The following is a 60,948-nucleotide window of genomic DNA, read 5'->3' on the forward strand; positions in this document are numbered from 1 at the left end:
GAGTTGCAGAGAAACCCTCGTGCAGGTTAATCCTCAGGTCGCAGGAGACACAGCGATCAGGAAGTGGCTTTACATTTGCCTTTTGGAAAAAGAACACCCAGGGGTGCCTGGCTGGTTCAGTCGGGGGAGCATGCGACTCTTGATCTCAGGAGAGTGGGTTCAAGCCCCGCGTTGGGTGTAGAGATGTCCTAAAAATCTTTAAGAAAAAGAACATTCAATGGACAAGAAACAGCCCTTGGAAATTAAAAAACTGATAGTCAAGATGGAAATGTTGACAGGCTTGGAAGAAAAAGTAGAATGAGGAGACAAAATGAAAAAAAAAAGGTAGGCAAGAAAATTAGAAAATCAACCCAGGAAGGCCAACACATGTCAAAGAAGAGTTCCACAGAGGAGACACCGAGGTCGAAGATATCACCAGTGATGTCATTCTAGGAAGTTTGCGGGGAATGGAAGACATGACACAGCCCCACTAAATATCCAGCACCACAGGCGAAAAAAAGACCCACACCAAACCTACACTTTGAAAGTGCAGGATGAGGAGAATAAGAAGATTCTACAAGCTTCCCCAAGAGAGAAGACAACATGATGAGCAGACAATGAGGAAAAAGGATTGGCTTCAGGCTGTTCAACTGCCCAAGACTGGAAGCTGGAAGACACAGGCAAAGGAAATTAGCCACCACCCAGCACAGTGTCCTCAGCCAAACCACCATCACAGAAGAGTACGGAGAGAGAATACCTTCTCTGGAAATGCCTAGAGGGTTCACATTCCCAAAACAAGGGCACAGACCAAGAAACAGGGAGACCCGGACCCAAGAAACAGGAGCTACATCCCAGAAATACCCACGTGCCAAAAAAGAGAAGTGCCAGGGGTACAGCTGGGCTGCAGCTGGCCCCGAGTGGAGAAGTTTCTTCCATCGGAATGGCTGGAGGTAAGAGAATGTCATAGATACACAAAACAAAGGCAACTATTAACTCCAGGAAAATAACAAAGCAAGTGCTAGGAAATAAAAGTGTTCTTATGTGGACGTTGCTCCGCTGTGAGAATTCACATATAATAACATAAGGGTCTGCTCTGTGCCAGGCTCCGGAGATGAATGATTGACCAAGCCAGAGACAGTCCCTGCCCTCGTTCATGGAATGTATATATTTTATGAAGGGGGTCAGAGCAAGTCAGGAGGGCAGTCAACAAGAATGAGTAAGACAGGATAACAGGCAGTGATTTGGGCTCAGATGGTGAGTGGCCATTATGGGTGGTCAGTAAAGGGTCTCTCAGAGGAGCCAGAAATGCTGAGAGGGAGCCAATCTTGAGAGTCGAGCCGGGAAAAGCAAATACTAGGAAGAGAAAACAGCCTGTGCGAAGGCTCCAAGGCTGGACAATCAATGCCTAGATGTTTGAGGAACACGCAGGAGGAGCAGAGAGGAGGTGGTAGAGAGCCAGCCCAAGGAAGTGGAGGGAGCTCGGAGCAAGAGGTCACAGCAGCCAGACCCAGCTGGAGACGGGCCGCAGTGAGGAGCCTGGGTTTACCCTAAGCGTGGTGGAGCCTTAAAACAGCAAGATTTTAAGCCAAGAAGGGACCCAGACCCAGTTTACACGTGTTGAACGTGCAAGCGTGGCTGGGAAATGACAGGCCCAGCTCCATCTATGGAACAAGGAAGGCAAGGTGAGGGATGTGGGAGCAGATAGGCTCTACCACCCAAGGCCGACCATCCCTGGCACCGCAAAGCAGCAGAGCGGAGAATGGCCCGTCAGGCCCCGCCTCCAGCTGCAGAGCGAGCGATGCAGCTGCAGCAATTTTCCTCGAAAGAGCGGAGTGTTCCTCCACCGAATCCCCAAGTCCCCCGGCAGGGAAGGGAAAGCTAAATTTAAAGGTGTACTAATTGGGGCAGTCTGACCTGGCCACATGCTCCAGCGGAAGATCCACTAGGGTCCTGGCAGCTCAGCTGTTCCTACACCTGGCTGCCGCTGGCCTGCCTCACCTGCCCTCTATAAAACTCTTCGGACGGGTGGTCTCTCGGATGCTTGCTGTGCAGCTGGAGTGTGGGGCCCTGGACCCTGACAGCCCTGGGTTAAAAAGTGCAGCCTGCCTACTTCCTGTGTCCTGGGGTGAGCCGCAGAACCCTCTGAGCCTTAGTTTTTCACGTCTGTAAATGGGTACAATTAAAGTGGTCAGCGCACAGGTGTCATCATTGCCGTTACCTCTCCCCTCCCCGATATTCACTGGCTTAAAAATAAAACAAAACAAAAAATAGGTTCTGAGCATCTCCTGCGTGCCAGGTACAGAGGCCACAGCAATGAATGACACAGTCCAAAATCCCTGCCCTCGGGGGAGCTGATGTTCGAGAGAGGATGCGGCCAGGAAACAAGAAAAAGAAATAGCATATATGGTCAGTTAGACTACGGGAGCTCTGCAGAGCTCCAAGGGGCGGGGACGTGAAGTGTCAGCACGTTGCAATATTCTGTAAGGTATGTCTGGGGAAGTGTCCCGGCAGAAGGCACAGCTGAGGCAAAGGCCCTGAGGTGGGAACAGGCCTGGGGGCTTTGAGGAAGCTTCTTTGCCTCTCCCTGCCCTGCCACGCTGTAAAGACTACATTTCCCAGCTTCCCCTGCTACTGATTTTGGCCACGTGGCTAAGTTCCATCCAGTGGAATGAAGCAAAGGTGTCACCGTGAATCTTCCAGGAAGAGGCTTTATGTATTTATTTTTTTTAATTTTTATGTTTTAAAGATTTTCATGAGAGACACACACAGAGAGAGGCAGAGACACAGGCAGAGGGAGAAGCGGGAACCGGATGCGGGACTCGATCCCAGGATGCCGCGATCACAACCTGAGCCAAAGGCAGATGCTCAACCACTGACACACATACACACACCCCGCCCCAGGCATCCCCAGGAAGAGGCCTTAAGGAGAAGAGGTGAAACTTTTCCCCCCAGTTTCCTGCTTCCTCTTGGCTGGAATGCACATGGGAGGGCTGGAGCTTGAGCAGCTCTCTTAGCACAAGAGATGGAAGTTCGCGTGCTATGAAAAGCAGAGCAGCAAGACGGTGGGAGCCCCGGTTCCTGACATTGCCCAGGAGCACACCCCTGAGAGATTTACTTTCTGTCTAGTTCAAGCCTCTCGCACTTGGGGGTCCTCCGTCCGTAACTGACCGATGCACTTTGTGAAGGGCAGGTCACATGACCCCCCCTGTTCATTGCCTACGTTGACCTTCATCCGTATTAGTAAAGAAGAAGAAACGAGCTCTGCCTTTGAGAAGCTTACAGCCCCCCTGAGTGGAGTCCGCAGGCCTGATGTGTAGCCCCAGCCAGCTGCGTGAGCAGGGACTAGTCGCTTTGCCTCTCTGGAACTCAGCTGCTCCAATTCTAGAAGGAGGGGATCGGCCCCCCAACTCCCCACCCAAATCGCCAGGAGTTTGGACAACAGGGGGTTATACAGATGGCAACAGCCCAAACAGGAGAAAGGTAGGACGGAAGCAGAGCGAGATTTGGATAAAGAAATAAAGAAGGAAAGGCGTTCGGGAGGGATTGAAGGGGTCCCTCGGGGTCCTTCTGCCGCAGGTGAGGGATGGGTGGCGGGCAGATTTATGGAATCTTGGGAGGGCGCGCCCAAGAGATCCCGCTTCCTGACTGGGTGGAGGGAAATCTAATCAGCTTCTCCAATTCCTCACCCTGGAGTCTGCCCCTTTCCACCGTCCTACTTCCGGCCCCATTTTTGGTATTAGGATTCTTTCTGCTTGCAGGTAGCGGAAACCGGCCTCAGAAGCAACCCAAAAAGCAACCAGTGGCTTCAAGCACTAGTCGTAGCGTGACCTCTGGCAGGATCCAAGGATTTGCATTCTTTCTTCCTGCAGGATTCAGCCCCTGCCGTCTTGCTGATGTAGGGGAGACGTGAGGGTCCGAAGCCGACGGCCCACAAAGAATCCTTGGGACGTCTTTGATGCAAGAAGGTGGATTTATTAAAGTTCGAGGCCCGGGGCCCGTGGGCAGAAAGAGCTGCCCATTGTGGGGTCAGGAGTATGGCCCATGATACAGTCTCAAGCTAAGAGCGGGTTAGGGAGAGTGTAAACCTCCCAGGTATTTTGGGAACAAGGTTTCCCGGATCCCGAGGGGGCTAGCTATTGTTGGGAAAGATCATTTATTATTATTTAGTAAAAACTCAGTCATGAGGCCCTTCCGATAGACGTCGGGGCGGTCATATGCTTGGCGGATGATCGCTCGGAGGGTGATATCTTGGGGGGCAGAGATAAAGGAAGTTTCCAAAGGGATTTTTGTATGTCAGAGTAGACGCACAGGGTCCTGGGGTTGGGCTAGGGCTGCCTGTTGCCCTTGGCAGAGCGTCACATCGAGGCAGCTGAGTCCCTGGAGGAAGGTCGCTCTGCCTGTTGCAAGGACTTGTCAGCGGGCTGTAGAGAGTTAGGAAATGGAATAATTTCCTTCTTTTTTTTAAAAAAAATATTTATTTATTTATTTATTTATTCATTCAGAGAGAGCGAAGAGAGAGGCAGAGACCCAGGCAGAGGGAGAAGCAGGCTCCATGCAGGGAGCCCAATGCCGGACTTGATCCTGGATCTCCAGGATCACACCCCCGGCTGCAGGCGGCGCTACACCGCTGCGCCACCAGGGCTGCCCGAATAATTTCCTTCTCCCTTTGTTTCCCACATCACTGGGACTGGGCTCCTTCCCCTGCGGGCCGAGGGCTCGGTCACCAAGGCCAGGTCCACGGCCAGCGCGACACAGCGAGACCAGAGGGCCAGGGCCTCCTGCGGGGGGTCTTCCCGGGGCCAGGTCTTGCTGTGAGCAGGGAGCGGGCATCCAAGAAGGCTTCACCGACATGCTGCCAGTTGAGGGGGGCATGAGCGGGGGATGCCGGACGGGCGAGGTGGCAGGGCACTGCAGGCAGAAGGGACAGGTGGCACAAGGGGATGCAAACTCCTGCATGGGAAGAGCTCTGAGTGCCAGCCCAGCACCGCGGTGGTGGGGAGCTCTGGGAGGACTCACGGCGGGGCCCGGGTGCGCGCGGTCACATCTTCATCCTTGGGCATGCAGCGGAAGGTGAGTGATGGCAAGGAGAAACACTGGAGACAACTGGGGAGCCCGGGGGGGGGGGGCTTCTGTGTCACCAGCCTGCACCAGCGGGTGGCCTGGGGCGTCAGGGATTTTCCACAATCACGTCGACAGGACAGAAATATGGGGGTTGAGCAGCGCGGGGCTGGGTAGCTCTGGAGTCCAGCCTGCTGGTGTGGCTGCTGGCTGGCTTCAGGCTGGTAGAGGAAGGGGCAAGTCCCCCAAGTCCCCCCACACCCCGCTCTTGGCAGGAGGAGGAGAAACTAGGGGTTCCCACCTCTGAGGCCTGGAATTCCCATCTTTGTCTTTGAGATTCAAAGTGGCCAATGCTTGAATGCCTTCGGGGATGGGGAGTTCACCCCAAATAAGCCATGGACTCAAACCTAGCTCCCTGGAGTCAGGTGTCCGTATGCTGGGGGGCCCCCTGCACCCCAGGTCAGCCCTCCTTGGAGATTGGGGAACCTGGTGCTGCCCACTGAAGTCTGTCTTTCTCCAGTCCAGCCCCTGTGGGCCCTCTGATCCCTCCTTCTGGGGTAGGGCCTTCCAGAGTGTGGGACAAGGGTCCCTGGGGTGCGGGGAAGACACGGGTACCACTCAGACACCAAGTATTGATTCACTGAGGGAGCAAGCCAGCCCCCCTCAACCGCTCCCCATCTCCCTGACAGCGTCAAGGAGAGAGCCTCCCTGGGGTGCCAGGGCCTCCTCCGGCTTTACACACGGGCTCCGTCCCCGCTGAGGCGACAGCAGGCGAACCCCATCGTGGGACCTCTGACTCTGGTCTGAATCTACTGGTGTTGCTGGGCTTCCTGTGGCTATTTCGATGTTTCTATTTCAGGCAAGTGATGATGCTTTGCCATATATGGTGGCCCCGTGACCCAGCAGAATGCTGGTGGCAGGGTCCCCAGCCCTGGGTCCGCAGCAGTGCCTGTGGTTGGGAGGTGGGGCGAGACCCCAGGACTCCCAGCAGCCGGCTCAGGGAGCCCGGGGAGCCTGGGGAGCCCTGCTTATTAGCAGGAAGATGCTAGGGCACCCTCCCTGCCAACACTACCACTCCTGGGAGCTCCACCACCTGGAAGGAAAGGAAGGACAGCCGTCTTCTCCCTCCCGGGGCTCCCCTCCCCCACCCCCTGCCCTCGCTGGGATAACCCTGGTGCCATCTGGAGGGTCTCCTTCTAGAACTTTCCCCATGGACTTATGCTCTCCTGTATAACACGACAGGGTGGTGCTGTCTGGGTTGTGTCACGGCGTGGGGGTGGTGGGGGTGGTTTTCGACAACTGTTGATTCTAGAACCTTGATACACATGATTTCCTAGTTTTTGTTCTATAATATTCCATAATAGGGATGTTTTGTAATTCTGCAACTGGGCCTGTATTCTGAGAAACCACATGACGCCTTAGAGCACAGACATTTACTTAGCCTTTTGGGCAAGTGGGCATCTTGGGGCCACAGGACTCAGGCTCCCCGGGCGTCCTGGTCATCCCCGCCTCCCACCAGCCCCATGCTGGTCCAAGCGGACTCCCCGAGGAGAAGCAGAGCTCGCTGGGCGCCCAGGCCAGGCCCAGTGCGCCGGCCCCAGATGTGCAGCGAGTGAACCGCTGCGCGAGGTCGCGAGGTCGCGAGGTCGAAGCCTCGGTGCGGTGAGGGGGGGGGGGGGGCCCGCGGAGGAAGGTCGAGCCCCGCGCAGCGGGTTGACCCGGGCGGGCTCCACGGCGCCCTCCGCCCTCCGAGGCGGCCGCTCCATCCCGAGGCCTCGGGTTCCCCGGTTCCCCGTGACCTTTCTTCTGGGGCCCCCACACCCCCTTACTGTTGCTGGCGACCCTACAGCACTGGTGACCAGCGGCATTTCTGAGCACTTCTTTGCACCAGACGCCGACGACCCTCCTGGCAGGGAGGTGAGCGATCGCGTTGGAATCCCTGCGGCGTCCGGGCTCTGCGGCTTGCTTCTCTCCCCGGACGGGCAGCTCACTCTCGCGTTCCCGCCTCGCCCCCCGCCCCGTGCGCGGCACCCGCCCCGCGCCCCGCGGCCTGGGCTTCCAGGGTGGGCGGGGTGCGCGCCCCGCGGCACCGGGCCGGGGGGGGGGGGCAGCTGGCGAGCGCCCCGGCCCCCCCTCGGGCGGGGCGGGCGGCGCGGGGGCCTCGGGCGGGGCGGGGCGGGGAGGGGCCGCGGCGGCGGCGGCGGCGGCGCGCGGAGCAGACCGCAGTGCGGCCGGCGCTAGGACCTGCGGGGGCTCCCGGCCGCGGCGCCTCCCGCTCCCCCGCTCCCCCGGCCCTGCCCCCCCACCCCAAAATGAGGAAACGGAGCAACTTGTTCCAAGTTGTGCAGCCGGGGCTGCCTGGGGGTGCGCAGCCGGCGCGCGGGGGCCCTCCTGGGTGTGGGCGCGGGGCGCGGCCCGGGGGCGCCCCCTGAGCAGGTGAGCGCGGCGGCGGGGGAGGGGACAGGCCGCGCGGGAGGGGGCCGCGGGGGAGGGGCGCCCCGGCGTGCGGCGGGGGGCCCGGGGCGCGCGCGAGTGTGCGCGGCGGGCACGCGGCTGGGGCGGCGGGTGCTTCGCGGCCCTCGGGCGCCGGGTGGGGGGACTTTTCTGGGCGCGAGTGTGCGCGTCTGCGAGCTCCCGGTGCGTGTATCCGCGCGTCCACGTGGAGGGGCGCTCGCGTGTGCGCGGCCCTGCGTGCAGCCCCGCGTGCCCCGGTGGCCCAGTGGCCCAGTGTCTGGCGCCCAGGTGTCCAAGTGTGGGGCTGCGTGTGTGCTGGGGGGACAGGTACCCGCGTTGCTGGCTGTCTCAGAGTCTGTCCGGTGTACACGTGTGTAGAAGTGTACACACCTGTCTCTAGGTGAACGTGCTTTTGCTTGCATCCCCGCGCCTGTGGGCACCTGTGTCCACCTGTGTCCAAGCCCCGTGTGTTTCTGTGTGTGCTCGTGTGTACATGGATCAGTATGCGTGTGAGTACACGGGGCGGGGGGCTGGGGACTTACGGGGGGGCAATCCTGGAGGGGCAGAGGCTCGTGCCCCCCACCCTCGCCGCAGCCCAGCCACCTGCTGTGGGGTCCGTGCAGGAGGAAAGGCCTGGAAAAGCCCCCACCCAGCAGTGGTGAGACACCGCGTGTCTGTCCCAGGTTGGCATCGGGACAGGGGGGCATGGGAGAGGTTCAGCCGAGGGCCAGAGGAGCCCGGCAGGGCTGCATGCCCCCTCCCCCCCCCCCCGGGCCCCACCCTAGGTTCAGAGATACTTGGGAATGACCTTGAATCATCCTGTTTCCTTGCCCTGCTCCTGCCCACTTAGCAGAAAAGAGGAAGAACCAACTCAATTAGGTGGCACCGTGTCCGCCACCCACCATGTGCCTGCTGGGGCCTGAACGTGGCACTTCACCCCTGCCCTCCCGGTGGCCGCTTGCTCCGTGCCCACCTCAGGCCTCCATTTCCCTCTCGGGACCGTGGCGGGGCTAGACTCTGCGGTTCCCTTGCAGAGGTTCCATGGCTGCGACGGTGATAAGGAACCCCTGTGGGTAGAGACCACCTCCCCCAGGGGGCTTGGGGAGCCACCCCCCGGAGGCCCCCATGGGGATGCCCTCCTGCGCTTGCCTCCGCCAGGCCTGGGCGGGAAGTGGTTAGTCAGGAATGGCCCCGGGCCCCAGCCGGCCCCCAGTCTGGGCTCCGCAGCTGGTCTCTGCAGCTGGTCTCTGCCCGCCCCCAGGTGAGCCCTCACTTCCTCCGTGCCTGGCACCCCACGCGCATCTCAGCCAGGATGCCAACGGTGAGTACCCCCAACCGGGGCCTGTGTCCCGGCTGGTCCTCTGCTCAGTCCCCCCCCCCCCAGGGACCTTAGCCCCCTGTCCCCGGGCTGCACTTGGTGACGCCTGCCCCCTTCGGGAAGACGCTGCCTGCTGTAACATTGTCGGTTGGTGTGACACTTGTGTCACCTTTCCTTCCTGACTTTCTGCGCTGGGCACCTGGGTTTGTGACTGATGTTTCTGCCTTGGCTGCTCCCTCTTGATTTCTGCTCCTTCTGTCTCTGCCTTGCCGTCTTTCGCCCAAATCCCCTGTCCTCCTCTCCCTGGGCCTCCCCCTCATGCCCCTTTGCCCCCCACCCCCTCTCAGAGGCGCTGGGCCCCAGGCACCCAATGCATCACCAAGTGTGAGCACACACGCCCCAAGCCGGGAGAGCTGGCCTTCCGCAAGGGCGACGTGGTCACCATCCTGGAGGCCTGTGAGGTGAGCGGTGGCCAGAGGGCCTGGGCGCGCTTGGGGACACGTGTCTCTGCCAGGACACCCCTGCCCTGACACACACACACACACACACACACACACACACACACACACACACACACGACTCCTGGCTCCCTCCCTTGCAGAGCAAGAGCTGGTACCGCGCGAAGCACCACGCCAGCGGCCAGGAGGGTCTGCTGGCGGCGGGGGCCCTGCGGGAGCGAGAGGCCTTGTCGGCCGACCCCAAGCTCAGCCTCATGCCGTGAGTCGCGGGGTGCCCCGGGGCGGGCGGCGGGGGCCTGGCCGACCTGCCCATGTGCCCTTCCCGCCTCCGGCCGCAGGTGGTTCCACGGCAAGATCTCCGGGCAGGAGGCTGTGCAGCAGCTGCAGCCGCCTGAGGACGGGCTGTTCCTGGTGCGCGAGTCAGCGCGGCACCCTGGCGACTACGTGCTGTGCGTGAGCTTCGGCCGTGATGTCATCCACTACCGCGTGCTGCACCGCGACGGCCACCTGACCATCGACGAGGCCGTCTGCTTCTGCAACCTCATGGACATGGTGGAGGTGCAGCCCCCCGGGGCCCGGGCCCCCCAGAGCCGTGTGGTCTGAGCTGTGGAGATGGAGGGACCCCAGGGCCCCCCTGTCCTGTTGTGGCAACCGGGTGGGCCCCAGGTACCCGAAGCCACATGTGTCGCAGGGCGGGAAGGAGGGGCTGTCTCCACAGCCCAGCAACCCCACAGGTGGTCTGAGTCCTCTGCGTCCACCTCTAGGGACGGGCTGGGCTGGCTCCTCTGGGGACCCCTAGGAACCTCCAAGTTGACACTAAGCCAGAGACCACCGCCCCACCTTCCCCAGGATCCTCCTGTTTCCTAGCATCCTCTCCGTTCCCATGGAAACCAGCCCAACTCCCCCAGTGGGAAGCAAACTCCTCTCCTCCCCAGCTCCTGCCCACCCCATTCAGAGAGCACCCCCCGGGGAGGGGCGCAGAAGCAGGGTCCCCCGCACCCGGGGCCACCTCACGGCTCCCCCGTGCTGCCCCTCCCTGCAGCACTACAGCAAGGACAAGGGAGCCATCTGCACGAAGCTGGTGAAGCCCAAGAGGAAGCAGGGCACCAGGTCCGCAGAGGAGGAGCTGGCCAAAGGTGCGGGTCCGCCCCCCACTGGGCCCCGGTGCCTGGCACTGTGAGCGGAAGGCGGGGGGCAGCCCCCGGGCCGGGCAGGGGCGCCCACAGATACCCATCAGCCCGAGGGAACGCATTCCCACGCCTACGGCTGCTTGCACATGCCCATCATCTGCCCGTCGCCTGGGCCATGGGCCGCCTCAGCCCCGGCCATCAGACCACCTCTTCCCTGGGGGGCACTCCCCTTCCACCAGACCCCTGCTTCGGTGCCCCCCGAGGGGACGTTCTACGGTGAAAATCCACCCTGCCTTCTGGAACCTTCCCTCGTGGCCCAGCCATCTTTCTTGGTTCATGTGCAAGGCCCGTCCACGGCCACTGCCCTTGACCCTTGAACCCGGTGGTCCTGGCTGCCTCCTTGGAAGCACATCTCTCCCGTGTCGGGGTCGGGCCCGAGGGGAGGCTGGTGTCCCCGTGCCTGATTGCAACTAAGGCTCAAGATTTGGAGGGGGCGCTTTGGGGAGAAAGGGGAAGCGGCCCGTGGAACCTACTAGAGGAGAGAGGCTGGGAGAACACGGGCATGTCTGAGGCATGGGTCAGGGAGGCTGGACCACAGATGACCACGTAGAGCATGGGAAGATTCTGGAACCTTTGTCGGAAGACTCCAGAAGCGTTAGTCTCCCTGTTTGCTGTTTTGCTGTGTCGGGGTGGCCAGAGTAAAGGACTGTAAAGGGAGGAGCCCCTGGGGTACATGGAGGGCCGTGGTCTCCAGGTAGAGAGGGGCGGCCCTAACGGGGCTGCCAGCACGCCCCCGGGCCCGGTGGGCGCTCCTGGGGAGCAGGGCTGGGGCCTTTCCCTCCCCAAGCCCCTTTCCTCGGGCCCTGGAGGCCCACGGGCTCTGCTGCTCTCCAGCTCTGGACGGGGTGTCCTGGACTAGCCCTTGGGCCACCGCCAGGAGCAGCAGCCACCCGAACGGGGGGGGGGACACCACCCGGCCCCTCGCCGTGGGGGGACCGTTCCCCTCTGAGCCTGTCCCCACCCCACAGCCGGCTGGTTACTGAACCTGCAGCATCTGACGCTGGGCGCGCGGATAGGAGAGGGTGAGTTTGGAGGTGAGTGGAGGCCCGGGTTGGGGGCTGCGGGGGGTGCGCTCAGGTTTAGGGGTGGATTAATCCACACCCGTGTCACCACCTGCTCCGGGAGGGGCGCTGGCGTCTGCTCGGGGGCCGTGGGGTGCCTGCATGCCTTCGGGCCCCGCGCCTGGAACGCCACTCCCGGAGACTGTTCTGGAAGGCTCTGGGGCTTGGAGCGGGGCCTGAGCGCCACGGCCTGTGTCACGTGTGTCCAGCTCTGCCTCTGCGGCGGGAAAAGAACGGGCGCGGCCACGTGCCGATAAAACTTTATTTCTGGACACTGAAATGTGAACTTCGTGTAAATTTTCATTTGTTGCAAAGTATTATTCCTCTTTTGATTTTTTTTCTCAAACATTTAAAAATGTGAAACCTGCTCAGAACTTAGGGGCCTCGCAAAATGCCGGGGTCCGCTGTCCGGGGCGGCTCTGCCCACGGCTGCAGTTTGCAGACCTCGCCCCGGTGATTCTCTGAGCAGCGCGGAGGCTGAGGGGCTCCCCACTGCTGTCGGTGTACGCGGGGTCGGGGCAGCGGGTATTTCCATCTGTCTGTCCCCACGCCCCCCCCCCCAGCGGTCCTCCAGGGCGAGTACTTGGGGCAGAAGGTGGCCGTGAAGAACATTAAGTGTGATGTGACGGCCCAGGCCTTCCTGGACGAGACGGCGGTCATGACGTGAGTCCGGGGTCGCGGGGGTGGGTGGCGGGCGTCCCAGGGTAGGGGTCCCAGCCGCGCCCTCACGGCACGCCTGCCGGCCCCCCAGGAAGATGCAGCATAAGAACCTGGTGCGTCTGCTGGGCGTCATCCTGCACCAGGGGCTCTACATCGTCATGGAGCACGTGAGCAAGGTGGGGGTGGGGCCTGAGGTGCCATCAGGGTTTGGGGGGCCGCAGAGTGGCCTGAGGCCCCCAGACCCACTTCCCTTCCCCACAGGGCAACCTGGTGAACTTTCTGCGGACACGAGGCCGGGCCCTTGTGAGCACCTCCCAGCTCCTGCAGTTTTCCCTGTGAGTGGGGTTCCCAGGGGCGCGGGGACGGGGGCCCTCCCAGGTCAGGGGGAGACTGGGGCACGGAGCGGGGCCGGCCTGGCCTGGGGCGTTGGCAGCGTTGCACCACCGCCGCAGGCACGTCGCTGAGGGCATGGAGTACCTGGAGAGCAAGAAGCTGGTGCATCGAGACCTTGCCGCGCGCAACATCCTCGTTTCCGAGGACCTGGTGGCCAAGGTCAGTGACTTCGGTCTGGCCAAAGCCGAGCGGAAGGGGCTGGACTCAAGCCGGCTGCCGGTCAAGTGGACGGCACCCGAGGCTCTCAAACACGGGGTGAGCGCCCCTCCGCCCCCGGGACCCCTGAAGCCCCAGTTCTGCCCACTGTGTGACCCTGCGTCTGGCCTCTTGCTTGTGGGACCCTCTGGGCCTCCGTCTCCCCGTTTCTGAAACAGACGGGCTCCATGCCAGGCCAAGAATAACAAGGACACCCCCCCCCAACCCCGCATGGAGTCCGAGTCCCCTGGGCAGGGGACTGGTGCACAAGCCCCTCAGGGCCCTCCTCACCCCAATCCTGGGCCCCACAGAAGTTCTCCAGCAAGTCGGATGTCTGGAGTTTCGGGGTGCTTCTGTGGGAGGTGTTCTCATACGGCCGGGCTCCATACCCCAAGATGGTGAGTGGGGTGTCGGGGAGGCGCCGGGTGCCCCGCAGGTCTGGCCGCCAAGGCCCTGACCCCAGCCATGCCGGTGTGCCCTCTGCCCACAGTCGCTGAAGGAGGTGTCCGAGGCCGTGGAGAAGGGGTACCGCATGGAGCCCCCTGAGGGCTGCCCGGGCCCCATCCATGCCCTCATGGGCAGCTGCTGGGAGGCTGAGCCTGCCCGCCGGCCGCCCTTCCGAAAACTGGCAGAGAAGCTGGCCCGGGAGCTGCGCAGCGCGGGGGGCCCAGCCCCGGTCGGGGGCCAGGACACGGACAGTTCCCCCTTGCCGCGCGGTCAGGAGCCCTGACCCTGCCCGGGGGCCGCAGGCCCCAGAGGAGAGAGCGGAGGGCGCGGGGCGGGTGCGGGGCGGGCGCGGGGCCAGGCCTCGGGAGGGTCAGGGCCAGGGAGCTGCCCAGTGGGGCTCCGGGCAGCCCGTGGGCACCCCACACCCAGGGAGGCCCGGGGCAGCGCCTCCATAAAGACTGGTTCCCAGGACTGTGGGTGTCTGCGTCTCTCTACAACCCTTGGCGTCCTTCACCCCAGGGGTTAACCCCAGGGGACCCCCATCGCTCGGCCCGGGCCGATCACCCCCCCAGTCGGGGCCTTGCAGCCGCCGTGGGCACACACGTGCGCAGGGATAGAGCCCCCGGCCAGGACCACAGCCCCCCCACAGGCCTGCTGTCACCCGTGGTTCCCGCTGTCGTAACCTCGGGAGGTCCAGGCCCCAGCACCCCCGCCCCTGCCCCTCAGGGTGGGCCTGTGGGAGCCCGGGGAGCCTCTGCCCCGCGGTGGCCTGCCAGGGGGTGCTCGGTACCACCCAGTGACCCTGGGGGAGGTGGGGGTCGGGCTGAGGAGCACCGGCCCCGCCCCCTGTCTACACCCACTCGGGGGCTGGAGCCCAGGCCTGCACCCCCGGGTCTGAGTCTGACTCACCCTCCGCTCTGTGGCCCTGACCCCAACCTATGGCAACCAGCCGTCCCCAATGAATAGCATTTTGGGGACGGGGGACACATGGGGGTCAGTCCCCCCCTGCACCCCAGGCATCCTCGGGGTGGGGGTAGGGACCTGAAGGCTCACCCCAGCGATCCAGTGCACACAGCTGGTGCTCAGTGTACCGCATCACCCCCACCCCCTGATATTCCCAGGGGTTCCTTCATCCCAGGAACCCCCCACGCCGGAAGGGGCCCCACCCCACAGCACACTCTCCCACGGTGGCTGACCCGCCTGCGCCTGACACAGCCTCAGCTGGGGACTTTCCTAAGGTCACACTGACCTCCTGCAGTGCCCCCCTGAAGTCCTGAACCCCTCTGGGTTCAGTTTCCCCACTAGCCCCTGAAGGGGCTTCAGGAAGTTCCTCCCTGGTGGAGGGATAGGAGGCTGAGAGTGGCCTGACCCCCACCTAATCCAGCTGGAGGGGACACCGGGCCCCGCCCCACCCCGCCCCTAATCCGGTCCTCTAAGCTGACACAGCGTCTGCACCCTCAGCTGCACCCGCTAAGCCAGCAGAGCCCCTGCGCCTAACGCCCGATCCTCCTGCAGCCTCTTAACCTCCCCGGGCCAATTAGCTAATTGGGGCCTGAGAACAGAGCAGCTCGTTAGCAAGGAAGCAATTAGGGAATCAGGGAGCCTCCCCGCCCCCCACCCCAGGCCTCGTGCCCCTGGCCCCGAGCCCCCCTCACCGACGGGGCAGGTCCCAGGGAGCCTCGGGGAGCACCTGCCACCCTCCCGCCCGGGACAGGGTGTCCTCCAGGGCCTCCTTGCCCGCTCCGCCCCAGCCGGACCCACAGCTGGTTCTGCATCCTGGCGCAATGGACCCCTCCTGGGCCGGCCGCCCCACCGGGTGTGTGGGTGCACGGGCGCTGCTCCCTCCCGCGGGCCCTTCCCTTCGAAGCCTCCCTTAGGGCAGGTGCCCTCTCCCCGCCCCACTAGCTCCTTGGTCCGTGCTCAGCCTCCAGGGCCTCCTGCCTTGCGCCAGACACCGTCTCCCTCCCGTCCTCCATGTCACTAAATCCATCAGACATTTTCTTGGCCCCCCCAGGCCCCCACCTCTCCTCTCCCCTCCCCTTGGGCCCCAGGCTCTTTTGGGGGGAGTAAACCAGGCTCAGGGGTTTCCATGGAACCTGCTCAGCCTCTGGAACAATCCTGTCATCCACTTGTCCCCAAAACAGGAGCCTGGGTATCACCAGCTCCTCCCTCTTCCCTGAACTTTCTTCCCGGGGTGTTCCCCTGCCCCCCATCCCCCCACTTCCATCCCCACAGCCCTCACCCTGCTCAGGCCCCAGCTTCCTCATGGCCTCCCATCTTGCCCCCAATACATACTCACCCAAAATGCCATCTGACTGCGTCCCTTCGCTGCTCCACTACCTCCCATGGCTCCCCAGTACCCTCCCCTTCCACCCCGTTGTGTCCACAGTCTTAGCCTCCTGCTCCATCCCCCATTCCAAGGACTTTCTCTACAATAGCCCACCCTCTGTTCCCCCTTCCCTCCCCTGCTTGCTTTTCCTCGCTAGCCTGTGACCCCCTGACCCGCTCTGCATCTTATTTGCTGGTTGTCTACCTCCCCTACTAGCATGTCAGCTCCAAGTCTGTGTGTGTCTTGTCCACCGCTGTGAACAGTTCCTGGTGTACAGCACGTGCTCAATAATGTCCACTGAAATCAGAGTGAACTTCTATTCATTCCTCAAAACCCAGCGACAATGCCCCCTACTCCCTGGTCAGCTCACCGTCCGGGGCCGACGGGAACGGCCCCCCAGCACCTGTGTGGCTGAGAGCACCTCTCTGGCCCCAGCTGAGAAAACCAGTAGCAGTGGACACTCCCTGAGCACGCCCTGTACAGTCACGGCGCCCGCTCCCTCATCCCCCCTTGCCCCGTGAGAGCCCATCAGGTAGGTCCCGGGGAAGCCGAGGCCCGGAGAGGGGGAGGCCCTGGCCCGGTCCCACGGCGAGGGGAGCTCACCCCTCTGGAGCCCAGCCTCCCTCCCCATGCCCGCCCCCTGCAGCTCAGAGCAGCCAGCGGGGCGGGAGGGGCCCCGATTAATCACCTGGCGCTAATCTCTTCCCTGGACCCCAACCCGCTCGGGTCTGGCAGGGCCGGGCCAGCAGCAGTCGGGGCGCCGGGCCCGCGTGGACGCTGGGGGGCCGAGGGGCTGCCGGCGGTGGTGAGTACTGAGCGGGGCCAGGGGCCTCGGGGGCGGTGTCCTAGGCACCCGGAGATGGACGGACGGACAGACGAAAGCGGGGGTGGGGGCCGGAGGCCGTGAGGGAGAGCTCGGGCGGGAGGGGACACAGGTGGAGGGACGGATGGACGGACGGACTGGCAGACCGGGGCCCGCCTCACCGCCCCCCTGCCCTGCCGCCCCCCAGGGGGCCGAGGAGAAGCCATGTTCCTGAGCCCCGGGGAGGGGCCGGCGGCAGAGGCGGGGGGCCCGGGCCCCGGCGAGGAGACCCCCAAGAAGAAGCACCGCAGGAACCGCACGACCTTCACCACGTACCAGCTGCACCAGCTGGAGAGGGCGTTCGAGGCGTCACACTACCCAGACGTGTACAGCCGCGAGGAGCTGGCGGCCAAGGTGCACCTGCCCGAGGTGCGCGTGCAGGTGAGGGCGCCCGGCAGCCCCGGGAGGAGCGGGAGCCCGACAGGCCCCCTCCCGGTGTGCAGGCGGGAGACCTGGACATCCGGGAAGGAGGGGATGTGGGACTGGGACCCTGGCGCCGGAGCACAGGTTTTCCAGTTAGAAAGCAGAAAGGGTCGGGGGCGCGGCTGGCTCAGCAGGTAGAGCGAGTGACTCCTGATCTCGGGGTTGGGGGTTCCAGCCCCACACTGGGTCTAAGGGTACTTGAAATCTTGAAGGAAGGAAGGAAGGAAGGAAGGAAGGAAGGAAGGAAGGAAGGAAGGAAGGAAGGAAGGAAGGAAGGAAGGAAGGAAGGGGTCTCTCTGGGCACCAGCTGTGGAGGGGTGCCATCGGAGGGTTCCCATCCTGCCGGCACCCATGGGGTGGGCCAGGGGCCGCAGCCCGTGCAGGGCATCCCCAGCTGAGGCCAGGAGGGCCGAGCTTCAGGGGACCTCGGCTGACCTGGTGGGGGCCCTGGGGGAACCTTCTCCTGGGACACCATCCCCTTGAGGCACAGCAGCAAGCAGGACCCCACACGGCGGGAGCCCCGAGAAGCTCACAGTGGAGCGAGGGGTGGCCGGGCCCTCAGCTGGGAGCACCCCTCTCACCACCTCCAGGTGTGGTTCCAGAATCGCCGGGCCAAGTGGCGCCGCCAGGAGCGTCTGGAGTCAGGCTCTGGGGCTGTGGCAGCCCCAAGGCTCCCCGAGGCCCCGTCGCTGCCCTTTGCCCACCCGCCAGCCATGCCACTGCCCCTGGAGCCCTGGCTGGGCCCTGGACCCCCCGCCGTGCCGGGCCTCCCACGCCTCCTGGCCCCGGGCCCCGGGCTGCAGGCGTCGTTCGGGCCCCACGCCTTTGGTCCGGCCTTCGCGGAGGGCTTCACCCTGGAGGAGGCGTCCCTGCGGCTGCTGGCCAAGGAGCACGCGCAGGCTCTGGACAGGGCCTGGCCACAGGCCTGAGTGTGGGGCCCGCCTAGCCCTCCTGCCTCGGCCTGTCCGTGCCCACCCGTGCTGGTCCCCCCTCACCTCCTCACCCTGCCTTGCAGGGAGACGGGCACTGCCTCAGGAAGGAAGTGGCCGGGCCTGGGGCCTCGGCCTCCCCATCTGCCAGACGGGCGGGCGTGGGGGGAGGCTCTGGGACAGCAAGGCTGCAATCACCAGCCACCCGACTCGCTGCGCCCTGGCCCCCCGCCCACGCCTGCTCCTTCCCAGCCGAGCCCCAGCTCCCAGGCCTCCCGCTCTCCGAGACATGGCCAAGAACAGCCGGGGCAGCGCACGTTCCCCGGCGTCTTTCACCGTGTGCCCGTCCTGGGCCCATCGCCTGACCCTCAAGACAGCTTTCTCGGGGAGGAAACCGAGGCCCAGAGGCCAGGCTTGCTGACCACCCTTCCCAGAACTCAGCTGGACTCCAGGACTAGGAGGCGTCGAGGGCAAGGAACAGGGTGTGACCAGGCTCGGGCCTGGCCTAGTCTCAGCACAACAGCGGGATCTCCCCAGGGGACAGAGCAGGACGGCACGGGACGGGGCAGCCTGGGTCAGAACAGGAGGGGAGGGGCTCAAGGGCAGAAGTTGCAAGTGACGAGCACCCTGCTTTTGAGGTCTGTCCACAAAGTGACTGTAGGATCACTTCTGGGTCCTCACACCGGTGCGCACCCACCGGGTTCAAGCTGGCCTGCTCATCTCGTCTCACTGGGCAACTCACATGAGCCTATGCCCATGTCTTCTCTACGTCGTGGCAGCTGGGTCAATCGCCAACCCCCCTCCCCCACCCATCACCCACCCATCTATCCACTCGTCCATCTACCCACCCTCCCACCCACCCACCAATCCACCATCCATCTCACCCATCATCCATTCATCCACCCTCCATCACCCCGTCCATGCACCTACTCATCCATGCACAGGGATGTGATGGGTGAACAGACAAAACTCCCTGCCCTGATGGAACTTCCGCCCCAGTGGGAGGAAGACAACACAAATAAATGCACACAGACATAAAACACCAGCTGGTTTAAGTGTTGAGAGGAAATAAGACCACAAGAGGCAAACCAGAGTGTATGGCACGAGAGCAGTTTACCAGGGGGGTTGGGGGCCTCTTGGAGGTGACATCAGAGGACCGGAGGAGGTAAAAGAGGGTGCCAAGAGAACACCTGGGGAAGAGCCACCTGGGCAGAGGGAATGGCACATCCAAAGCCCTGGGGTAGTACCGGGCCTGGGGTGTGGGAGGAACAACCAGGAGGCCTCTGTGGCTGAAGGAAAGCCAGCGAGGTGCCCACGGTGGGGGGGGGGGGGGACGGGACGGGACAGGAGGCAGGTCTGGCAAGGCCTTGTGGCCGCCACAGCTTTGTTTCTACCCTGAGAGCCATGGAGGTCCACAGGAGGACTGGGACCCTCCACCTGCTCTGGGCAGGCCCCCAGGGAGGGCAGATAATCTGCTTGGCAGAGTCTTCCTAAGAGGATGAGGGCTCCTGGGTTCCAGGGACTAGAATTAGCCCCCGGCCCCGCCCACCCGGGGAGCTGAGAGGGTGCAGAGGAGCCTGGAGGGGCCCTGGCCCAGCCCCCAGGTGGCGCCCTCATCCTGCCACCCCTGCAACCGCATACCCTCCCAGGCTTCACCCTGGGCCCCTGCCCCCAGCCACGCAGGCCAGGAGTCAGGAACCGGGGAGCTGGGGTTCTCACTCAGGGTCGGGCTCATGATGCCAGATTAAGACTCCCGGGGGATCCCTGGGTGGCGCAGGGGTTTAGCGCCTGCCTTTGGCTCAGGGTGCGATCCTGGAGACCCGGGATCGAGTCCCACGTCGGGCTCCTGGTGCATGGAGCCTGCTTCTCCCTCTGCCTGTGTCTCTGCCTCTCTCTCTCTCTCTGTGTGACTATCGTAAACTAAAAAAAAATAAAAATAAAAAAAGACTCCCGGGTGCGTTTCCCGGTGGGGTGGGCGCAGGGGAGGCTGAGACCCAGGTACTAGGCGGTGGACAGGAGGATGGAGGGGAGGCCTAGGTCCCTGGGCTTGACTGGCCCACGCAGAGAACCCATGAGCTCATGGGAAGGAAAAGGAAGTGCCTTCCCTGTGGCTGGGCTTGCTGACTGGGCAGGGGTGTCAGCCGGGAGGCCTGGAGCCCCCGCCCCCCTGCAGAACTACCCCCTGGGGCTACAGGGGCCAGAGCCAGAAAGGGCCGCACGTCTTGACACCGAAGCCCCCGAGTGCAGCGTGCCTGAAGGCCGAGCCCACCTGGACGGAGTTTCTGAAGCTCAGAGACTCACGTCCGGCTAGTTTGGAGGCGCGCGTTCCCTGCAACCCGGAGGAAGGGACGTGTCTAGGAAATCCTGCCCCTGGAGCCATGGGGCTGAGGCGCCCCCCGCCCACGCCCCCCGCAGCACCCAGCAGCAGCCAGGGCTGCCAGGGCGGGGGGGGGGGGTGGCCCGTGGGGACCACACAGGCGCCAGGTCAGGGGCCTCCTCTATCCTCAGAAAACTCTGTTCTCTTGAGGAAAATAAAGTCCTGTGCGGGGTCCGGGTGGGGACGCGGCGTGCGTCTGGGTCGTCCTTCAGGGCCGGGGGGAGGCCCCGGGGGCTCTGGGCGGCCGGACCCCTCCCGCTAGAACCTCCGGCTCCGACTCAGCCGGTTGTGACGCCAGATGTTCTGTTTGCGCAGCAGCCGCCAGTACTCCCGGCTCTCGGGGTCCAGCTCCTCCAGCTTCTTGGGGGGCCCCACGTTCATCTGGAATAGCCTGCCGCGGTGTGGGTGGGGATCAGGGAGGCGGGCCGACCCCCACGGCTCCCCCACCCCATCCTGCACCAGTTCCCGGCTGTGGGAAAGCTGGTGCTGGTCTGGGAGGTGGGCACACACCGCGTCCTCTGCCTCCTGCCCATCGCCTGTGCTGTCCGCGGGGGACACCTCCCCACCCACACAACCTCTCTGAAGCTTCCCCGGCTTTAAGGATCAGTGTGGGTCAATGGCTTCAGTGCCCTGCTACTGGTCCTGGGGCCAAGAGCAAAATCTTGCCTGCCTCCCCGCTGGCCCTGTGAGGGCTGGGACCCATCACCCCCCCCCCACCCTCACCACATCTCCCTCTATTCTCCACCTTCATTTTCCTGCTGTTAACAAAGCAAGTGCACTTCTGCCCCAGGGCCTTTGCACTGGCCGTTCCCGCCACCTTTAAAGCGGCTACCGCCCACTCAGGTCTGGAGCCCCGCCTCCCCTCCCCAGGGAAGCCCTACGGAAACCTTAGATTTGCTCAGCCAGGCCACCCTCGCCCCATCACACTCTCCCGGCTCTCCAGCCCCGTCACTCACCACTCGGGGTACTCGGCGTCTGGCTTCAGGACCACGTCCTGGCCGTCCTTGTAGATGTTGACACCCATGGCGTGTGTGGTGAGGCGGACAGGGTCAGTGCACACGTCTGGGTCCTTCAGGGCCTCGCTGGCCACGCCGCCTTTGCCGCCTTTGCCCCCCTTCATGACTGCGGGGTGGGAGAGGGTCGTTTCTGCCGGCTGCGGCCTCGGGAGCCCGACCTTCCCTTCTGCTCCCTCTTCCCCCCGGTGGCCCCGGGGCCCCTGACCGGACTGTCTGCTGCGCCCAAGATGACTTTAGGAGGGACGTGGCTACTGCGTTACACACTGAGGCCTGGAGGGACCAGGTCACCGCTTTCCAATGGTTTTGATTCCTCCCGTCTGCGTCACGGAGAAAGGGCTCGGACGCTCGCAGGCCCAACATGTCGCCAAGTCTCTCCTTCCAACGAAGGAGACGAGGCGAGGCTACACCCGGCTGGTTGGGGTTTGCTTCGGTGCCCAACGCTCAGCGGGGCCCCGCCGCGTCCTCGAGGTCCGCTGGCGACTTGCTCAGGTTCACACGGTGCCCGAAAGGCACAATCAGGCCTGGGACCCAAGCTCACGAGGGCCCCACCCCCCGCCACACACACACCCATCCACGCATCCGTGCCTCCCTGCCTCCGAGCCTCCATCCACCCACCCCGCACCTGCGCAGTGGGTCCGATCACCTCCCAGGTACCTCGCACTGCGCCTGCGCACGGAGCTCCGCTGCGCACGGAGCCTAGGACCCACCTCCCAAGCCAGCGCCTGCGCACTAACTCCCCAATGTCCCAAACCTCTCTCACCCGGGTCCCTCTTAACCCAGCTCACCCGGTCTCTTAGCGTAACCCCGAACGAGGAGTGTTCCAGGCTCGGCAGGGGCCGGGGGCTCCCGGGCCTGCCAGCGGGCCCAGCTCCACGTAGCCCCAAAGAGGCGTCTGGCCGCCATGACGTACGCCGACTGCCGGCACGTGCACTTGTTCCGGGAGCCGACAGCGGCCAGGGGGTGCTTGGGAGTTGTGGGCTCCTAGAGATTTCTGGGAAATGTAGTATTCCAGTCTTAGGCGTTCCCCGAGTCTTCTTTTAAACTTTTACGGACACCCTGTTACTGTAGGAGACTTTCAAAAGACATCTCGTTTGCTTACTGCCCTTCTCGGGTTGCTTATCACCTACTCTGAGATCACGCCTTATGCATGCCTGATTCTATTCAATCAGCAATTACTAAAAGCCCCCAAAATAATTAGGCAATACTTAATAGACTCGTTATATCCCATTCCTTTTGCTAAGTCCGTAACCAGCTCGAGCCCGCTTCATGCTCACAAGTAGGAGGTCGGTGCTCTTATTATCATCCCCGGTTTATAATTCCGGAAGCGGAGCGCAGGGACGGCAAATCCCGCCAGGACGCGCCATTCCGCTTTCCCGGCTGTGAGCGAAGCCGGAAGTCCGTCTACAATTAGGGTCCCCGCGCTGCTTCCGGTGTCCCTTTCGTCGAAAGGGACCGCCTTCCGCTTTAATATCTCCCAGTCCTATTTCTTCCCATCTGCCATCCTTTGGAATAATGCCCGCAGCCGCGGCATTATTAAGAATGGGCAGCGATCACTACCCCGCTTTGTGGCGGAGGAAACAGGAGCAGAGGCCAGCCTGGGCTGCCACTCTGTGTGAACTGAGGCTCGGGATGCGAACCCTTGGTCCGGACACCTAGAGTTCCGGCGCGGCGCGGCTGGCTGGGAGAACTACATTTCCCAGCAGGCCTCGCAAACGCGCGCAAGCCCAGTGGGTCGGGGCGCCGCGCGGACAGACCTGCGGGCGCCGCGGCCGGGGATCTGCGAGCGGCGGCCCCCGGGGGACGGGCGGGCCGGGGGCGTGGGGCTCTGGGCTGAGGCCACCTCGGCTTGGGAGGTGAGTGTCCCGGCGGGGCCGAGCAGGGTCTGGAGCCGGCGGCTGACGGAAGGGCGGTGAGGTCTTGAGGCTGGGGTCCGCGAGAGCCCCGGGGTCTTCGGGGCTGGGTTCGAGGTCCGGGTCGGAGTCCGGCCTTGATCTTGAGCGTGGGACCGGCGGCTTGGATCTCTAGAGAGTAGGTCTGGGGCCCGAGGCCGAGGCCCCGGGTCCCTGCGCCTGCCGGGTCGGCGTAGGCAGCCTGGGTTACACGTCGCGGTGGAGGAAGACTTGGAAGAGCCAGGCCTGGGGCACGGGGCCCACGGGCGGGGACACGCACCCCCGGCTCGCCGCCCGCGAAGCCACTGCCTGACAACCAACCCCCTGGGCCGCTCTGGGTTTCCTCGTCCCTAAGACGGAGATCGCAGCGGACCCTTCCCTGCAGGGCATGTGGGGGTCGACCGTGCGTGTGTTCTGTGGGAAGGGCTCCCTCCCGGAGCCGGGCACCGCGGCGGCACTCGGGGAATCTTAACCTTTGAACCTGTGTTTTCAGATGCTGACCTGAGCCTGCGGTCCCAGCATGGACTTCCTGACGGCTTCCCAGTCTCCCTCAGCCCCTCCAGCCATGGACTTGGAGGAGCCCAGGGACGCCCTGTCACCCTCTCAGGACCTCACGCCCACCTGCCAGTGGGACCCGGTGCCGGCAGGCTCCGGCAGCCTGAGTCAGATGGAACTCGATGGGCCAAGTGTTGAGGACCTGGTGCAGCAGTTTGAGGCCCTGCCTGGTGATCTGGTGGGCTTGTCCCCGGATGGACGTCCCTGCCCCTTGCACGTCGCCACGGGCCACGGCCTGGCCTCCCAGGACGTTGCTGATGCCCATGGGCTCTTGTCTGCAGAGGCGGGCCGGGAGGACCTGCTGAGCCTTCTGCAGTGCCAGGAGTGCCCTCCTTCCCAGCCTTGTCCCAAGGAGCCTCCGGACCCTGCCCCTCGCCTGTTGCAGCCCCCCGAGGACCCGGATGGAGATACCAGTGCCCCGGGATGGGCGGAGGGAGCTTCTGCCGAGCAGGGTGGCAGCAGGAGCTCAAGCAGCTCCCCAGAACCCTGGCTGGAGACGGTACCTCTGGTTGCTCCTGAAGAACCGCCTGCCAGTGCCCAGGTAGAGCCTGTCCCGCCCCCCAGGCCGCCTCTGCTGCCAGGAACCAAGCCAGGGGACTCAGTCCTGCCCCTCTTCTATCTTCTTCCAGAGCCCCAAGACCCTGGTGCCATACCCTGCCCTCCAGGAGGGTGAGTGTCCTGCCCACCCTGGCCCTAGAGACGTAGCAGTTTCAGAATAGCCCACACCAGGCTCCCAAAGTGGCACAAAAGTTTGCCAGTAAGGAGTTGCTTCTAGAGAGGCTCTGAGGTTGGTTTGAGTAGATTCCAGACGGTCTGAGAGGAGAGAGATAGAGGCGAGAATGTTCTAGAACGAATAGGGGATGGAAGGGCAGGTGTGGCATTTGTAGCACTGGGTTCTAGAGCAGGGATTGGGTGGATTACAGCCATCTGCGGATCCAATCCAGCTCTCCTGTTCTCACGTGAGTTGTGAGTTAACAGCGGCCTTTGCGTTTTTAAGTGGTTGGAGAAAAATAGAACAGTATTTCTCAATCCGTGAAAACAATGTGCAACTCAAATTTCCGTGTCCACAAATAAAGTTTTATTGAGACACAGTCATGCCCATTCATTTACATATTGTCTACGGTGGCTTTCGTGTTAACAGAGAGGGTTGAACAGTTGCAGCACAGACCATCTGGCCCACAAGCGCAAGCATGTTTACTGGTTTGGCCCCGGCATAAGAAGTTTGCCGATCTTGGGGCGCCTGGGTAGCTCGGTTAAGTGTCTGACCCTTGATCTCACCTCAGGTCTTGATCTCAGGGCTGTGAGTTCAAGCTCCACCTCGGGCTCTAGGCTTGGCGTGGAACCTGCTTTAAAAAAAAGAAGGTTTGTGAATCTCTGCCCTGAGAGCATGGAAAGAACCAATTCTGGGCACCTGGAATGTTCTAGGATTCCCCCCCCCCCCCCCCCGCCCAAAACTACCTGAGGCTGTGAGTCAAAGAGCAAGTTTTATCATTGTGGGAAGGAGAGTTAGTTTGAACTCACAGTTCCAAGAAGTTGCTGGAATCATGGATGGGGCTATGACTCACCTAGGGAGTTCCAGAATTTGGCGTTTTGCCTGTGGTTCTAGATTAAAGGAACCTGGGCTGGCAGTGTTCTGGAATGAGACCGAGCTATCTAGACGGGGAGTGTTCATGATCGTGCAGTGAATAGAACTTATCTACAGTTCTAGATCAGAGGGTGTTCTAGCACTGTGGACACGGCTCTCTGATTCTAGAGGAATCAGTTCTAGAGTCACGCTGTACAGTAGAATCAAAATGTGAGTGATGTGTGACTTTTTTATTTTTAAATTTTTTTTTAAGATTTTTTTTTTTTATTCATTCATTCATAGAGACACACAGAGAGACACAGGCAGAGGGAGAAGCGGGCTCCATGCAGGGAGCCCGACGTGAGACTCAATCCCAGGTCTCCAGGATCAGGCCCCGGTTTGCAGGCAGCGCCAAACCACTGCGCCACTGGGGCTGCCCAATTATTTTTAAAATTTTTTTAAAGGATTTTATTTATTTATTCATGAGAGACACAGAGAGAGAGGCAGAGACACAGGCAGAGGGAGAAGCAGGTCCCTGCGGGGGAGCCTGATGTGGGACTTGATCCCGGGACCCCAGGATCACACCCTGAGCCGAAGGCAAATGCTCAACTGCTGAGCCACCCAGGCTCCCTGTGACTTTGTTTGTTTTTTTAAGATTTTATTTATTTAGAGAGCACACTAGCAGGAGGAAGGGCAAAGGGAGAGAGAAAATCCCAAGCAGACTCCCTGCTGAGTGTTGAACCCAACCTGGTTCCCGGGCTTGATCCCAGGACCCTAAGATCATGACCTGAGCTGAAATCAAGAGTCAGACGCTCAACCAACTGTGCCTGCCAGGTGCCCCCTATGTGTGACTTTTAATTTCCTAGTTACCTGCTCTAAAAAAATAAACATGGAGCACCTGGCTGGCTCAGTCAGAGGACCTGTGACTCTTGATCATGGGGTCGTGACTTCAAGCCCCATGTTGGGTGTAGAGATGATTTATTTATTTATTTTTTTTTTAAAGAAAGGTTTTTTTTTTTTAATTTTTTTTATTTATTTACGATAGTCACACAGAGAGAGAGAGAGAGGCAGAGACACAGGCAGAGGGAGAAGCAGGCTCCATGCACCGGGAGCCTGACGTGGGATTCGATCCCGGGTCTCCAGGATCGCGCCCTGGGCCAAAGGCAGGCGCCAAACCGCTGTGCCACCCAGGGATCCCTAGAGATGATTCAAATAAAAATGAAAACTAAAAAAAAAAAATTACAGGCAAGATTAATAATATTTTTATATATATTAAGGTTTTATTTATTCGCGAGAGACAGAGAGACACAGGCAGAGGGAGAAGCAGGCTTCAGGCAGGGAGCCCGGTGTGGGACTCGATCCCAGGACCCCAGGATCACACCCTGAGCCAAAGGCAGACGCTCAACCACTGAGCCACCCAGGGATCCCTAACAGCATATTTTAGGTGTCGTTTGAACATATAATCCAGATCTTACGATTATTTTACGTTTTTTTCATATTAAATTTTCAAAACCCCGCGCACATTTGACACTCACACCACTTCTCAGTCTGGGCCAGCCGCATTTCAGGTGCACGATACGCACATGTGCCTGGCTGCTACCGTGCTCGATGGCACAGTTCTAGAACCCCAGAGCGGAGTCGTCTGTTGTTCCAGAATGCTTAGGTCACGAAAGATAATGGGCAGAGCTGGCTGTGGTTTAAATCACTTCACGTCACCCAGAGCTGGGGCCGGTACCTGCAGTTCTAAATCCAAGGGACAACGGCTCCGGGTTTGAACCTTTCAGAACTGGCAGGGCTGGCTGCTTCTGGGCAGCCCAGGGAGTTACGGGAGCCATGAGGGCAGAGTTCTCCGTGTGGTTCTGGGCTAGGTTGGTGGAATTCTAGAACCGTGAGCAGAGTCGTTCGTCTGTGGACTACTCGGATAAGTGTTAGAACCACTGGGTACAGCTGAGGTGTCCACCTGGTGGAGCATGTTCTAGAAGCAGAGGAAGAGCTATCCAGCGCATCATGGTTAAGAAGGTACAGAAGCACGGCGTGGGGAAAATGTGGTTCCGGAGCGGTGCTGGTTTCTAGAACCCCTGCGGAATTCTGTGACTGTCGAGGAGCTCTAGAACCACGAATTGGGGCCATTTGGGGTTCTGGATGGTGTGTGAGTTTTGGACGTGGGGGACGTTGTCTCCCTCTACCCCTAACTGGGCCGTTGTATAACCGTGGAGCACAGTTGTTTCCGGTCCTGGGCCGACGAAGGAGAAATCTAGAACAGTGGGCAAAGCTCACTGGCTCTGGATTGATCCAGGGGGGACTCCAGAACCATTGAGTGCAGCTGACTGTGGTTTTTCTGACCTTGCTGGTTTTAGAAATGGGACTGCCTGGTTCTCGCCTGAGGACGGAACTACAGAAAAAACACAGGGTGGAGGTGTCTGGGTGCTAGAGCGGGTTTTCAGATCTGGCCGTGGTTCTAGACGCTCGGAGGCCCCCTGAAAACTGGGTCCCCTGCCCCGGGGTCCTTGAGCCATGGATGGAGCCCGAGCTGGCTCTAGACTGACAAGGGGGCTCTAGACCTCTGAGGGCCGAGCTGCCTGTCCGTAGCTCCTGCTGACGGGACGGTTCTGGAACAGCGAGTGGACCTGTGTGGTCCGGAGTGCTAAGCCGTGGCGAGGGCTCTGTGCTTCCAGCCCGCCGAGGGAGCCGGGACCCAAGGCCGAGCCCATGGGGTTGGACACGCGTGGCAGGGGCCTCCCGGGGGCTGACCGTCCTCCACTGTTGCCTCCAGTACCTGGTCCCTGTGACCACGAAGACCTCCTGGACGGTGTCATATTTGGGGCGAAATACCTGGGCTCCACGCAGCTGGTGTCCGAGCGGAACCCACCACCCAGCACGCGCATGGCCCAGGCCCGGGAGGCCATGGACCGGGTCAAGGTGAAGCCAGGGCTGGGCAGGCGGGGTCCCCGGGGCGGGCGGGTCCCCGAGGCCCCTGGAGCCCAGCGCCTTAGAGGCTGGGTCCTGGCGGGCCTCCACCTCCCACTCGCCCCCACAGGCCCCCGACGGGGAGACCCAGCCCATGACGGAAGTGGACCTCTTTGTGTCCACCAAGAGGGTCAAGGTCCTGACGGCCGACTCCCAGGTACGGGCCGGGCCTGCGGGGCGTGGGGGTCCCCGCGGAGGGCCCGCGCAGCCCGCCCAGCGTGCTGTCCCCCGCGGCAGGAGGCGATGATGGACCACGCGCTGCAGACCATCTCCTACACGGCCGACATCGGCAGCGTGCTGGTGCTCATGGCCCGGCGGCGGCTGGCGCGGAGACCGGCTTCCCAGACGCGCAGCCGCAGGCTCTACAAGATGCTGTGCCACGTCTTCCACTCAGAGGATGTGAGCGTGGGGGGGTACTTGGGCCGGACGCCCCGCACCGGGGGCCCGCAGTGTCCTCCCGCTGGTCCTCGGCGCTGTCCGCCCACCACCCCCTCAGCCCCTGGCCCCTCCGTGGGCCGACCTGAACTGTGCCCCCCTCCGGGCCGGCCTCCCTGCCTCCCTCTCCCCCCTCGCCCCCGCCCCAGCTGGACTCCACGGGGCCATCCCGCCGTCCCCTGGTGGGTGGGAGGGCGGCTTGGAGGACGCCCCCCGGACGGACGCTGCCCGTCGGCTCGCAGGCCCAGCTCATCGCTCAGGCCATCGGCCAGGCCTTCGCCGCCGCCTACAGCCAGTTCCTCCGGGAAAGCGGCATCGACCCCAGCCAGGTGGGCGCCCCGCAGAGCCAGGGCGCCGCGGGCCCCGGCCACCTGCACAACGGGGACCTCGACCACTTCTCCAACAGCGAGAACTGCAGGGAGGTGAGCAAGCGGCCCGGTGGCCCCGCCGGCCCCCCCACGCGCGGCCCTCACGCCCGCCCCCCGCCCCGTGTCGCCCTCCCAGGTGTGCATCGAGAAGCGCCGGGGTGAGGGCCTGGGCGTGGCCCTGGTGGAGTCGGGCTGGGGCTCCCTGCTGCCCACGGCCGTCATCGCCAACCTGCTGCACGGGGGGCCCGCCGAACGCTCGGGGGCCCTCAGCATCGGGGACCGCCTCACTGCCATCAACGGGACCAGCCTGGTGGGGCTGCCCCTGGCCGCCTGCCAGGCCGCTGTCCGCGTGAGTCCTCCCCGGGAGCGGGGCGCCCTTCCCTGGCGCGCTCCAGAAGGGCCGAGGTGCAGCGTGCCGTCCCGCCCGCTCCTGGGCACCCAAGGGAACGGACTCCTGGGGAGGGAGCCGTTGCCGGCCCGGGGGGACCTTGTTGGTGCGAGGGCGGGACTCGAACACAGGCGGCTGGGCTGCGGGGCCAGGAGCCTTCCTCCGCCACGAGGCAGCCCGCGTGTTCTTGGGTCTTGACCTTTGTTGCCAGACAGGGAGACTGAGGCCCGAGCTGGGGAGGGCCCCAGGCAGGTCAGGAGGGCAGATCCACGCGGCGTGTTGCCGAGCGTTTGAGTGTGGCAGGCGCTGCTGGAAGCTTGCTCTTGACGGGGAGACCGAGGCCACAGATTGGGAGCAGAGAGGTCACCCCTCCGACCCGAGGCCTCCTGGCTTGAGTCTGTGTCCTCAACTGCTCCTTGAGGTGTCTTCTAGAATCTAGAGCCTCGACTCCAAAGCTCTCATTTCAGAGTGGGTAAACTGAGGCCCCCAGGGGCTGCGGTGTCCCGAGAGGACCTGCAGCGCCCTGGAGGCCCAGCTAGGCCAACAGCCCCTGTCTTGCCCAGGAGGTGAAGTCGCAGACCTTGGTCACCCTCAGCATCATCCACTGCCCGCCAGTCACCACAGCCATCATCCGCCGGCCCCACGCCCGCGAACAGCTGGGCTTCTGCGTGGAGGACGGCATCGTAAGACCCCAGCCCCGGATGGGGGGGACAGAGGGACGGGGGGGGGGCGCCAAGCACGGCCGCCTGAGCAGCGCGGCGCCTCCGTCCCCACAGATCTGCAGTCTGCTCCGGGGCGGCATCGCAGAGCGTGGGGGCGTGCGCGTGGGACACCGCATCATCGAGATCAACGGGCAGAGCGTGGTGGCCACGCCGCACGCCCGCATCATCGAGCTGCTCACCGAGGCCCACACCGAGGTGCGTGGTGGTGGGCGGGTCTGGGGCGGGGGGCCCTGCTCCTGCCAGCACGGGCCCCCCCAAACTACCGGCCCCCCCCCCGCTCCCCTAGGTCCACATCAAAACCATGCCGGCCGCCACCTACCGCCTGCTCACAGGCCAGGAGCAGCCCGTGTACCTGTGACCGGCCACCAGCACCCCCGCCCCCGCCCCCCGTTGTGCCTTAGCTCCAGCGGCCCAGGGACTCCATCTGCGGGGCCTCCCGGGCTCGTTGGCGCCGTGTTATTTTCTCATGTAAAACATTAAATGCTTTAAAAAAAAAAAAAAACCAGCAGAATCTTGGACTGAGGTCTGTGACATTGAGAAGACAGATAGGACCGACTCTCGTGCCGTGTCCTGCTCAGAAGTCTCCAGAAAGCAGTGTTGTGAAAATACTCTTATTTATTAATGACTGGCAGAAGGACGCAGGGTTCTGGGTTCTGAGTGGGAAACCGGGTCCAGCCCCAGGGGACCTGGGAGGGGTCACAGGTCGGTGGCCGGGCCCCAGTCATAGCCGTCCTCATCGGAGGACTCCACATCTCGAGCTCGTGTAAACTTCTTCTTCAGGGCTTCCTGCCCGTACGTCCTGGGGATCAGGAAATAGAGGGGAGGCTGTGAGCCCACGTGGGGAGGCTGGAACTGCCCTTACCTGAGGCCGGCTCTCTGCCAGACACACTGGGTGTGCACAGAGACAAGTGGGGCTGCACATGGCGGGGGTGGGTGTGCGTGGGTGTCAGGCCTCCTTAACGAACTCCTACACATCCTTCAAAGCCCCAGCTCGTGTCCTGTCCTCCCCCAACTTTCCCAGTCCTCCCAGGAAGCAGGCTCCTACTTCCTTGGCCTTGACTGCGTGGGGTGGGATCAGCCTCTCCGCCTTCATCCCGCCCACAGGGCTAGGAGCACGTGAAGGCATAGCTGGGTTCAAGGTCCCTTGACCCCTGGAGCCTGAGTCCCAGGAAGAGGGCTGAGGGACTCCAGTGTGGAGTGCGGGGGCTCTTACCGCATGCTGTCCTGTCGCCCCTGGCTGTGGTGGGGGTGCCTGTCCGCCTGGGGGGAGGGGAGAAAGGAGGTCAGCACCCCCCACCCCCGTCCCAGCTCCCCACCTGGGCCCAGGCTCCGCTGCCCACAGACTCCCTCCTCGCCCCACTCAGGTCTGCAGCTCCTCCAACTCTTAGTGAGAAGAGACACTGGGCTGGGGGTGGGTAAGTAAGTCCGGGTATGCAAAGGCTGCCACGGACAGCTGAGCAGGTCGGGTACTGCACAACTCAGGGAACATCTCATAGATTCGTCCATTTTCACATCTCCCCAGAGAGGGCCTGGAGGAAGGGGCGCCTTTGTCGAACTTCTAGAAAGGCACTGCGGGGGCTGAGGCAGCCTCACAAAGAATAAATAGCGTATAAATCCTCGTCACTGGTCAACACCCAGGTCGTGCGGGCTGGGACTTGGGTAAGTGCGTTGGGTTTAAACAACCGCTTGGAGCCTCAAGATCTATCTAGCGCGTTGTACCCAGGTTAGGACGCACTGAGGTTAAAGCAGTGGTTTTAAGTCGTTCAGGGACTCACGGTCCCCACACCCTGGGTCGGGGTGGGAGACACGGGTCTGAGCAGAGACGCCCCTGTTCGCCGCCTCCCTGGAGGGGACCCCCTGGCCCCGGGTGTCTCGGCCTCACCCCAGGACCCCTGCACGCCCACCCGGCCCGCTCACCTGGGCTCCTCGGGCACCCGAGGCTCTCCCGTGATCCCGCGGGCCCCGGGGCTCCTCCTCCAGCACGGGCTCCGAGGACCGGGCCAGAGCGGGCGCCGGCGGCCCCTCGTCCACGTCCGTGTAGCCCTCGCCGTCCGTGTAGCCCTCGCCGTCCGTGTAGCCCTCGCCGTCCGTGTAGCCCTCGCCGTCCGTCTCGTAGTCGCTGTTGACCCGGCTGTCGCAGCTCAGGTCCGCCGAGCTGTCGGCCAGGCCGCGGCGGGGGAGCTCCAGGTTGTCCTCGGACGAGTTGTCCAGCTGGGGGCGAAGGGGGCGCTGAGCCAAGACGCCCACCCCCAAGCCCCAGGCCCAGGACACCAGCCTTCGGCCTCGGTCCCAGCCGGGTCAAGACCCGAACCTCGGGCCAGATCTGGGCCGCGGACACCCCCCCCCCACGCCCGTACCTGGTCCTCCGCCGTCCAGATGGGCCGGGTCTGCTGCTCGCGGACCACGGCCTTGAGCTCCTGGTACCAGGTGTCGCTCGTGCCGCGCAGGGGGATGGTGGCTGCGCGGAGGGGGCGGCGTCAGGGAGGCCCCGCCCCGGCCTGGCCCCGCCCCCGGCCTGGCCCCGCCCCTCCCAGCCCCGGCCCCGCCCACCGACCCGTGAACAGGTGCTCGCTGTGCTTCCGAAGCTTCTGGGCTTGCGCGTAGAGGCGGCGCGCGCTGCGGCGGGAGGCGGGCGCCAGCCACTGGCGCAGGGCCTTGAGGGCCGCCCGGCTCTCGGGGGCGCAGAAGACCACGATGGGGTAGTACTGCACGTAGTTGAGGCGCTCGACCGCCGACGGCGTCACGTCCAAGAGCGCGTGCTTGTTCTGGGCGGAGGGGAGGGGCGGACCGCAGGACCCGGGCCAGGAGGCAGGCGAGGCAGGCGAGGCAGGAGGCGATCAGACACGGAGGTGAGGGGCCAGGTGGACCCCAGGCTCGCGCCGCAGGCAGCCCGCGGGGGGCGGGGGCGGGGCCCGTGACGGCCCAGCCCCCCCCCCCGTGTCCCTCGCAGGCCCCCACATCACCACGCGGGGTGGGGCGAGAGGGGTCGGAGGCCTGGGCCTTGGTTTCCCCGCCCTCGAAACGCCCTCCCTCCCCCCCGGGGGCCTGCTTACCTTCTCCGCGATCACGCGCACCGTGTCCAGCTTGATGATCTTGGAGGGGCTGTCGGTCCTCAACACGCTGTCTGTGCGGGAGATGAGCCGGCAGCTTCGGAAGGGCGCCCCCAGCCGCCCCAGCTCCCCGCTCCCTGCCCCTCCTGATGCGCAGCCCGCCGGGGTCCCATCGCCCTGACGGCCATCCTAAGGCTGCTGCGCTCGGCCTCCGGGCCCACCGTGGCCTTCCCGGCCACTGACCCAGCAGGCAGATGGGACTCGGCCTCAGGGACCTAAGGTCACGGGCTCCCGGTCGCTGAGCCAACAGGGGGGCAGGGGAGGAGCCTGATCTGGAGTCTGTGTGCGGAGGTGACCCCTGCTCTGTGGAGGCCTTTGCTCAGACCGTGTGGATGGAAGCGGCTCTCCTGCCCCCCATCTGCCCTCCAGGACTTGAGGTGGAGCGCGGCTTCCCCCAGGAAGCCCTCCAGTACAGCCAGGCAGCAGGAGGCACGCCTGCCCTGGGGGGACCGGGAAGGAAGGGGCGGTAACAGCCTTATGTGTTTTTTTTAATTATTAATAAAATATGTACAACATAAAATTAAGCATCGTAACCGTCTCTAAGTGCACAGCTCAGGGCACCACGAAGCACACTCACCCCGCTGCGCACACCCTCCCCCACCACCATCTCCAGAACCTTCCGTCTCCCCACACGGAGGCCCCGTCCCCAAGAAGCACTGACCCCCGCCCCCGCCCCACCCCTGGCTCCCACCACCTCCTCTGTCTCTGTGGACGGGCCTCCTCTGGGGACCTCCTGGGAGTGGGGTCCTGCGGGAGGAGTCCTTCTGGGTCTGGGTCCCCTCCCTGAGCCCGGTGTCCTCGGGGTCCGTCCACGTGGGGGCAGGTGTCGGGCCCCTTCCTTCCTGGGGCTGGGTCGTATCCCGGGTGTGGACGGGCCGCACCATGTGTCCCCGCTCCCCTGTCGATGGGTTGTGACCGCAGTGTGCCCGCGGTGGACAGCGCTGCCAGGAGCTCGGGGGCGCGGGTCCCAGGCTGCGGCCTGGCCTTCACGTCTCCTGGGTATAGACCCAGACGCGGACTTGCTGGGTCAGATGCTGACTATTTAAGTTTCCAGGGAGCTGCAAACGGTCTTTCCCGGCACCGCCCCCTCCAGCCCCAGTCACCTTGGGGCCGCACCTGCTCCACACCCACCCGGGCACCTGCTCCGCCGTCTGTTTTGCTTTACATGATGGCCCCTCTCGGGTGTGACCTGGCCTCACACGTCGCCCTCTGAACCACGCCCCGGGACCTCCTCCTCCCACCGGGCTGTGGTCCCACAGACCCGGCCTCCCAGGTCGCCCTCCCGAAGGCTGCCGAGCCCCAAAGGGCCAGAGGGCCTCGCCTCCTGAGCCTCACAGCTCACGCGGGCTCCCCCCAGCGCCTGGGGACGCAGGCCACGCGCACCCGCGCACCCGCCCTGGTCCCTCACCCGTCCTCCTGAGCACAACGGCCCCCAAGGGAGAGACAAGGAAGCAGGGTCTCAGAGAGGGCAAGGCGCCAGCCCGGGGGTCACCCCACCCTGCAGAGCGGGAACGGATTTAGGGCACTGATCCCCTGGGCCCGCGGCGTTGCCTGCAGCTCACACGCGCCCTCCTAACGGCCTCACTCGAAGGCCCGGCCAGGGGGACCCTCCGGCTGCAGAAGCCGCCCCACCCTGCGCTGGGGGCTCCCGACCAAGAGCTCCCGGCTGCTCTATTTAAGCGCATCCGCTCCGCACAAACTTGTCTCCGCTGCGAGGCAGCCCCAGACTATCCGAAACCCAAGGGCGTGGCTGTACCCCAATTAAACCATTTGTAGATGCCGACATCTGAATTTCCTGTCGCTGTCACGTGTCACAAAATAATCTAACTTCTCTTCGGCCACTTAAAATGTGTAAATGCAGGGCTCCTGGGTGGCTCAGCGGGTTACGTGTCCGACTTGTGATTTTGGCTCCGGTCATGATCTCGGGGTTGTGAGATCAGCGGGGAGTCTGCCGGAGGCTCCCTCTCTCCCTCCCCCGCAGCTCTCATGCTCACGTGCACACTCTCTCTCTCCATATATGTATAAATAAATATTTTTAAAATGTGCAAATTCCATTCTTAGCAGGCGGTATAAAAGTTGAGGACCCAGGTTTGGCCCAGGAGCTTTAATTTGCTGACCCTCCACTCTAGCTCATCGCGAATTTTGGACCTCTCCCGGGGAACTTCTCTGTCTTGCTCAGTGCCCGTGTCTGTGGCTCAATAAATATCTCTTCAACAAACGAACGGGGGGGGGGGGAGCACACTGGCTACCTGGTGAACTGTGTTAAGAAGGATTCTGAGGCTCAATCCAGACTGATTCAGGACATCTGGCCTAGGCATTGGAAGGGTGCTGTGACTCCCATTTCCCATGGGCTGTTCTAGCCCCTTCCACAAACAGCAGCCGGCTCACCAACCTGCCTCGGCGCCCCCGTGGCGGAGAAACGGTTGTCAAAGGATCCCCCAACCCCCTCCCTGCCAACAAGGCCACGCTAGGACCTGTCTTCTTACCTGCGATTTCGAACTGGTCAGGCATCTCGGCAGTCAGCTTCTGCATAGCGATGTCCGCCACGGGCCCCAGGATCACCACGGGGCGCTTGAAGCTGGCTGAGGGGCACAGAAACCGCAACAGTCGAGGTCCCATTTGCAGCAAAGACACCAGATCCGGCTTGCCCACGGCTGCCAAAGACTACATCTCCCAGCATCCACTGCAGGCAACGGCCACGTGACTCTGTCCTGGCCAATGGGGCGCGAGCACAGCGGCCTTGCTTCACCTCCTGGCCCCTTGCACCCCCCCCCAGGTAGGTGTAGGCGCGCCACCCTGCACCCCAGTTGCACAGAAAAATAGAGACAGGGGGAGGCCGCCCTGGGCTGCATCTCGTCTGTGTCTGCAGCTGTCCCGGGGGTGAGGTGGGCGGCCGGCTGGAGCAGCTGAGCCTAGCTGACTCAGTGGTCTGCAAACTACAGCAGCGGGGGGAGGGGGGGCGACATCCAGCCCCCTGCCTGCTTTATAAATAAAGTTTTATTGGCACACAGTCCCAGGCACCCTTTCCATGCTGCCTCCCTGCTGGGCTATTCCCTGCCCCCACTCTTGTTCAGCGCTCCTGGACTACAGGCCTCTCTCTCAAGAGCTCCATACCTTGATTTCTAAACATTCTTTGGTGAAAATTAAGTTTTTGGCCTCTGAACTCTTTCTCACAAAAATAAAACATAAATCTTTCTCCTCTCCCGGACCTTGGAGCATCAACTCAGCCCATTCCCATCGGCAGGTTGTTGTTTTTTTTTTTTTTTTTAAAGGCCTCTGCATCTGCTGTAATTCTTTCTCCCCCCAAGGCCGTGGGCCAGGGTTCGCTTTCCTTCCTGCAATCCTGACGGGGCTGTCTCCCCACCAGAGGAAGGGTCTATGAGCTATGTGCTGCTTCTGTCTGTATTTCTAAAGATTGGATTAACTTTTTTAGTTAAGATTTGTGACTTTTTAAAATTAAGGCTTTGAGGGCAGCCCAGATGGCTCAGCGGTTTAGCGCCACTGCCTTCGGCCCAGGGCATGATCCTGGAGACCCGGGTCAAGTCCCATGTCGGGCTCCCTGCATGGAGCCTGCTTCTCCCTCTGCCTGTGTCTCTGCCTCTGTGTGTGTGTGTCTCTCATGAACAAATAAATAAAATAAAAATCTTTAAAAAATCTTTGTAAAATAATTATGTATGTTTTGAAACATACATGACACGAAATTAGTATTTTACTGTATGTACAGTAAAAGATGTACAGGTCAGTGGCATTTAGTACATTCACAGAGCTGTGCAGCCACCACCACTAAGTCTCAGAATATTCTCATCACCGTAAGGAAATTTGTCCCCATCAGCCGTCACCAACCCACCCCCGTCCCGGCCCCCACGAGCCCCCTCCTCATCCCGTGCAGGAACCCGTCCTGGGCATGTCACACATGTGGACTCACACCCCGTGGGGCCTCCTGTGTCTGGTTCCCTCCTTGAGGATCATGGGCCCAGGGCCCATCCCTGGGGCAGCACATGTGGGCGCCTGGCTCCTGTCAGTGGCCAGGGGACATGCCCGCGCGTGGGGGACATGCTGTATTATATCCCTTCATCTACTGATGAGCATTTGGACTGTTTCCACATTTTGGCTGCTGTGAGCATGTGTGTGCATGGTGGGGTCTAACGCTTGTTCACTGCACGCCTGTATTTTAAACGGCGTCTGCTTGGCGCCAGCAGCACCCACTGCGAGTACCGCCCTCCCAGGTGGTACTGTGCTGTCTGCAACAAGCGCTGGCCACGTGTGGCCGTGGAGCACTTGCAACGCGGCTCCTCTGAACCAAAGCGTGCTGCTCTGAGTGCAAAACACACGTGGGAATTCGAAGACAATACACACGCACAAAAGAAAGATGTGAAATACCTCACTAATACCATAACTGGATTATCTATTAAAATAATGGTTTAGCTATAAATTATTTAACGTATCTTTAACCATTTCTTTTTCGAGATTACCTATGTGGCTTGCATGTGTCAACTGGAAATAGGAATGAATTTTTTAAGGAAAGAAGCCCTTCCCTGTTTCCTCCGGCACCCTAAAAAATGGGTTATTTCTGGTGAGCAGAGAGAGGTAAGGATGGCGGCTTCCGAAGGCTGGACGTGGATGGATCGTGGGTCCAGAAGCTCCGACAATCTTATGATGCCCCCGTGGCACCCCCCACCCTCCCGGCCCGGGGACCCACCTTCTCGCAGCACCACGCGTTCATACGGTGGGTAGTGGCCCTGCCTGGTCAGAGCCGACAGGTCCTCGCGGCTCCGCTGGGTGGACTTCTTGGCGCCACGCCGCAGGCCCCGCAGCCGCCAGAACTCGGCCCTCGTGCTGGAGCCCACGGAGGCACCCGGCCCGGCCCCCACGGCGCGCTGGGCGGCCTCCAGACTGGCCAGCTGCTCGGCCCTGGGGAGAAGGCAGGGGACCCGTGACTGTGCTGCGGGGCCGAGCCGACGCCGGCGGGGAAGCCGAGGCCCCGGGTGGGCGGGGGGCACACCTGCTCTGGTTGGGGATGATGCCGCGCTCCTGCTCCCGGAGGTCGCGGCCCATGCGCACGGCCAGCCAGTGGGTCCCGCGGGTGCCGCTCGGCCCGGGGCCGGGGCACAGCGTGTCCAGCACGTGGAAGACGTCCCCGCGGGTGAAGCCCAGGCCCGACGGCGGGCTGGCCTCCAGCTCGAAGTGTGTGCGGATGTAGAAGGAGTCGCCCACGCGGGACTGCACCATTTTCCGGAAGACTGTGGAGTGGGGGGCTTGGTTAGCACCTGGGGGTCACCACCCAGGCCCAGGCCTCCCGGCCACACGCACTCACTGTCCTGTTTCCGCTGTGTCACCAGCTCCACTTCCTCGCCCGGCGGTAGCGCCACCAAGAACTGCACAGCCTCCTCCCGGGTCAGGTTCCTGAAGGGCACGTCATTCACCTGCCGGGAAGGGTGAGACGGCCGCGGCCGCCGGGGGACCCCTGGTTGGTCACCCCAGCTCAGCCTCTGCAGAGCCCCCTCCCGGGAGGAGGACAGCGGGACACTGGAGTGAGGGCATGGGGACAGGGATGAGACTGTAAAACAACTGTAAGAGGGGACAGGTGTGGAGGGAGGCAAGATGCATGGGGAAGGTACGACGTGGATGAAGCCGGGATAGGCACCGTGTGGTGGCACACAGAGGGACTGGAGAGGGGCACGGGGGTCGTGGGGGAGTAGCCGAGGCCGTGACACAGACACGTGTCAAGACACGGTGAGCGTGGCCGTGACACCAATGACCAGATCATGATGTTGATGACATGGCCGTGAATGGGACAAGGGCGTGACCTGGATGACACGGTCGGGGTCACTGATAACCAGGATGTGACAAGGACAAGGTCATGACCTGGACAAGTCGTGCCCCGATCAGTAAGGTTGTGGTCCAGCCACCAGGGTCATGACGCAGGCAGAGAGAAGTTAAAGTGTTCAAATGTCTGCACGGGGTGTCGCCTGTCCGCGGGGGCGGGCACAGAGGGGGACATGCGGGCGGGGGCTGCACACCCGGCGCCAGCCCTGCGTCACCTGCAGAATCTGATCTCCCTCCTGGATGCCCTGCCCGTCGGCCGGGCTGCCCTCCTGCACCCCCGACACGAAGATGCCCACGTCATTGCCGCCGGCCAGCCGCAGCCCGATGGTCGTGCCCTTGGGGAAGCGGACCACCCTGGAGTCGGGGCTGTACCTGGGGGGGAGGTAGGGGCGGGGTCAAGCCCGAGTGGGTGCAGGGGGTGTGCTGGGCATCCTTGGGGGAGCCCTGCACCCGTTCCGGGCCCCAGCCCCGCATGGTGGTCCCACCAACACACTGGTGCCAGGAGGCAGGACAGCATGGCAGGGAGGCGGCCCCAGGATGTGCGGGTCTGGGCGGGTGGGCTTTCTCTCCGGGGGACATACCCACGGTCCTCTGCGCTCTGGCTGCTGGGCACCCTGTAGATGTCATAGCTGCTGTGCCTCGGGGTGTCTGGAAGGGAACAGCAGCCTGTGTCTGGGCACACGGGCTGTTCCTGCCGCCGCACCCCTGCCTTGTGGCATCCCTGCCCCTCAGCGCCGTCACCCCGGCCCTCCGCCCTTCCCAGGGAGCTGCCACTGACCCCTGAGACCCGTGCCAGCCCTTCCCGCCCTGCCTGGCACAACCTCACTGGCTGGGATCAGAAAAAACCAGGGGGATGCTCAGAGTCACCACCCTCGCACCGTCTGCTCACCGGGTTCCGAGATGGTTCTGGAATCCAGCGAGTCTTCCCGCCGAAGTGGGGGGCTCTCCCTGGAGGGAGACAGTACTCGGGTGAAGTGGGGGTGCGCGCTGAGAGGCGACTGAAGGATTCTAGTGCATGTGCACCCGGGTCCAAGGCCTGCGTCTGCTGCTCCCTAGCCGTGAGGCCGTGGGGCCCATGCTCCCTCCGAGTGAGCACCGGGGACAGCGGAGTCAGGGCCACCGGAAGCCCTGGCTCCGAGGGACGGAGCTGGTGACAGGCGGTCACATGTATTATCTCAGTATTAGGGATCCCTGGGTGGCGCAGCGGTTTAGCGCCTGCCTTTGGCCCAGGGCGCGATCCTGGAGACCCGGGATCTAGTCCCATGTTGGGCTCCCGGTGCATGGAGCCTGCTTCTCCCTCTGCCTGTGTCTCTGCCTCTCTCTCTCTCTCTCTTTTCTCTCTCTCTCTCTGTGTGTGTGACTATCATAAATAAATAAAAATTTTTAAAAAAATTTTATCTCAGTATTAGTGAGAAGTGGTAGCAGGTCCTCTGGCCTGAGTGTGTCCCCGTCCCCCCAACCCCAGTGGGATGGTTGTGGTTGTGGAGCTGCAGTGTCTGGGAGGTGACAGGTCGGGTGAGGTCATGAGGATGAGGCCCCTGGGAAGGGGGCGAGGGCACAGCGGGAAGCCGTGGGCGGCGGGGTGAGGGCCCCCAGCAGGGGCAGCACACGGGCCACGGCCGTGACCTTGCAGCCGTGACCTTGCAGCTTCCGGAGACCTGAGGAGCAGCGGCTGCAGGCCCACCACCCCCCTCCGCCCGGCATTTGTCATCACGGCCTGAGCTGGCCGACTTAGACGGGACAGAAGGTCACCTGCAAAGCCCATCCGCGCTTAGCACGCAGGACCTACTTTCCAGACTTTCCCAACGCTTTCCGATAAACACGCGTGGAGGAAACCATCAGCCCCCATGTCAGCACAGCACTGGGTGATTTGAGGTGGGGAAGAGGTTTGAAAATACGACCCCCCCCAGCAGGTCCACATCAGAGAAACGGGCCCCGCAGATCCTCCTCCTGTGCGCAAGCGGGATGCCCAGTAAGGTCATGTGAGAGTCACCCCCCAAAACCCTCGGAGAAATGCCGCCCTGTGTCGCTCCAGAGGTCCCAGGGCACCCAGCGGCACAAGAGGGGTGGTCCATCCGGCGAGGACCTGTGTTCTCCTGCCAACGCCCCGCGAGTGAGCTGGGGAGTGGATCACCCACTCCCAGATCCTCCAGCCCTCGACGGTCCCCCGCCAAGCCGCCCTGGCTCCAGGGTCTCAGACGCGGCCTGAGACGGTTGTCCAGGGTTCCGAGCTGCCGGGCTGTAGGGTAACCTGTCCCACAGACCGACCCCCTGCCTCACAGGTGTGGGAGGCTAGAAAGGTTCCCGCTGTCGAATCCCCACGTGTTGGGCACTTAGGTTACTTTAGACATTGAGTTGTGTCCCCTCAAAATTCATCAGCTCAGCTCTCAAGCCCCAGCATCTCCGAACGTGGCGGTACTTGGAAACAGGGTCGCTGTGGGTGTAATCAGGGGACAGGAGGTCCGACGAGTAGGAGTGGGGAGGGCCCTGATCCCATGGGGGATTATAAAATGTGGACATTGGGGCAGAGAGACAGACATGCACGGGGGAGAGGATGATGTGCAGACAGAGAGGAGGTGGGCACGACGGGCTCAGGACTGCAGGGGAGGCTCCCGGAAGCTCCCAGAAGCTCGGAGAGCCCCATCCCCACCCAGGCCTCCAGGGGAATGTGGCCCTGTCCTCACCCTCATCTGGGACCCTGGAGCCCACACCCTTCTCCATCCTAAGCCACCAGGTTTGTGGCACTTTGTTACAGCCGCCACAGGACACCAGTGCAAGGTCACTGCCACCTGTCCCCACCTGCGAACATCACCACAGTGAACAGGCAGCCTCCAATCCCCCACACACATCCATGGCCACTTTGCCCCCAAGAGAAAAGCCCTAAAAAGGAGCCCTTTGTGTTTTGACGTCTCCAGGGATGTGTTGTAAAATTCAGTTCCTTCTGCTTTCAGGCGATTGATACCAGGTCCCCTCCGTGCCCTGCCCCATACCAAGCATGCAGAGCCCCGTCCTGGGGGCTGGGAGGACTACGGGTGGGAGGGGGAAGCCTCTTCCAGGCAGGCCACCAGCTGGAAAAGACGTGCCCACGATCCCCTCCTGCTCCAGCGCTCTGGCCGTCGGGGGTACGTACCTGGGGGAGTCGGTTCCACCGGAGTCCAGACTCCGCTGCGCATGCGGGGGTGGCGGTGGGACATGGGACGGCAGCGCCTGAGACAGCTCTGAGCCCAGGGCCGAGATGTCTGCGGGGGAGAGCACGTCCCCTCAGGCCTCCGGTCCATACCTGCCAGGCCGGACCCATTTCACAGGGAGGAACATCAAGGCTCCTCGAAGCAAAGGAGCCCGGATGGAGTCAGGCTCAGCCACAGCCTCCAGCCCGGCTTACTGTGCGGCCTTGGGCACGTTTCTATGCCTCTCTGGGCCTCTCGGCCTCCCCTGGCCTCTCTCCATTCAACCTGCCCGGGGGCCCCTCACCGTCCAGGAAGGAGCTGTCGCTGTCACTGTCACTGACGGCCGGCGGGATGTTCACCAGGAACTGCCCTCGGTCCCTGAGCACCAGCAGCGTCAGCTTCCCCTCGGACTTCTCAATCAGGCGCCGGGTGTCGCTCAGGGACAGATTCTCGCTGGACACACCATTGATCTAGAAGGGGCCGGGAAGGAAGACAGGAGGTGAGTCCACGCCAGATGGGGTGGTGGGGGGTGGATACTAGAAACAGCTTGCAGGGTGGGGTGGGGGGACTAGAAACACACAATCCCCAGGAATTCATAAAAACAGACGTTCTCAAGAGGAAATAATAGAATTGGCTTCCTCCTGCTCGGAGGAGACACGCCCAGAAGTGACTCCCACAAGACCCAGAATCCGCCAGTTTTCTGAGGGGCGGGGTAGGTAGGTGCTGGGGGAAAATTAGAAGCAGGTTGATTCCCTCCAAGGGGAGTTTCCCAGGAAACACCAGGAACAAACATTAGAAACAAGTCTAACTAGGGGGCGGGGGTAGACAGCCAATCTGTGGGAGGTCCTGGAATCAGACACTTAGACGTGGCTTAGAAACTTCGTTTGGGGGGCACCCGGGTGGCTCGGTGGTCGAGCTTCTGCCTTCAGCCCAGGGTGTGACCCCGGGGCCTGGGATCGAGTCCCGCATCGGGTTCCCCACAGGGAGCCTGCTTCTCCCTCTGCCTGTGTCTCTGCCTCTCTCTGTGTCTCCCATGAATAAATAAAATCTTTAAAAAGAGTAAAATTTAAAAAATAAAAAATTAGGAATGGCTAGAAACAGATTTTCAGGAGAGGAGTCTGGAAAGAAACCCACAGCACGGCAGAGCCACTCCTCTAAGCCTGGCCTCTGGACTATGGGCCCTGACCCCCTTGGGCCGGCGCCCCCCGTGTGATTCGGCGGCGGGGGGGGTGCTACTAGAACCTCACATCTGGCCGCATTTGGGCAGAGGCCTGGGGCAGGGGGTCCCTGGGAAACAGGCAACAGCACGGAAGGCAGCAGGTTGCAGCCAGCCCTGCCCGCCGGGTGGCAGGGTCACACCTCCAGCCTCCCAGTCTCCCTGTCCCGCCCCCGACGGGAAGCCTGGGGACACCTGTAGGATGAGGTCTCCTTCCTGCAAACCGCGATTCCTGGCGGCCAGGCCCGAGTCGGTGATGTGCTTGATGAAGATCTGACTGCCCAGGGTGACCCCGAACTCTGTGGGGACGAGCAGGGAAACTGAGGCAGGGCCTGGGGTCTGGGCTGCAGGCTCCTCTCAAGCTCAGACTTCTCACCTGCCCTCGGCCTTCCCACCCTCCGGGGCCGCCACTGGCGGGGTTGGGGGAGGCCTGGGACGGAACAGAGAGCCCCAGCCCCTGTGCCTGGCTCCCAGCGCCCTGCTGGTCACCGCAGGGGCTCCAGCGTGACCCCACGGAGACCCTTAATGACATCGCCTCCTGTTTTCAGGACGTGACTCTTGTTATTGAATTGCAAGGTGGGGACAGGGGCCCCGGTGCCACTTGTCACATGACATTTAGAATTCAAAGGTCACAGTGCTGCCACTGAATCGAGGTGGGGTCAGAGGTCACATCCCCGTTGTTTGTGTCACGCGTGACTCTATCGGTGTCCCAGGGCCTCAGTTTCCTGGGGTTGCTCACCATTGCCACGGATTCAGCGGCTTTAAAGCAATGCTACTTTCTAATCTCAGTTCTGGGGTCAGAAGTCCTAAAACCCAGGGGCGGGCAGGGCTGGTCACCACCCCCCGGGGGTCCCAGGGAGGCCCGGCTCCGGCCTTGTCCCATCCAGAGGCACCCCCTCCCTGGCCCGCGGCCCCTCCTCCATCCTCACCACCAGCAGCGTGGGGTCTGCCCGTCTCTGGGGGTCCCCCTATCTGCCTCCCTCTCCAGAGGCCCCCCAGGAACCCAGGGTCACCCCCACCTCAGGGGCCTTGACTTGCCCTCTGCAAGGTCCCCTCATCATGGGAGGCAACGTCCTGGGTCCCAAGGACCAGGATGGGGACGTCCCTGGGGGCTTTATCCTGCCACGCCCACGCACGCCACGCGGGACAGGGTGTCAGGTGGTGACCAGGGGCCCCTCGGCGGGTGCTCTGACCCCACGGCCAGCCCCACGCCCCGGCCGCCCCGGCTCACCTTCGCTCTCCGTCCTCCGCACCAACACGGACTTCACGGGCCTCATGTGCACGTCCTGGCGCGGCAGCCGCTTGAAGCCGGACACCAGCGCCAGCCCGTTGGCCTCCGAGTTCCCGCCCGGGCTCCTGCGCCCACGGCTGCCAGCCTGGCTCCGGTGGCCCGTCCTCGCCCGGCGGGAGCGCTCGTCCCAGGAGCGGCCAGAGCCACTGGACGTGTCGCCGTCATAGCCCTGGCCGCAGTCGGCCTCCTCCTCTGAGCCCTGGCGTCTCTGGCCGGAGGCGCCAGCCTTGGTGGCAGGCAGCTGGATTTTCCGGGGACGCCTCACCGTCTGTCAGGGGAGTGAGGGGAGGGTCAGCTCAGGGCTCCACCCCGTCCCCTGGGTGCTCCTGGGGGACCCCAGCCCCTCTCTGGGCCTCAACATCCAAGCTGTGAAATGGGGACAAGTCACACTCGTTCTGCCCGTGGCCTGCAGGATAGGGGGGCTCAGCGGGGCGCAGCGGTGCCACTGTGCCAGGGGCTCCCCTCCCACCTGACCCCACTCACAATGTTGGCCAACTTCGTGCAGGTCTTGAGTATCTGGATGGCGAACGTGGAGGTGACACTCTCCATGGAGACCCCATTCACCATGACGACGTGGTCGCCTGTCCTGAGGGAGGAGGCTGGGTCTCAGGGAGGAGGCCCCTGTCCCTGGTGCCCCCGGCACCTGCCCCAGTGCCCCACTTTGGGGCCATCACTCCCAGGTCCACAAAGGCCTGGTTCTAATTCACTGTCCCGTGTCTCACAAAGACATCAATTCTTCTGGGCCTCGGTTTCCTCATCTGTAAAACGGGGGCCGGTCCTGGATGCTACTATAATAATAAAACGCAACCACAGAACGGAGGCTGTGGTTATAACAGGTCTCTCATCACCCCCATTTCTTCTGTCAATGCCCTCTTCCCGCTGTTCCCCTCGTTCCCTGTCTGTGTTTCAAAATCTCTCTCTCTGGGCAGCCCTGGTGGCGCAGCAGTTTAGCGCCGCCTGCAGCCCAGGGTGTGATCCTGGAGACTCAGGATCGAGTCCCGCATCGGGCTTCCTGCATGGAGCCTGCTTCTCCCTCTGCCTGGGTCTCTGCCTCTCTCTCACTCTCTCTGACTGAATAAATAAATAAATCTTTAAAAAAAAACAAAATCTCTCTCTCTGAAGCACAGCCGTGTCACCCAGCAGCCGCTCAGGTCCCAGAACCATTTCCCCCAATGTAACTCCCAGAAGCCCTACTGCCCCCCGGGGCTCAGAACCAGCCAAGACAGGGTTCCAGGACTTCTCATTCCAGGAATGCCGTGGGGCCACTATGACCCCGAGACCGACCAGGAAGGACCGGGAAGTGCCCCAGGGACAGTGAGGGCCATGCGGCCAGCTCCAAGCCCTGTGTCGATGGTGCTGGAAGGCACCTGGCACTTTCCTGACTCCCAGCACTGGCGCACACGGGGTCCCTCCTGTGGCCGGCACCCCCCCACCACCTTGATACTCACTGCAGTCTGCCATCCGCGGGTCCCCCTGGCACCACATCGGACACAACCACGGACCCGCTGGCCCGGTCCCGGCCACCAGAGATCGCAATGCCAAAGCCTCGCCGGGGGTCCTAAGAGAGGATGAGGTAGATGATGAGCTTTTACTTCCCGTGGGCACATAGCTTCTCCCCTCCCGCTGAGCAGCCCGGGATCCAGGTGACATTCTCGTTGGCACCCATTTGGGGGGAGGGAGGCCTCACCCTGCAGAGCGTGGCCGTGTGCTGTTCCCAAATGGTCAGCTCCTCCATGTCCAGCACCTGCGGGAGGAAACGGAGGGCGGGCGTGAGGCCATGGCAGGTCCCCTGGGGCACTCAGGGACCTCCCGTGCCCCAGGTGGGGGCCTGGCTCTGGCGCCCCCATGGTCCCAAGCCCACAGGCAGATTGCCACCTCTCTGGAGACCTCAGCTTTTTCATCTGCAAAGTGGGTTTAAGTCAAGGGGGGGGATCTCAGCCGGGAACCATTCTGCCCCCCACCCCCAGGTACACTTGGCGACGTATGGAGGCATCTGTGGTCATCACAACCCGGAGTGCTGCTGGCACCCGGGGGGGGGGGCGGGATGCTGCTCAAGCCCCCACAAAGAACACTCCAGGCCCAAATGTCCAAATGCCAAAGCTGAGACCCTGGTTTAAGTGAACCACACAGGTACGAGCAGAGAAAAGACAAATGGCTGGGGGGAGGGGTTTCAAGCCCGGGGGTGGGGGTGAGGGGCCCCGTGCCTGGGGGCTCAAGCCAGGCCTGCTGGGCAGAGGGAGCACACTCAGCTCCAGCCACCCTGGGGGTCCTCAGGGTCCCTCCAACACCTGGGGCCTTTGCATGTGCTGTTCCTTCTGCCAGAAACCCTCTTCCCCCAGATTCCCACCAGGCTCCTCCCCTCACCCCTGCTCTTCGTGGCTCACTTGTTATCTGCATGGCCTCCCCACCTGCCGGTTTAGAACAGGGAGGCCCGCCTACTGCACAACAGACCACCCCAACCCCCTGCCCCAACACGGTGCCCTAATGCACACAACTTCTGACCCCTTGACGTCCTCTGGATTTTTTGGGGGGTCTGTCCATCTCCCCTCTCTAGAAAATCAGATCAGGGGGCACCTGGGGTGGCTCAGCGGCTGAGCGTCTGCCTTGGGCTCAGGGCATGATCCTGGGGTACTGGGATGGAGTCCTGAATCGGGCTCCCTGCAGGGAGCCTGCTCCACCCTCTGCCTGTGTCTCTCATGAATAAATAAATAAAATCTTAAAAAAAAAAAGAAAAAAGAAAAAAGAAAAAAGGAAGGAAGAAAAATCAGATCCAGAGGGACAGAGATTTTTGTTCGTCTCGTTCGCAGTGGAGCCCTTTCCATGTACTATCTCATTTAAACCACTCATTGAATCATTGAAGGAGATTTTCTTATATCCTGCCCCCCCCCCCCCCCCCCCCCGCACAGACCCAGAGAGGCAAAGTCACCTGCCAAGAAAACAGAGCTGACGGAGGTCGCGGCTGGGGAATGTGGAAATACCAGATTATTTTCAGGCCCGTGCTCCTGCTCTAGACTCTAGACGGGAAGGCCGCACTGCAGGACACCTGCCAGAGGGAAGGCGGAGGAGGAGCTCACCCCCACACACACACTGGGGGGCCCTATTTCCCGGGGGAGGGGGCAGGGGGAGGCCCTCCCCAGCCTGGCACAGCAGGTGGGTGATGCCCTCCGCAGAGGAACCCCCACTGGCGGCTCCAGGGCCTTTTCTTAACGGTTCCCAGGAGAGCAGCATTCCTGGCTCCCAGGGAGGGGAGGGGGGTGGAGGGGAGAGGAACAAAGCCAAGGGCGGGGCCTCGCGGGCACCGGGCTGCGGTTACCAGGGAGCCCAGGGCAGCCCTCACCACCCAGAGTCAAACCCCTCTGCTGGCTGCCCTGCGCCTCTTCCAACCTCAGTTTCCCTGCCTGTAAAATGGGTAACCCGGGTCCCTGCTGCCCGGTCCTTCAAGGCGGGGGCGCCGGGGCCAGGCAGGGAGCCCCATGCGTGAAAGGCAGAGAGCCTCTCTTCCAGGTCCCTAGAGAGCAGGATGCCGAACTTCCTCCTGTGCACGGAGGAGAAAACCCTGCTCCGTGCTGGCTGCCAACCGGAGCTTTACACGCACCCACTCGTTCAACCCGGAGGGGCCTTAGGCCGCGGCACCAATATTGTTCCTACACCAAGGGAGAGCAAAGGAAGGCCCAGAGAGGTCCAGAAGTTGCGAGAGGTCACACAGCAGACGGTGGACACGGGTGGCCCGTCCCCCACCCCTGCTCCTCATCCACGGCATCCTGCTGCTTATTTCATTTTTTTTCTTTGGAAGCTTATTTTGCAAAACAATCTTTTTCACTTGGTTTGATTTTACACTTTGTATCATGAAATGCCCTCCGGAATTTTGATTTCCTGGCCTTATTTTAAGAAACAGCCCCAGGGGGTCACTTGGGTGGCTCAGCAGTTGAGCGTCTGCCTTTGGCTCAGGGTGTGATCCCGGGGTCCTGGGATCGAGTCTGCATCAGGTTCCTTGCATGGAGCCTGCTTCTCCCTCTGCCTCTCTCTGTGTCTCTCATGAATAAATAGAAAAGTTAAAAAATAAAGAAAAAGAAAGAAAGAAAGAAAGAAAGAAAGAAAGAAAGAAAGAAAGAAAGAAAGAAAGAAAGAAGAGCCCCAGGGTACCAGGGCCCCTAGGGGGACAGGTGCAGGTGGCCAAGGCTCATCCCACCTCTCATAGGTGCCTCCACTGCTCTGAGGCCTTGATGAAAACCGGGGTGGGGGGGGGTGGGGGGAGGCTAACCCCGCAGCCCCTGTCAGCCTAGTTCACCTCCACATCTTTCCCTGACTGACCCGTCCCTAACACACCCTCCCAGGGTTTGTGCACAGCCAGCCCTTGCCACTCGGGGTCTCAGCTCAAAAGCTGCCGCCTCAGGAGCCCTCCTTGGCTACCCAAGCCTCCCTGGCTCCCTAGCACTCTTCTTTGTTTCATTACGCTTTATTCACGGCCTCTGAACCGTCTTAAATGTACCCTGTGTAATCACCGGTTGGCAAGTTTCTGGGCTTTCCTCTCGGGCTGTGAAGGCTGGGTGAGGCCGGCTATTTATTTGCACACTCTGGTGACGCCCACTGGCACCTCCTGGGCCTGGCGATCAGCCTCTGCCCCACGCCTTAGCAGGTGCTGTACTCTCTGGCAAACTCCTATTCATCCTTCACAGCCCCAGTGCCACTGTCTCTTCCTCCAGAAAATGGGTCTTCAGTGGTCCCAGACACACATCTCACATCCCTAATTACTAGAGTTCGGGATGTCCCTGTCCACTGTCTCCCATACACCCCTCTAGTCTGGGGCCTGCTGGTGGGCAGAGCTGGCGGCCCTGGGACCCCAGTGTAGTCCCCACAGGACCAGCAGGGAGACTGAGTTTGAGGAACAGGTACGTGGTGACATAAAAGGTATATTTGGTCACGAAATCAGCCAGGTGTGTCCGGAATTCCTAGACCCCACAGCAGGTAACCCATCCAGGTGAGCTGAGGGGGCGGGGCCTGTGGCTTCCTCCCCGCCCGAAGGCTGGGGCGGGGGCTCCCACCCACTGACAAACAGTGGGGAGAGGAGGAGTCGCCCAGAGGGGCAGGTCGGGTGGTACCCAGGCACACAACCCCTCGCCCTGGGCTCCGGGACTGGAGTCCTCTCTCCCCCTCCCCCCACCTCCAGAACAAAGGCCGGGGAGGCGGGCAGGGGGGCCACAGATAGGCGAGTCGCGGAGGGGATTCTGGAAGCTGTTTCCCCGGCAGCCAGGAAGAAAGCTGGCGGCAACCAGAAGGGCCCGGCCTCAGGGCTCAGGCCGGGTGGTCTGGGCTGAGCCACACTTCCCTATGGCCTCAGTTTACCCCCATCCCCCCCAACCCCCGGCGCGATCTCCCACCCAATACCGCGATTGTGGAAGAGTCAGTTCAAGCTCCATCCCTGGACAGTGTGGTACCCCAAATAGAGACACGGAGACCCCCTCCCTCCAGCATGTTTGCTTCTGTGGAAAAGGGGCTCTCGACCCCTATGTCTGCCACCCCTGTACACAGCAGGCGCCCATACATGCTGCTTCCCTCTCCAGCAGCCTCGTGGCTTTCCTGAAGCCACTCCAGCCCACAAGAGAAGTCACTGCAGCCTTCCCACTGTTGCTCAAGCTCAGCGAGCCGGACGTAAACATCTTTATTGGGCACCCCATGCGCGCCGGGCGCTTAAAACACATTTTCCTCCTGGGATCCTCCCTGCACCTTCTTTAAAGCGAAGATCATCACTTTTATAGGAGAAGTACCCGGAAGCCTTGATTCACTGGCCCAGAGTCATACAGAAAAGTCAGAATTGGAACCCAGATCCACCAGGTAACGGAGGCGGACCTTGGGGGCAGAGAAAGACCCCAGAGACAGCTTTCAGGGACCTCGCCGCGCGCCTGCACCTGCGTCCGGGCCTCAGTTTCCCCATCCGTCATCCGGGGTGGTCTGGGGTCCCGGGTCCGGGTCGCAGGCCCCACTCCTGCTAGATCCCCTCCCCCGCCCGCCCTCTGCGGCTACTCGCCTGGAATCTCACCGCCATGGTCCACCCCGGGGCTCTGCGGCGCCCGTGCCCCTCGGGGGGGCCTGGACGGGCAGTCGGGCCCCACCTGGGGCGAGGCAGGAGGCCGCGGAGGCTCGCGCCGGCCCCGGCGGCGGCCCTCGCCCTCCTCCCGCCAGCCCGGCCGCGGCCGCTGCACCTGCCCCTCTTCCTCCGCCCGCCCCGCCCGCCCCGCCCCCGGGCAGCGCGGGGCCGCCTCCCCCCGAAGCGCGGGATCCAGGCTCCGGGCCGCCGATCCAGGCCGGGTTTCCCAGCCCGCCGCGCCGCTCGCCCGCCGTCGGGGCTGGAGGCCGGCGGGACCCGGCTGCCGGGAAGACCCGGAGGAGCGCGAGCGGCGGACCGGACGGGCCCGCGGCTCGGCGCCCCGGGGCCCCGCGCGCGTCTCCGGGTGGGGACGCCTGTGACAGCGGGGGCAAGCGCAGGGCCGGTGACCTGGGGACACAGGCCTGGGCCGTAGCGGGGCACCCCAGCCGCGGGAGGTTCACTCCCATCACACAGACGGGGAGACTGAGGCCCAGGGAGGTCAGCCGCACCGACCTCCTGAAGGTGCTGGGCCCCTGGCACCCGGAGAGCCCCGTCCTCACACCCCGCAGGGCGCCGGGCCCCCAGCTGAGGAGGGCGGGCCTGGCCTGGCCCAGAACATTCTTCAGGCTCCTGGGAGCAAAGGTCAGGCTTCCTCCTGGGCCTTAGAAGGTAAGATCTGGGAAGGCTCAGAGCAGAGCACAGCAGGACCCCTCCTTGGGGGGAAGGGAGGGAGGGAGGGACCCCCCCCCGGGGGAGGGGGGCTGGAGCTGCCCCTGGCTACACCCCGTGCTCCTCACCCCTTTACGTGTAAATATAAATATGCACACACACCCTGAGGCCCAGCTCTTCGGTGCCCCACCTCGCGCCAAGGTCGGAAGGGCAAATCTGGGCAGAGGCCCCTTCCCAGCTTCATGCAGGCAACTCCGGGAGAAAGGAGCCCCACGGAGCCCCACGCTGCGGCACAGAAAGGCAGAGAAACAAGGAGACGGGGTGTGTGTGTGTGCATGTGTGTGTGTGTGCGGTGTGTGTCAGGAAATGCTTCCTAGAAGAGGGAACACGGCAGCGGGGTTTTGAAGGTTGGGTAAGAGTTTGCCAAGGGAACAACGTGGACCGTATAATCGCTGTAATACACAGGATGTAATAAACATTTTCCAGGCCCCCAGAGTTGACTTCTTACCCCTCCTCACTGCAGTACCTCCCCCCCCCAAAAAAAAAACACTAGTCCTAGAGCCCAGGCAGCTGGAATGGGCCCCTCACGCATCTCCAAAGGTCCCCAAGACAGTCAGTCTCTGCAGAAACCCCTCTGAGGACCTGCGTGAAACCTCGGGGCTGGGGGGGAAGCTCCGGGTCTCGCAGTCACCCCCCACCCCCCGCTGTCAGGCCACCAGCAGGCGGTACACAGAACAACTTGAGGTAGAACAAGGTCAAACTTTTTTTTCTTTTTAAGTCGCAGTGTATTTGTTTTAATGAGTCATAGGAAAACATAAATAAGCTCCCCACTGACACACGAGCGAACGTGGGTGTTTGCGGCTGTGAGCACCCGGAGAGGCCTGTAGGTGAGGAGCATCCTAAACTCCCGCTCCACTACAGACCTCAGCACCATCATGGGGGAACAAATGGGTTGAATTTGTAGGTAATGAGCCCCCTGGTGCACGTCTACTGAGCGTTTGCTTCGCCCCGGGTACACGGGATGTCCACGTGTCCACGCGTTGGCAGCCTGGCTGAGTGGCAAGAGCCGCCAGCAAGAGCTGGATTTGCCCCTCACCCCCATACCCACCCCGTATGGCTCTGTTTGACCCTGTGTCCCTAGTTCCATACAGTGTTTCTGGCTCGCTATAGGGGAATTTGCCCCTGGGGGACACTTGGAGATGCCTGGCATCAAGTAGGTGGAGCCCAGGGGTGCTGCTCATCCCCGGCGCCCAGCACTGTTCCCCACAACGAATGACCTGACTGAGAATGTTAATGGCACTAATGTAGTAGAGGAACCCCACTCTGGACCAGCCTCGGAAGGGGGCAACCACCCAAGACGCATGGTCTTCCTCCAACCACCCAACGTCCTGCCCCCACCTATTCAGGCTCAAGAATTCTCAGTGGCTCCCTAGTACCCATCAGATGACCCTGTGCTCTAAGGCAGAGTTTGTGGGTTTTTTGTTTTTTTAATTGGGACGCCTGGGTGGCTCAGCGGGTGAGCATCTGCCTTTGGCTCAGGGCATGATCCCAGGGTCCCTGCAGGGAGCCTGCTTCTCCCTCTGCCTGTGTTTCTGCCTCTCTCTGTGTGTCTCTAATGAATAAAAAAAATCTTTAAAGAAATTAAAAAATAAAAATAAAGTGAGCTCCACACCCAACGTGGGGCCTGAACCCACCACCCCGAGATCGAGAGTCCCGGGTTCCACCAACTGAGCCGGCCAGGTGGCCCACCAAATGCAGGGTTTTGAAAAAGGGTGCATTAAAATTTTTTAAATAAAAAAAAAAAAAAGGAAAAAGAAAAAGGGTGCGGCCAGTGCTGCCCCACAGGCTGGAGGAACTGGCCTTAAGCCTGCTATTGCAGCCGCCACCCCCCACCCCCAGCTGGATTACTGTAAGGAAATAAAATTCTGCTTTTCATCAATCGATTCCATTCATTGTTTTTATTCAGTCATTAACGCAACAAAAATGTGTCAGGTCCCTGCTATGCACCAAGCACAGAGGGGGGAGCCATAGGGACCGACTTCCCATCTGAAATTTCCATGCCATATTCAACCAGGCGGGGAGAGTGGGGGAAGGCGGGTCCCAGAAGGACCCCTGGGATGACCTTGCTCCACTGATCTTGGTGCTTATGAGGAAACTGAGACCCCAAGAACATGGGAGGCGGGGCTGAGGCCACCTCCCCCCCTCCAGAGTGCTGGCCACAGAAGAGGTGAAAGCCTGGGGGTCGGGAGTCACCTACTGGCTTGGGGCCTTCCCGGTGAAGGCTGCTTTGTGGGGCTGCAGGAGGCTGAGGCTGTATCTGTGGCCTGACGGTGTCATTCGAACCCAAGAAGGCCCTGGAGCAGCTGTGCAGCCTGGGGGGCTCTGGCTCAGTCATCTGCACTTACTGAACACCCACTGTGTGCCCAGGACTGACGAGACAGACCTGAGAGAGGCACACAGTAGTCAAATCGTCACGTAGCACAAGTAAAAGGGACCACCTAGACCTCTGAGTGCATCAGCGGGGGACGTACGGGGGCTGGGGGCTCAGGAAGGGCTTCCCCAAGGAATGGCCCTTGAAACAAGAACTGAGTTCAGGGGCACCCGGGTGCCTTTGGCTCAGGCCATGATCCCGGAGTCTCAGGATCGAGTCCCACCTTGGGCTCCCTGCAGGGAGCCTGCTTCTCCCTCTGCCTGTGTCTCTGCCTCTCTCTCTCTCTCTCTGTGTCTCTCATGAATAAATAAATAAAATCTTAAAAAAAAAAAAAAACAACTGAATCCAGTAGGAGTGACCTAGGTGAGAGGGGTCTAAGCAGACGAACAATTAGACCTAAAGGAGATGAGGGAGGAGCCCTGGGGAGATCTAGGTGTTCCAGGCAGCTGCACGGCCTGTGCAAAGGCCCCGGGGCAGGACAGCGCTGGCGTGTTGGAGGAACAGCCAGAAGGCCTGTGTGGCTGGAGCAGAGTGGGTGAGGGGGAGAGAGGAGGAGGAGGGGACGGCGAGAAGAGGAACAAGGAAGGTCCTGTACTTGGGGGCCCTGGGGAGGACTTGGGCTTTTACTGCTGGGAGGTGGGAGCCCTGGAGGGCAGTAGGCAGAGGGGCCCTTGGTTTGGGTGCTCGCACGCGCCCCCTGGCGGCCACTGTGGGAGGACGGCCCGTGGGGGTGACCCCGAAGGCCCAACCTGTAGGCCCTGCAAGATGTAGCTTGGAAACAAACAAACGTTTTACTTTGAATCATTTAAAAATTGACAGAAAAGGGGACGCCGAGGTGGCTCAGCGGTGGAGCGTCTGCCTTTGGCTCAGGGCGTGACCTCAGGGTCCCGGGATCGAGTTCGGCCTCGGGCTCCCCATAGGGAGCCTGCTTCTCCCTCTGCCTGTGTCTCTACCTGTCTCTCTGTGTCTCTCATGAATAAATAGATAAAATCTTTTTTTTTTTTTAGAAAAAATCTTTAAAAAAAAAAAAACTTGACTGCAAAGTTGCAGCTATAATTCAGAGAGTCCCCACATGACCCTCACCTGGTCTCCCCCAGCACTAACGTCCTCCACGACGGCGGTTTGTTGTCAGAGCTAATACATCAACATCCCACCACGGTCACCATGAACCGAACGGCAGAGTGCTGGTGCACACACACGTGCGCACACACATCAAGAACACCGCGACGAATGTACAGATAAACAATAAGCCAGACACTAACCACGGGGCAATAATCAACAGTCTCCGTTGAGCAAAATTCGTTTGCGTTTCTATGGACCAGAGTCAAGTTTGCCGCGCTACCAGTCAGCTCTAAGTCACAAGAGCTGTGAAATAATTTTTTTAAAAAACTAAAAATTAAAAAAAAAGTTTCCAGGGGCTGTACAATAAATAGTCCAGAGGCGACAGGAAGCCCCGGAGGTTTCGGAGGGCGCACCAGAGCCTGACATTGATCGATACCCCGTCACCGCACAAATGCTAAGGACCTGCTGATGTTTGTGAGCTAAGGTCACAGCTCGCTCACTGCACGTTTATTTCCGGGGCTACTTTTGGAGGATCTGCTGTCCCTGCTGGTCTGTGAGCCCCGCGCCTCCCTGTATCACCATGAGCGCCTAGGCCACAGCTGAGATGACCAGAGAGCTCCTGGGGAGCCACCCGAGACTCTGATCAGAGTAGGAACACCCATGCCATGTACCCCGGAAGGACAGACTCAGGGTGTGGCAGGTCCAGCCACAGAGCAGGTAAGGACTGGCGACCTAGTGGGGGCTTCCCTGAGGACTGGTTGAGGGGAGCTGGTCTGGGGTACAGGCGTAGAGGCCAGGCTGGTAACAGGCACCACCAGGGATCTCGACAGATGGACAGGCCTTGGCACAGATGGCATGTGGGGACCCCCCCAGCCTTGGGAATGCCGTGAGATCACCTCCATTTGTCCCCACTGGAGCCTTGACCCCCTCCTATGGCACAGGGCTCTCCCCACGGTGCCCCGGGTCCCCCCATGTTGCCAAGCCCTGGGACATTCCTCTGCCCTCCTGTGCCAGCCCTCCAGGGCTCCCACTCTCCTAGGGGTAAAGGCCCGAGTCCTACTGACACATGCAGCCTCCTAGGCCCTGCACGACTTGCCCCCAGTCCCCCCCCCCTTCCTTCTCCTCCTCTCCCACTCTGCTCCGGTCACACGGGCCTCCTCGCTGTTCCTCCAACATGCCGGGCCCAATCCTGCCCCAGGACCTTTGCACGGGCTGAGCCATGTACCTGGAATGCTTGTGCCCCAAATCCTCACTTCCTTTCTGTCTCCTCAAATGTCCCCCGCTCAGCAGGACCGCCCTGATCTTTCTACTGCGGTTTGTAAAATACCCCTCTGCCTGCTTCACTCCCGTTCCTGTTGTTTCACATCTTGCCCTCCATGGGACTGACCAGTCTTTAACCCCGAATACGATTCACTTCCTTATAATACGTCTTGTTTCTCATATGTCTTCACCCACCTGAATACAAGCCTGCCAGACCAGGGATCTTTGTCGGTCTGGTTTCCTGCCCAGAATCCCCAAGGCCCCGGAGCGGCACCCGGCACGTAGTAGGTGCTCAATAAGTGCAAGCTCGCTCCCGGGGCGGCCCCTCCTCCCGGTGGCGTCTCTCGCCAACCTCAGCCCATTCCAAAGGGTGTCAGGCTCCTCCCTGAGCAAACACTGCTTCTGTGGCACAAGGCCAGGCCGAGGAGGAAGAACCGGAACCCAAACTGGCCTCAGTGGACTTTCGCCAGAACTCATGGCCACGCGGAAACACTGAGCCGCAGAGGCAGGACTTTTACAAGATGCTGAGCCGGGAGTGTTTGGTTTTGGGGAGGGGGAAGGAGGTAGGAGGCAAGGGCAGCCCCCAGACCTTCCCCGCTCCCCTATCTGCCTGGCATCCGTTCTCTACTGTGCAGCCCTGGGCAAGTGGCCGCCCCTCTCTGAGCCCGAGTTCAACTTCTGTCTAAGGAAGGTGGATGGGGCATTGCGGCGAGCTTGGCACTCTGAGTCCCGATTTTGGGTGGGACAGTTTACACCCAACTCCCCCCGTGACTGAGAATCTATTGCCCACACTCTCCTTTGCTGCCCTCCGCAGCCCTGGGTTGCACCGACTCGGATTGTACCCATTTCACAGAGTGGAAAATTGACGTTTAGATAGGCAGAGCGGCCGGGGGCATAGATCTCCCAGACTCCATGGATTTTCTCTCCAAAACCCCAGCCAGGTGGGATCCGACAGTCAAGATGTGTCCCCTTCCAACCCCACAGACTCGATTCGCAAGCTCTCCACTCCCTGGGAGTGACCCCAAATTCCAGACCAGCTGTATGCCTGTGCCCCCACCCCGGCCCCGAGGGACCCTCTCTGCCCCAGACAAAGAGGCGTGAGGTGCAATCGGACACTTGGCTGGCCAGGAAGCTCTCTTTGTCCTGCACTTTTGGGAGCAAACGACCCAGAAAAGAAACCTCTCGCCACCCAACCCCGTCCTCTGCGGTTTCTGGGCTTCCTCTGCCCCCAGGGACCCCCAGCACCTTGCCCACCCCCACCCCCTTCTTGCGCTTCTCCATTGGCGGTTGCTGCCCAGAGAGGGACTCCAAATGCGTGAGATAAGCCCAGCACAGGACCCCTCCCCGGGTCCTGCGGGTCCCAGCAGTAGGGGAGGTGGGGGCCGCTGCCTGGAAACTGGGGAGTCTCCTCGGAAGCTCCAGGAGGCCCACACACCCACCAGGAGCCAGGCTGCCTCGCCTGCTGCCTCCCTGCGCGGGCCTCCCCGCCCCAGCGCCCCAGCGTGGGGGGATCGGGGACCAGCCCCTGCCTTCTCAGCCTCCCTGGCCCCACCTAGGTCCACAATGACCCTTTTAAGTCTCTGGCTCTGGCGTCCTGGGCAGGTTGCCAGGGGCGCTAACTTCCAGCCAGAGAAGCCCGTAGAAACTTTGTCAAATGCCCACACAGGAGTGTGAATGTCCTGCTTTCAGGGGCAGCAGAGAGGAGGTGACGGGGGTCCCAGGACCGGTGCTGGGGAGCTCAGTCTGCGTCTGCGTCTGCGTCTGCGTCGTAGAGCAGGGCCAGGGACTTACCTGTCTAGGAGGCGGGGTGGCCTCTGGGCAGGCGGCAGGAGCCAGGGCTTGGGTGACCGCCTGGCATGGGGTGGGGAGGGGACCTGAGGTTTGAGCTCTGTCCGCACTGGGTTCCCCAACTTTTCCTCCCCCGTGAGTGCAGCGGCTCTGTCCCGTGCCAGGTGGAACCAGCAGGACGGGGTGCACAAGGCGGCAGCAGCACCAGCAGCAGCGAGTGAGACACCGGCAGCTGGTTGGGTGTGTGGCTTTGTCCCAAGGTGCTCTCACGTGGGCGTCGCTGGCCTTAACCCCTGCTCAGCCAGAGGGACCGCCCCGCTCACAACGCTTCCCTTGCCGTGAGTCCCTGGCATCACCACGGGACTGGAAGGAACAGGTGGGCCATGGATGCACCTGGTGGCTCCCCTTCCCTCCGCTCCCCTGCATCTGAGGCTGGCAAGCTCTGTGTGGGGGGGGGCGGATGTGCCCCCCGCAGATCACCATTCCGCTGGCTCCCGCCCGCAGAACACATCTGAATGCAAATTCTGCTCCTCGGCCACTGCCGCCCCTGCGTGGATTCCTGTGCCGGGACTGGCCAACCATTTCCCTGCTGGGCAGCTGTGGGCAAGTCACCGAGTGGCCTCAGTTTCCTCACCTGAAAAATGGGAAAAGCACCAGCCCCTGCGTTCTGGGGCTATTTGAGACCTCAGGTTTGAGCTCTGTCCTCCGCACTGGGTTCCCCAACTTTTCCTCCCCCGTGAGAAGTTGGATAAACGGATGAAAATGTCTGTAAAGTGCTCATAGAACCATGCTGGGTCCGCACCTTCTAGCCACGACGATCCGTCCACAGGTGCGAAAGGCTCAGGTGCCGGTAGGTGTAAGGCACACGCTGGATGTGGGGGGCTCAGGGTGCAAAAGAGAACGTAAAATATCTCGTTATTTTGAATACTGATTCCGTGTTGGAACAGTAACAGTAACAGTTTCAGATGTTTTGGGTTTGATTAAATTTAATCGTTAAAAGTAACCTTCCCTGTTCATTTTTCACTCTTCGGGATGTGGTTACTAAAAACTTTAAGATGACGTTACAGTTTTCCATTTAAATTGGCACGCGTAAAAAAAAATAAAAATAAATAAATAAATAAATAAATAAATAAATAAATAAATAGGCACGCGTGACAGTTCTACGTCCCCATGGCCTGGAACAGTGCCCGGTACACAGTAGGTGCTCAGTGAAGACTTGTGGCATAAATGAATGAATGAATGAATGAATGAATGATGGAGGGAAGCGCCGAGTCCCTATCTGGAGCACCTGGAGCTGACGGTAACAGCCACCATGGGGCGCTAGAAACCAGATAACTGGCCCCAGCCCTGGAACCTCAGTTTTCCGGCCTGTAAAATGGGAACACGATGGGATGAGGTAGGAGGATCAGAAGCTGCGACCTCCGCCCGGATCCCCGCCCCTCCCCTCCATTCCCTAACCATGCTCTCCTGCCTCCCACAACACCAGTTTGTTTTTTTGGTTTTTTTTTTGTGTGTTTTTTTCCCCCAGTAATGCATGTACCCTAAAGAGTCAAGTCATCATTTAGGTTTGCTAAACTTAGCAGTGCCACTGCCACCCCACAGTTCCTCCCTTCCCAGAGGCACCTCTCCTTGAGCCTCTTTTAACTGATTATTTGGACATTCACTTCCGCATATCTAAGTAAGACCTGTCTTGCCACTTTTTTTTTTTTCGACTTTAGTATTGACTTCCCTCCAGGAGACTTTCAGAATCAACCTGGAAGTTGATTTTTTTAATTTGGTTCGTTTTCAAAATCCTTATCATTGACCCAGCCCCAACCCTTCTCCAGGTGTCTGAGCCAGTGGTTTTCAAACCCAGGCATCTGAACTGCCTGGAGTTCAGGTGAGGAGGAGGTGGGGGGGAGGGTGTTCCCCGAAACCCAGATTATAGGTCCCACCCACTCATGGAGTGTTTGATAGAGGAAGTCTGAGGCTGCCCAAGAATCTGCATTTCTAACCAGCTCCCAGGTGATGCTGAGGCTGCTGCTGTTGGTCCAAGGACCAGGCTTCGAGGACCATCCCTCTAATCTTCTTTCAAAATGGATTTAAAATGAGGGGTGCCCGGCTGGCTCAGTCAGTGGAGGATGAGGGACGTGTGAGTTTGAGCCCCATGCGGGGTATAGAGATGACTTAAAGAAATAAAATCTTAACAAAACGCCAGATACAAGATGATTCAGGAGATCTATCCATGGTGTGTATCCAAAGAGTTCTTCCTGGAGGCTTTATGTTACGTTGTTTTATTTTTTATTTTTTTTTAATTTTTATTTATTTATGATAGTCACAGAGAGAGAGAGAGGCAGAGACAAGCAGAGGGAGAAGCAGGCTCCATGCACCGGGAGCCCGACGTGGGATTCGATCCCGGGTCTCCAGGATCACGCCCTGGGCCAAAGGCAGGTGCTGAACCACTGCACCACCCAGGGATCCCTGTTACGTTGTTTTAAATGATAAAATGCACACAACATAAAATTTCCCACGCTCGCCATTTTTAAGTGTACAACTAAGTAGCATCAAGCACACTTATCGTTCTCCAGAAACTTCTATCTCCCCACACGGAGACCCCGTCCCCAGGAAGCACTGACCCTGGCCCCCGGCCCCACCCCTGGCTCCCACCACCTCCTCTTTGTCTCTGTGGATGGGCCTTCTCTGGGGACCTCCTGGGAGTGGGGTCCTACAGGAAGTGTCCTTCTGGGTCTGGGTCCCCTCCCTGAGCCTGGTGTCCTCGGGGCCCATCCACGTGGGGGCAGGTGTCAGGGTCCCTTCCTTCCTAAGACTGGAGAACATTCCAGTGTGTGGATGGGCCACATTTTGTTTCTCCTTCATGCTTTGATTCCCTTAAGTCTTTGGACTCCGATCTGGGTTGGCTCTCTTCTGACAGAGGGCACAGCTACGCTGGGGGTTCCTTTTGCCACATCCTGAGTCCTATTCTCCATCCCTTTCCTTTCTTGATTTGCCTCCTTGTTTTGATGGAAA

The 60,948-nt window shown here is 61.5% G+C and overlaps 5 protein-coding genes and 1 long non-coding RNA gene across 10 annotated transcripts; 4 read left to right on the forward strand and 2 right to left on the reverse strand.

Annotated features, from left to right (window-relative positions):
- The first annotated feature begins 7,359 nt into the window (after positions 1 to 7,359).
- On the forward strand, positions 7,360 to 13,684 carry MATK (megakaryocyte-associated tyrosine kinase). Of its 3 annotated transcripts, none has more exons than XM_055343807.1 (13): positions 7,360 to 7,473; positions 8,753 to 8,812; positions 9,157 to 9,270; positions 9,411 to 9,526; positions 9,606 to 9,825; positions 10,310 to 10,403; positions 11,426 to 11,491; positions 12,082 to 12,181; positions 12,270 to 12,354; positions 12,440 to 12,513; positions 12,631 to 12,826; positions 13,078 to 13,164; positions 13,257 to 13,684. In XM_055343807.1, exons 2-13 carry the CDS (start codon positions 8,804 to 8,806, stop codon positions 13,494 to 13,496), a joined length of 1,401 nt encoding a protein of 466 aa, XP_055199782.1. In that variant the 5' UTR covers positions 7,360 to 7,473; positions 8,753 to 8,803; the 3' UTR covers positions 13,497 to 13,684. The 3 variants fall into 3 exon arrangements, with proteins under 3 accessions (XP_055199782.1, XP_055199781.1, XP_055199780.1); XM_055343806.1 differs by lacking the exon at positions 7,360 to 7,473 and adding an exon at positions 7,766 to 7,779; XM_055343805.1 differs by lacking the exon at positions 7,360 to 7,473 and adding an exon at positions 8,061 to 8,174.
- A 2,832-nt stretch (positions 13,685 to 16,516) lies between these two features.
- Positions 16,517 to 17,756, forward strand: RAX2 (retina and anterior neural fold homeobox 2). The gene is made up of 2 exons (XM_055342732.1): positions 16,517 to 16,785; positions 17,418 to 17,756. The coding sequence occupies exons 1-2, from the start codon at positions 16,570 to 16,572 to the stop codon at positions 17,754 to 17,756; spliced, it is 555 nt and encodes a 184-aa protein (XP_055198707.1). The 5' UTR covers positions 16,517 to 16,569.
- A 1,035-nt stretch (positions 17,757 to 18,791) lies between these two features.
- MRPL54 (mitochondrial ribosomal protein L54) lies at positions 18,792 to 22,519 on the reverse strand. Its single transcript, XM_055342621.1, has 3 exons — positions 21,935 to 22,519; positions 21,090 to 21,255; positions 18,792 to 20,524 (listed from the first exon to the last, which is right to left on the reverse strand). The coding sequence occupies exons 1-3, from the start codon at positions 22,050 to 22,052 to the stop codon at positions 20,392 to 20,394; spliced, it is 417 nt and encodes a 138-aa protein (XP_055198596.1). The 5' UTR covers positions 22,053 to 22,519; the 3' UTR covers positions 18,792 to 20,391.
- Positions 22,520 to 22,847: 328 nt separating this feature from the next.
- On the forward strand, positions 22,848 to 30,522 carry APBA3 (amyloid beta precursor protein binding family A member 3). The gene is made up of 11 exons (XM_055344711.1): positions 22,848 to 23,002; positions 23,532 to 24,134; positions 24,223 to 24,262; positions 27,931 to 28,076; positions 28,195 to 28,281; positions 28,362 to 28,523; positions 28,802 to 28,981; positions 29,064 to 29,276; positions 29,879 to 29,998; positions 30,092 to 30,232; positions 30,324 to 30,522. Exons 2-11 carry the CDS (start codon positions 23,559 to 23,561, stop codon positions 30,393 to 30,395), a joined length of 1,737 nt encoding a protein of 578 aa, XP_055200686.1. The 5' UTR covers positions 22,848 to 23,002; positions 23,532 to 23,558; the 3' UTR covers positions 30,396 to 30,522.
- A 122-nt stretch (positions 30,523 to 30,644) lies between these two features.
- Positions 30,645 to 58,110, reverse strand: TJP3 (tight junction protein 3). Of its 3 annotated transcripts, none has more exons than XM_055344675.1 (21): positions 57,946 to 58,110; positions 46,335 to 46,391; positions 46,096 to 46,205; positions 45,131 to 45,233; positions 44,588 to 44,915; positions 43,552 to 43,655; positions 42,445 to 42,610; positions 42,104 to 42,212; positions 39,863 to 39,921; positions 39,555 to 39,621; positions 39,189 to 39,345; positions 38,462 to 38,570; positions 38,150 to 38,387; positions 37,847 to 38,058; positions 35,634 to 35,729; positions 33,091 to 33,161; positions 32,592 to 32,802; positions 32,395 to 32,495; positions 31,955 to 32,248; positions 31,251 to 31,297; positions 30,645 to 30,836 (listed from the first exon to the last, which is right to left on the reverse strand). In XM_055344675.1, exons 2-21 carry the CDS (start codon positions 46,380 to 46,382, stop codon positions 30,734 to 30,736), a joined length of 2,733 nt encoding a protein of 910 aa, XP_055200650.1. In that variant the 5' UTR covers positions 46,383 to 46,391; positions 57,946 to 58,110; the 3' UTR covers positions 30,645 to 30,733. The 3 variants fall into 3 exon arrangements, with proteins under 3 accessions (XP_055200650.1, XP_055200649.1, XP_055200651.1); XM_055344674.1 differs by lacking the exon at positions 57,946 to 58,110 and adding an exon at positions 50,673 to 50,827; XM_055344676.1 differs by lacking the exon at positions 57,946 to 58,110 and adding an exon at positions 47,574 to 47,639.
- Positions 54,854 to 58,941, forward strand: LOC129522426 (uncharacterized). The gene is made up of 2 exons (XR_008666903.1): positions 54,854 to 55,611; positions 58,107 to 58,941. It is a non-coding gene; the product is annotated as an uncharacterized LOC129522426 (long non-coding RNA).
- Positions 58,942 to 60,948: the final 2,007 nt, after the last annotated feature.

This window comes from Nyctereutes procyonoides, unplaced genomic scaffold (genome assembly GCF_905146905.1).
Source record: "Nyctereutes procyonoides isolate TBG_1078 unplaced genomic scaffold, NYPRO_anot_genome, whole genome shotgun sequence".
Taxonomy (NCBI): Eukaryota; Metazoa; Chordata; class Mammalia; order Carnivora; family Canidae; genus Nyctereutes; species Nyctereutes procyonoides.

Excerpts from the sequence above, each read along its gene's own strand:
- MATK (XM_055343807.1), top strand. Across the intron at positions 12,827-13,077 it reads CCGAGGCTCTCAAACACGGG|AAGTTCTCCAGCAAGTCGGA; the intron begins GTGAGCGCCCCT and ends TGGGCCCCACAG. Across the intron at positions 13,165-13,256 it reads GGGCTCCATACCCCAAGATG|TCGCTGAAGGAGGTGTCCGA; the intron begins GTGAGTGGGGTG and ends CTCTGCCCACAG.
- RAX2 (XM_055342732.1), top strand. The coding sequence starts at position 16,570 with ATGTTCCTGAGCCCCGGGGAGGGGCCGGCGGCAGAGGCGGGGGGCCCG. Across the intron at positions 16,786-17,417 it reads TGCCCGAGGTGCGCGTGCAG|GTGTGGTTCCAGAATCGCCG; the intron begins GTGAGGGCGCCC and ends CACCACCTCCAG.
- MRPL54 (XM_055342621.1), bottom strand. The coding sequence starts at position 22,052 with ATGGCGGCCAGACGCCTCTTTGGGGCTACGTGGAGCTGGGCCCGCTGG. Across the intron at positions 21,256-21,934 it reads GGGTTACGCTAAGAGACCGG|TCATGAAGGGGGGCAAAGGC; the intron begins GTGAGCTGGGTT and ends CCCACCCCGCAG. Across the intron at positions 20,525-21,089 it reads GACGCCGAGTACCCCGAGTG|GCTATTCCAGATGAACGTGG; the intron begins GTGAGTGACGGG and ends ACACCGCGGCAG.
- APBA3 (XM_055344711.1), top strand. The coding sequence starts at position 23,559 with ATGGACTTCCTGACGGCTTCCCAGTCTCCCTCAGCCCCTCCAGCCATG. Across the intron at positions 28,524-28,801 it reads ACGTCTTCCACTCAGAGGAT|GCCCAGCTCATCGCTCAGGC; the intron begins GTGAGCGTGGGG and ends GTCGGCTCGCAG. Across the intron at positions 29,277-29,878 it reads CCTGCCAGGCCGCTGTCCGC|GAGGTGAAGTCGCAGACCTT; the intron begins GTGAGTCCTCCC and ends TGTCTTGCCCAG.
- TJP3 (XM_055344674.1), bottom strand. Across the intron at positions 38,388-38,461 it reads GACACAGCGGAAACAGGACA|TCTTCCGGAAAATGGTGCAG; the intron begins GTGAGTGCGTGT and ends CCCACTCCACAG. Across the intron at positions 30,837-31,250 it reads GGGCGACAGGACAGCATGCG|GACGTACGGGCAGGAAGCCC; the intron begins GTAAGAGCCCCC and ends CCTGATCCCCAG.